The sequence below is a fragment of the Harpegnathos saltator genome, unplaced genomic scaffold (assembly GCF_003227715.2).
Source record: "Harpegnathos saltator strain DR-91 unplaced genomic scaffold, Hsal_v8.6 scaffold826, whole genome shotgun sequence".
Taxonomy (NCBI): Eukaryota; Metazoa; Arthropoda; class Insecta; order Hymenoptera; family Formicidae; genus Harpegnathos; species Harpegnathos saltator.
Genome location: NW_020230678.1, coordinates 1 through 67,770, shown reverse-complemented (window position 1 = coordinate 67,770; position 67,770 = coordinate 1). Strand labels below are relative to the sequence as shown.

At 39.2% G+C, this 67,770-nt stretch overlaps 1 protein-coding gene across 1 annotated transcript; it reads left to right on the top strand.

The window, feature by feature from the left end:
* The first annotated feature begins 26,892 nt into the window (after positions 1-26,892).
* On the top strand, positions 26,893-56,407 carry LOC109503680 (odorant receptor 46a-like). The gene is made up of 4 exons (XM_025306987.1): positions 26,893-27,129; positions 55,291-55,626; positions 55,803-55,998; positions 56,375-56,407. Exons 1-4 carry the CDS (start codon positions 26,906-26,908, stop codon positions 56,405-56,407), a joined length of 789 nt encoding a protein of 262 aa, XP_025162772.1. The 5' UTR covers positions 26,893-26,905.
* Positions 56,408-67,770: the final 11,363 nt, after the last annotated feature.

Below are 67,770 nucleotides of genomic sequence, written 5' to 3'. Positions count from 1 at the left end.
GACGCCATCCTGATAGGAAAGTAATAAAAAACTCTGCGACAGAGCTGAACAGGGTATTCTTAGAAGAAACCGGCGAAAATCGGGCCCTGATGAAGTCACATCATTGACTGTTATAGGTGCCGTTGCTTTGAATCCTCAAATCTCTACGAGACAAATTGGGAGGCAATACGGTATATCTGAATCAACAGCCAATCGTGTGCTCAAGCTCAACAAGTTTCACCCACATCATATTCATCTAACTCAGCAATTGGAAGAGAGGGACTACCAACGCCGTGTACGTTTTTGTAACTGGGCTCGAGATCAAATCCAATAAAATCCCCGGTTCATTGCTGATACGCTTTTTCTGATGAACCCACGTTTTGTAATAGAAGAGGCGTTAATAGACATAACTGCCATTATTATTCAGATGCTAATCCACATTGGCAGAGAAGCCAAGAGTTCCAACGGCAGTGGTCCATTAACGTTTGGGCAGGCATCCTGGGAGATGTTATTGTTGGTCCATGTTTTTTTTCAGAAAATCTCAATAAAAATGCGGCAATCTATCTAAGATTTCTTCAAAATGACCTGCCCCACCTCTTGAGACATGTCGACAATGATTTACTCAGACAAATGTGGTTCCAACAAGATGGAGCACCGGCTCATAGATCTCGAGCTGTTACACAATATTTAAACAATAGATTCCGAATAGGTGGATTGGTATGGGCAGCCGAGTTCAAGAATGGCCTCCAAGATCACCCGACTTGACACCCCTAGATTTTTATTTCTGGGCCTACATTAGAGATATAGTTTGTTCGCAAAAGCCTACAACCGTTGAAAATATGAAAAACCGGATCAGACAGGCTTGCAGAAATATTAATATAGGTGTTCTTGAAAAAGTTAGGGACGACTTTTACCATAGACTAGAGCTATGCATACAAGTAAATGGCCAAGTTTTTGAACACTTTAAGTAATTGTACACAAAAGAAGATCTTGCCTTGACTGGCTGGATCATGCTTGGTTCTTGGCTTGACTGGCTGGATCATGCTCGGATCTTGCCTTGACTGACTGGATCATACTCGGATCTTACCTTGACTGGCTGGATCATGCTCGGATCTTGCCTTGACTGGCTGGATCATTCTCGGATATTGCCTTGACTGGCTGAATCATGCTCGGATCTTGCCTTGACTAGCTGGATCATGCTCAGATCTTGCCTTGACTGGTTGCATCATGTAAGATAAGACTATCGGAAAGTGAATGTTTTACGAAATATTTTGTATTTTTATCAAAATTTTGTAAATTTGGAGTTTTATAACTCGAAAAGTACTTTACCAAAAAACATTTGATTATAGTGTTTTGGGAAGTTCTCGAGGTCAGCTACAAGAATATGTAATAAAAAGTAGGGGGTGCCATCTAAAAAATTGAGGTAATCTTCACGTGACCTTCAAATGACTCTTCAAGGTGAAATCAATGGTACCATCTTATGGCACCTTCGTAACAATACAAAACGTGTCTGAACCATTTTTCTCTAAAATAAAAAATAAGAGATATTTGGGGTGGACACTTAAAATGGGACACCCTGTATGTATTTCTATCCTTGAATACACTCCCACGAATCACAATAAAATCTTAGCAAATTGTATCTCCAGAAGCTGACTCTTTCAGAAGCGTTCGCTCGTACGAACTCATTGAACGATTATTTGCTCACAGCTTTGCGCTGATAAGCTAATATCGCTAGCTGCGCTAGAATAAGCTATTCCCGCGGCTGCGAGCGCCACGTGAAGAAGCTTATTCAACGTGACGCTTCCGCGGATATGAACTAGCGGACCCGCCGCGGAAGGCCTCCGGGCGCTGGGTTATAAGCTCATCGCTGTTTCTTCTTTTCTCCAGTATTTATGTAGCTTCACTAGGTAACAGAATCAGTCATTTAGCAAAATGTACGTGCGCTGGAAACATCCTTGGACATCTATCGTTTGCAGTCTTACGGGTTGTGGGAAAACGGTTTTCGTAAAAATTTTTCTTCGTTATTTACCTGCAATAGCAATACACATTCCGACAGGATCCTATTTTATTATGCCGAGTGGCAAGAGGCTTACCGGCAATTACAGCATGAAGTGGCGAAATCGGGTTGTTGCATGATAGAATTTCGAGAAGGCTTACCGCGCACGGATGATTATTCATACGACCCGCTTGTCGCGAAATTGGTGATAATAGACGATCTCATGAGGGAATCGTCATCGTGCAAAGTAATCGTCGATCTGTTCACAAAGGGGGTCATCACAAAAACCTTAGTGTTATATTCATTTCGCAATATCTATTTCGTCAAGGACGAAAGCAACGAGATATTTCTCTCAACACGAATTACATCGTGGTGTTCAGAAACCCCCGAGATCATGCTCAGATTCGCCACTTGGCCAGACAGGTACAGTCTGTTCAACAAGAAAGTAACCGTCGTCATTTGGTAAGGAGTCACCGCAACGCCATCTGTCTTAATTCGTTTGAATATTTATTTCGTACTCTTTTGCGCAGTATATAGTTTACCGGCACATTGTGTTGTTGATATCAGTGAATTCGTTATCTTTACAATGAGTGCAAAATTCCTGAAGCGATACGAGGCAGTGTTTTTAGTGAATCATGCGAAAGGACCGAAACTGACATATAAAGCGGCTGCAAAATATATGCAGAAGTCGGAGGCATTCATTAAGAAGTTGGTAAAGCGATATTTGGAGGTTGGGAATGTAGACGATCTGCCGGAGAGGGGACTAGCCCGCGTGACAACAACGAAGGAGAATAAAGCGATCTTGCATCTCTTTCAAGTCAAGCCAGGCCTTTCGCTGCGTTGTGCCCAAATGAAACTCCGCAAGAAAGGAATTCACGTCTCTCTAAATACGATTCGAAGTCGCCTGCGTGAAAAAAACGTGTCTTTTCGATCAACTTTGAAGAAACCTTTATTATCAGAAAAGCACGTGGAAAAACGACTGGCGTGGGTAAAGGAAAATTTGGATCGAGATTGGGACAATGTTATCTTCACGGACGAGTCTTCTTTCTGGGCATGGTCTTCCTTATCGAAAGTGTGGTCAACGAAAAGTAATAAGATTCTTCAGCGCACAGTAAAACACCTTGTAAAAGTGCATGTTTGGGGATGCTTCTGTAAACGCGATTTTGGTTGCCTCTTTCTGTTTACGGACAATTTAAACGCCGAGAAAATGCGCACCATCTACCAGAAATACTTGCTGAAGTCTGTTGAAAAGTTTTTTGGTTCTGACAGAACAAGTTGGGTGCTGCAAGAAGACAATGACCCTAAACATCGCAGCAAACTGTGCAGTGCGTGGAAACAACAAAATCACGTCACTACGATGGAATGGCCGGCAATGTCCTCAGATGTTAATCCGATTGAAAATGTGTGGTCGTACATGAAAATGAAGCTCAAAGGAAATCTAGTGTATACGGTGAAGCAGCTGTCATTTCAAATTAAGAAGATATGGCGATCTTTGCCAAATGAATATGCAGAAAACCTCGTCGCAAGCATGAAAAAAAGGTGTGAAGCTATAATCAGTAATGGAGGTGATTGGACGAGATATTAGGTAATTGCGCAATAGCTAATAATGTGTATTTCAATAAAAGAAATAAAATTTAATCTAAATTTTTATTTTTTCCAGATTATGGCGGTCACTTTCTTATTGAACAGACTGTATGTCCGGAAGATTCAAAGTTTTTGGAAGAAGCTTACTATGACGCTACACCGCTTCCACATGGATATCTGTTGCTCGATCTGAAACAATTTACTCCGGATGAGTATCGGTTTCATACATGTATCCTCCCCACCGATATTACACACTATGTTTACGTTCGACGGGGATCCACCAGAAGTTACGTATAAAACCCGTGCATATGCTTATTCCGCGACAGTCTTGTCGTCGTAATGACAATGGGTGGGGGAAGCAGAGCGGATGCGAAAAAGGACGATAAAACAGCAAGCATAGCAAAACGATCTATCGGTGAGAAAAACATCTCTCTTCTGAAGGCGTTGTGCTACTTGACGGAGAAACAATGGGCTGCCTTTTTGCGAGGAGCTGACCCTGATTTCATCAAATGCATTTGCGAGTGCGCCTTCAACACGCTCAAAGGTAACGTACCACTCGGCAGAAGGAAAAAAATCGTCTATCACGTTATAAATCAACGCTACGTCATATCGCTAATAATCGTGCCGATTGGAGAGGCAAACGGAGAGTGATAGTGCAGCGTGGAGGATTTCTATCTTATCTGATTGGCCCTATACTCGGGGTCATATTATCCAAAATTATCGATAATTAAGACTGTTCGCACTTGACCATGGAAAGAGCCAAGAAGATGGTACTGATTTCTACGAATAATCTTGAGAGATTGCAGCAGCAGGCTCATACATCACCGACCTCGATGTCGTCGTCGTTGGCATCTTCCTCGACTGCGATTCCCTCTGTTTTGACAGATAATCCCGCAACTGGGTTAAACATAGCATCGGTAGAGAATGAAAATATGGTGCGAACTCCGGGTTGCGTCCTGTCGCGTCTCGACGCAGAGATGCATAGAATTCTTAACTCTCCGATCCTCGGAGGAGCGCGGGAAAAATGAAGATTGCATAGAGAGGTGCTTCAGCGATATCTGTACTTTTTTCGAGTGCGGTAAAAGCCGCACCGTTTGCGCGGGAAAAAGGAAAGGAACCAGATATTGGTGGTGAGATCGACGATGATGAAAAACGCTGGGGAGGGGGAAAATATCTCGCGCGAAGATGACGAATACGCTGACGGAAACGCGGTAGAAGAAAACGCAGGTATAGATTCGAATGAAAATATTCCCAATGTAGAGACCGGCGTACATCGAACGTTGAACGTTTCTCAGCACGCACGAGCCGATACACGTAGTCGTCAGCACCGCACCAATGAACAGAAAAGTATCGGAAGAATACTGAATAAAGTGCCAAAGAGTTATCAAGCTAAAGCGCGCAAGCTGCTGGTATATTTGTGTGATGCGGCGGTACCCGGACGATTAAGCTGGGACAGACAAGGAGTCGTGACAATGGATGATAGAATTCTGAGAGGATTGAATATCATCGACATCTTGAACGACGCGGCTCGTGAACAAAAAACCAGCAGAACAGTAGCGAGAGTACAGTTTGCACGCCTTTTGCGTGAAGTGGGTACTCCTCCGGAATTTGTAGGAAATCGAGAATTACTAGAAGAAGTCACGGAAGAAAATAATCTTTCCGCCAGATTGAGAGAAACTCTTCCGAGAGGTAGCATTACAACGTCACGAATATCGACGATCTGTGGGAGGCTGATTTGGTCGAACTCGCTAATCTTCGAAATTACAATGAGGACTATTGTTACTTGTTGACAATCATTGATGTGTTTAGCAAATTTGTCTGGGTAGAACCAATACGAAACAAGACTTCGGCCAGCGTGACGGAAGCTTTTCGTCACGTGCTCTCAAGAAGCAGAGGGAGAGTACCGGTGTGGTTGCAGAGTGACAAGGGTAAAGAATTCATCGGTCAAGTATTTCAAAAATTTCTGAAGGAAGAGAACATAAGTTTTCGCACGGTACGAAATCCTGATGTCAAAGCAGCGGTGATCGAGCACTTCAACAGAATGCTCAAAGAACGTTCATAGCGCTATTTTACACACAAAAATACACATCGCTACATAAATGTTTTGCAAGGCATCGTGCACGCTTATAATCACACTCGACATTCCACCATTAAAATGGAACCGGCAAGCGTCACGTTGGAAAACGCACGCATCGCTCGTGAACATATGCAACAGCGATACCATCATCTCAATAAACTCGATCGAAGAAACCATAGTCGAGGAACTAAATACAAAGTGGGTACACTAGTGCGTGTCGGTAGAGCGAAACTAATCTTTGAGAAAAGATATGAGGCTAACTGGACGGAAGAAGTATTTCGTATTCACCGTATTCTCGAATAGCGAAATCCCCGTGTGTACGAATTGAATGATCTGTCAGGTGAAGTGATCGATGGGATATTTTACGAGAACTAGCCGGGGTAAACAAAAACTTACAAGAAGAAGAATTTATCGTAGATACGACGACGAGGACGAGGAGTTAATAAAGAATTTTTCATCAGCTGGTGAAGTTACCCTTCTTAATTCAATTCCTGGATAGCTGTTTCGAATATAAAGCTGTTTCCAAACCATGATGGGGGAAGACCGGTTTCTCATGATTCTACCGAGCAATAGTAGCATGCGACACTATCCAGAAAATACAACTATATCATTTATTATTGGAATTTGATATTCGAATTGCCTCATGAAGTGAAGCTGACTGGCTTATGGGAAGTTGCGCTTATCGAAATTCAATTCCCTTTTAGTTTTTTACATGTGCGTCCCGAGGAAGGTACAGAACTCGTATTCATTTCATTGCCGCGTGAAAATATTAATACCAAAAACGTCAAATCAGTCATCGTAAAAGGTGACGACCATCTACCCAAATTCGGGGTTACCCGCATAACCTCCGGTGTTTACACCGCGGTGAGCGAACTGTTACAGGCTTTAAACAACGCTAGCTCATTACTCAAAACACACATTGCCTGGCGCCAGGACCCTCATCACGGTGGTAAAGTAACGGTGTACTGCACATGTGATATTAAAGAATGCAATAGTCTTCATTTCGTGAAGTTTTCGGACAAAGTGGCTCGTATGCTCGGCTTCGATATATATAGACCGAACGAGGAATTCATTCATCTCAACTTGCCGAAAATGATGCAGGGACGTATAGCGTACCATCCCAATACTGATCGTAATGTGAGTCCCCAGAAAGTTGGAGAAGGAATGTTTTACTCTTTCATCACGTCGAAACGTGAACTTATGTCCGACGAACCAGCTAGTGCGGTGCGGGGTGTACCCGGTAAATTCTTTGTTTATTGCGACATTTGTGAGTCCTATGTAACGGGAGACGTGTATTCTCCTCTTCTCCGTGTAGTCCCCGTCGAATACAACGGTGGTAAATATGCCTACGGCCGTAACATGGTGAAGCATTTTTCACTTCCGAATTATATTCCATTGCGGTTAACATGTTTCCGTACGATCGAAATAGATATAAGAGATCAGGTTGGCGAAAGAATACCATTTGAATTTGGGACGTTGACAGTTACATTACAATTTAGACGTCGTGATTAGCACGATATGGCACATTATTTAAAGTATTACGAAGCACAATCCGGGGGAAGTCGCAGCGGTGGAATTCCGCGAATATTTGTAGGGTCGCAGTATCAGCGTGGTCATGGTATCGGCAGTTTTCTTGGTGGTCTGTTCAGGCGTGTGTTACCTTATCTGACCAGTGGTGCGCGTGTCGTTGGAAAAGAAGCTTTACGCACAGGGATTAATATACTCGATGATGTGGAGAATAATACGCCGTTGAAAGCAGCTGTTAAAATGCGTCTGAAGGAACCAGGCTTAAATCTCAAAAGAAGAGCGGAAGAACATATTAACAAACTGATGGAGGGGTCTGGATATAAAACTCCTGCGAACATCGGAAAATCTAAGTTTTCTTTCGTCACGCTAAGCGGATACAGCGGCAAATCATCTGCACACAAACGTCGAGTCAACGCTTCTAAATCAAATAAGAGGAAAGAGACTTGAAGAAACATACAGGGGAAGAAACGGGGTAAGAAGATAGAGAAGAAGCCGTCGAAGAAGCGTTCAGTGAAGAAAAGCGGGAGAGGCCTTGCTAAATGTCCGGGAGTTATCAAGAAGCGTACCGTGTCAGACATTTTTTCCTAAACAACAACAACAGACACGTGCTTTCGAAGCATGTCCTTTCTTCATACGCATTCCTACTGAGGGAAGCAGACTTGCGTATACAGAGGGAACATGGATGTCATTATCGAAGTTCGATGTTTCCACGATAGCAACGATGTCTACGTTCTCAAGGAGGTGGCTATTGTCGGTATTAATGAGGCATTCGTCGGTCATTGGATCTTAGCTCAAGAGTATTCATTTGCGGAATTGAATGAAAAATCAAGGCGTATAAATAACTGACTTTCACAGAATGATCGTGACATCGAGTGGTACGACGAGGAGAGCAACCCGAAATATTTTTATCTACGCTTGCGTGAAATTACGAGTCATATTCGTGACTTCATGACAAAGGGCAAAGAAAAAGCGAGCTACTTGCAAAATTTGTTAGCCCGAAAGGTGTATAATCTGGAGAATATCTCGCCGATGTCCAGTGATCTTTTATCCAGCGAACGCGTAGAAGCTTGCTCATTCCACGCATTTAGAAAACACAGTCGTTATCACTGTGCATTATGCAACGCATACAAATTGAAACACTGGTTCATCGAATAAAGCCAAATCATCATCAGGAAACGTGACAACGTTTATGTGGCCCAGTGCTTGTCCTCCAAAATTGAAGAGCAAGAGAGTGAAAATAACTATTCCTACAAATCGGGGAGTGAAGAGTCATCGACTGTAGAAGAGGAAATCGAAACAAATACTGAGTTGGAACATTCAGTTGAACCGTCGAGGACTATAACAATCACGTTACCAGAGGTAAAACGAAATTATATAAAATAAATTCGCTCGAAATTCAACATGCGCTGCAACATCTCAACGCCAGATACACAGGCGTCTATCCAGTTGACAGACTACCGAGGGTATGGACGAAATCGACGGCAATAGTCGCTAATACGGACAATCACGACCGTCCAGAACAGCACTAGGTCGCATTCTACATCCATCAGAATGGAGCAGCCACATACTTTGACAGCTACGGGATGCCGCCCTGGGACTCGCGATTTTTCCTGCGTCTTAGAAGAAATTTCGCCACTTACCGATGAAATACCTCTCAGTTACAAGGACTCTTATCGACGACTTGTGGCCATTATTGTTGTGTTTTTCTTTATTTTATGTGCCGGGGTTATAACCTAAATGCCTTTAAAAATTTGTTTACCAAAGATTGCGAACGAAACGATAAGCTAATTGTACAAATATATAAAAAAATCTTTTGTCAATATAAGCATAAATCACTAGATCATCATATCCCTATGTACTAGGTTCAATCCTGTATTAGAAAAATGTATAAAAACAAAATGTGAATTTATTCTATAAAAATTTTGTATATTCCTTTCTTTCAGCCTCTTCTCTCTTCCTTGTGTTCTCCAATTCGCGGTAACAAGACCCGTTGTAAACTTTTCGAGTTCGAAAGCGAGGGGACACACACATAGGTAAAAATATTGAGGTAAACATATACAGTCTGTCCCAGATACGATGAGACTGGTTCCATCAAAGTTCTTAGCGCAGCGATATCTATGAGTGAATGATGGTAGATGAATGTTCTACCCTTCATCTACTTAACCTCAAAATTTGAGCGAATTCGGTTGATATTTCACTGTGGTTTGACATTTTATGTAAAGTCACTTTGTGTACGTCGGTCGAAAAACCAACTTTTAAATTGGGTAAAAGTGGTGCAGAAACGTACGAAACGCTAAAAAATGTGTACGGGGATGAATGCATATCCCGTGCACAGATTTTCCGTTGGTTTGGCCGATTCCGTGACGATCGTGAGGACCTTGCAGACGATGACCGAGTACCGCCGCCAAAAACCATTCGCAATGAAGAAAACATCGAGAAAGTCAAAGAAATTCTTCGATGCAACCGCTGTGTGTCTGCCCAGATATTATCTGGGAGTTCTACAACGATTGTGGGCCAGAATTCGACGAGTTCGACCGGAATATCGAGAGCCAGGCAGTTGATTTTTGTTGCGCGATAATGCACCATCGCACAAAGCCATCATGGTACGTGAATTCTTGACCAAAAAGGCATCATTGTTATCGATCATCTACCGTATTCACCTGATTTGGCTCCGTGCGACTTTTGGCTATTTCCCAAACTGAAATTGGCGATGAAAAGAAATCGTTTCGATACCATCCCGGTCATCCAAAAGACTTCGACCGCCATACTAAAGGCCATTCCAGCCGATGAATATAAAAAATGTTTCGAAAAATTTGTTAAACGTTTTCAGCGCTGTATTGACTCCGAAGGAGACTATTTTGAATAAACAAGAATAAAAAATCAAAATAATAAACGCTTTGTATTATTTTTAGACCAGTCTCATTGGATCTGGGACAGACTGTGTAGACCGGAGTATCGTCTTCTAACAATCGCTGAGTAATTTTTATCTTCGAAATTATCTTTATCTGTTCGAACATGTGCACGCATGCTCGCTCGCCTCAAAAGTAGGGGCCTCAGGGATTCGAGTCCGTAGGACCTAGAATTTTCGAAATTTTCCACGCGTAACGTCAATACTTTACGGAAGTATACAATATAGCTAGTTTCCATCAGAGTATAGCAATAGCGTAGCGTATAAGACGTTTGACTCAAGAGCCAACGGACCCTGGTTCGAATCCGAGGAGGACCTGCAGGATTTTTTCAGAGAACACACCTGTGGGGATGACCACACGCACACACACACACACACACACACACGCGCGCGCGCGCGCACATCTCACCCTGTTATACGACTATGTCGTAAGGCCAGTTTCTACTAGAGAGCAGCAGTAGTACGGGTGGTAAGACGGTTTAACTCAAGAGCCACAGAGGACCCCGGTTCGAATCCGAGCAGGACCACAGAGTTTTTCCAAAACTTGTGATGTCGTTATTTTCCGTATGTAGGCAATATAACTATTGGGTAAGTGCAAAAGTTCGTGCGGAGTTTCAATAGATGGAGTTATAAGCGTCATAAAGTGTTGTCATTAATACTTCCATCTACATATTATATAACGTTGGAAAGGTGACGTCTTCAGCTGTTATTAAAAAAAAAATCATTTGTTTTCATACAAACTGCTTCGAGAAATATCAGTTTAAAAATGAGTATCGATAAGGTGCATTTACGGCATGTTATGCTTTACGAGTTTCGGAAGGGAATAAACGTTGCCGCAGCCGTAAAAAACATTCAGGATGTTTATCAGGATGAAGCACCAGCTAAACGAACTGTGGAAAAATGGTTTGCTAAATTTCGGTGCGGAGAATTTAACCTTGAAGACGAGCCACGCTCTGGTCGACCTTCTGACATTGATGACGATGTTTTGCGTACTTTAGTGCTCAATAATCCGCGAATTTCAACAGAAGAAGTTGCTACAGCACTAAACGTTAACCGATCAACCGCTTTTCGGCGTTTAAAAAAGATGGAATTCGATTTGAAGCTCGATATATGGGTGCCCCATTTGCTGACCGAGAAGAACAAAATCAAGCGAATTTCTGCAGCCGTTTCTTTACTCGGGCGGCTCAATAACGAGTCGTTTTTGGATCGACTAGTGACGGGCGATGAGAAATGGGTCCTCTACAACAATGTTCAGCGCAAACGGACATGGAAACAATCAGGTGAGCATGGTGACGCAATGCCAAAAGCCAGTTTGCACCCGATGAAGGTGATGCTCTCTGTTTGGTGGGATTGCAAGGGCATATAATCTATTTCGAGCTTCTCCCCGCTGGCGAAACGATTGATTCGGACAAGTACTGTCGCCAATTAACCAATCTGAATCGAGAAATAAAAGAGAAACGTCCGATTTTGTCAAATCGCAAGGGAGTCGTCTTTCATCACGACAACGCCAGACCACATGTTTCGAAAAAGACGCTGCGCAAACTGAAGAGCCTGAAATGGGATGTCTTAACGCATCCACCGTATTCTCCTGATATCGCACCATCTGACTATCACTTGTTCCGGTCATTGCAAAATTATTGAAATGGAAAAAACTTTGACTCTTTGGAGGCCTTAAAAAACGGCGTCTCTTCGTTCTTCGAATCTAAACCGCGCAGTTTTTATAATCGAGGCATCCGTATGCTGCCAGAACGTTGGGAAAAGATTATAGAAAACGATGGAGAATATATCATTGATTGAATAAAGATTTTTGTTTGCCTAATCACTGTGTGACTTTTACTCACAAACTCCGTACGAACTTTTGCACTCACCCAATAATTTCCATCAGGTGTGACGCTTTTTTCGAAGCGCTGACAAACAGCCGTCGGTCCGTGCGTCGCGGTCTTGCACCAACCGAATGTTGGGCGCCGGGTGCAGCGGGCTGCATCACTCACCAACACAAAGTTTTCCCCGCGGCGCGCGAATCCGTTGGGTCCGGTAGCTCGGGATAAATTTGAGTCGGCAGACGGGAAGGGTTCATCGGAAGTCGGGAAGCGGAACGCACCAATAAAAAACCAAAACGGGCTACTTGGCGAGATTTGGATTTATTCGATACACCGGGAGACGGTAACCTCCTGCTCCTCGCAATACGGTACAATTGAATTTTTTCCTGTCGCTCCTACGCGAGGTCGATACCGCTCTTCGTACACAATGCGTTTTCGCGGGACGCGACACGTAACGGAACACCGGGAAAATGGCAGGTGAACGGTCTTACATGGACGGGAACCTCCCGGCAGCGTGGGCCTCGATGGTCGGCGGGTCGGTCGGTCCGGTCGCGCGGCCAGCGGCAGCTCGGTCCTCTCCGGGATCTTCCCCTTCGATATTTCACGGCTCTCCTCCGCTTTCCGGTAGCTATCGGAACACCAACTCTACTTTCTCTTTCGCATGCGGAACACCAAATCTTATTTCTGCCTTTCGAGCGGCACACAAAGCTTTCTCTCTTACGAGCGGAAATACCAATCTAATCTGTTCGAGGCCAAAGTCGAATCTGTCTTCTTTTTGCGAGACGAAAAACTAAACTCCTGATCGAGAGATAAAAACGAATCTTCTCGTCTCTCGTTTTTCTGTTGTTCCTTTTTTCCTTCCGGGAATCCTTCCGCGAATTCTGTTGACAATCCACGGAACGGATGCCCTCTCTCGCTCGCTCGCTCTCTCTCTGTCTCTCGCTCTCTCTCTCTCTCTCTCTCTCTCTCTCTCTCTCTCTCTCTCTCTCTTTTTCTCTCTCTCGCTCACGGCGTCCCGCGAGCGTGGCTCTTTGTTCGTCTAGCCGTTGTTTTCAGCTAGCAACCCATGCGTCGAGAACGTGCTCGACGGTATCTCGCTGCCTCGCCCGTGTTGTCGGGTTAGCCTGTGGAATAATACACGGCAGCGGTAATCTTTGCGGGATAACGATAAATTTTCTGCGACGAAACGAGAAAAGAGCGTAATCACCTGATCTGGCTGTGCCGGGCGGTGAGCGACGTCCTCGGCATCCTTCCTGGTCCTCCTGTCCGGGTGGCCGGCTCGGGAGGTCCAAGGGCACAAATCTTGGGGACGCGAGACCGTCGCACCTGCACGCTCTTAATTCTAATGACTTCGAGGGGGGGCAATTCGGCTCCCTTCCCCCCCGCAAATCTCGCGTAAGGACCGAGGTTTCGCCTTGTGACGGGCGCCTCCACGGCCGCCACGTCACGCAGGGTATAGCTGTAGCATAGTAGTAAGACACATGACTCAAGAGCAGAGGTCCCATGGTTCGAATCCAACAGGACCTACAGAGTTTTTCCAAAACCAGTAACGTCGATACTTTCCATATGTAGGCTATATAATTAGTTTCCATCAAGGTATAGTAGTAGCGTAGTGGTAAGACGCGTGATTCAAGGACCAGAGGTCCCCAGGTTCGAATCCAGCAGGGTCTATACAGAGTTTCTCCAAAACCTGTGACGTCGTACCTTCCATATGTAGGCTATATAACTAGTTTCCATCAGGGTATAGCATTAGCGTTAGTGGTAAGACGCCGTGAACTCAAGAGTCAGAGGTCCCAGGTTCGAATCCAGCAGAGCTTACAGAATTTTTTTGCAAATGCAATTTCGCAAATGCAAATTAAATAGCTGATCAAGAGCCAGAATTGCCAACTCCCTGATAATGTCGGCCATAATTTGCTTATTTCAAAAGTCGATTAGTTTTTGCCTGTGAGGAGGTACGACCCGTCAAAACATTCCCCCCTCCACTTGACCTGCTGGCGCCGGTGGGCGTGATTTAGTGGCGCTGGCGGGTCGAGTGGAGGGGGAATGTTTTGACGGGCCATACCTTCCCACATACTACTTAGAACATATTACAAAAACACCTCACTTTGATCTATGAAGATCTTTCCAATGAAGATCTTTTGAGTAGGTGTTTAGGCGGGCATACACAAAATTCCAACGAATCCTTCAATTTGACTATGTGGCATATCGCTTCCAAACACCTCAATTCGGGCTTTAAAATTATTCAAATCGCTGCATATTTGGCTACTGGCATTTTTAATGAAGGCTACACTGCCATTTTATTAACGATGCAGTTATGAGAAATCAATATCGGCCAACAGTGCAAAATGTTTATTGATAAATACGATGCACAGCGAGTTACGGGAGAGAAGCGGCACCGAAGCAGCACGACCAAGGAGACTCGCACATCTCGTAAACTGGAGCAAATGCAGCGAAACGAGTTTTATGAAGAAGCTGAAGGCTTGCAGTATGGCCCTGATATAGCTGATTAGCATAAGATTGCGGTAAATCACCAATAAATGATATTTTTTGTACCGCAAACTTTAAACGTGTTTTTCTCGAAATATCATTTTCGTACTTTCTTAAAATTTGCGGGAAAGATAGAGAAAAAACTAATTGATCAATCGACTTGATTCAAAGTGCGTGAGCTAGAGAATGAACAACCATTCTATGTGAACCTTAAATATTGATGAAAATATTTTTTTCTTTTTTTTAACCCCCAAGGTACATACGACTTGTCTCATATTAGACATTCAGTATTTTGTAATTCTATTGTTGCTGTCCTGAGCAAAAACAGGCCATTGCCCCTTTCCTAGCAGTTGAAGTTATATATTGTACGGTATTAAATCGCTAGGTATTCTCTTTTTTAATCTTCTGCCCGGGATACTGTGGGACATTAGTTGGTTTGCCAAAGTATTGGGATGTTTAGTTACCCTGTCTTTATAAGCTTTAATCTTGATTGCTATCTCCTCCTTAATCGTAAGTAAGTTCAAATCTCGGTGCAAGGTATCGTTGGTGACGTACCATGGAGCATTGATTATGATCCTTAGTATCTTTGACTGGAATCTTTGCAATATCTCAATGTTAGAGTGGGATGCCGTGCCCCATAGTTGGATTCCGTAAGTCCATATTGGTTTTAATATGGTTTTGTAAAGCAGTAGTTTGTTTTCGAGTTGTAATTGCGATTTATGTCCCATTATCCAGTATACTTTGCGTAACTGGAGGCCTAACTGTTTTCTCTTGGTAAATATATGATTTTTCCAAGTGAGTTGTCTGTCTAAATGCATTCCAAGGTATCTGACATGGGTCGCTTGCGGTACTTCAATATTATTAATTTTGACTGTAGGGCAGTTTCCGCGTTTAATTGTGAAGATGACATGGACTGATTTGTTTTCATTGGCCTTTATTCTCCAGTTTCTCATCCATGTGGATACATCGTTTAAGCTCTTTTGAAGGGCTTCTGAAGCAGTCGTAGGATTTGAGTGAGAAGTCATGATTGCTGTGTCATCGGCGAATGTACTAACAGTATCCAAGCGCCTCGTTGGGAGATCAGCCGTGAAGAGCAGGTACAGCATTGGACCCAGGACGCTACCCTGGGACACACCAGCCCTGATTGGGTATAGGTCAGTCACTGCCTCACCACAGGCGATGCTGTAAGTCCTATCTCTGAGGCAGAATTTTAGAATCAAGTAACAGCTTGGTAGATTAACCTTAATTTTATAAAGAAGCCCGTCGTGCCACCCTGTCGAATGTCTGCGAGATATTCAGGAAGGCAGCAGAACAATACTCCCTCTTCATTGCGGAATGGATTTTGCTGACAAGTCGATAGACTTGTTCTATTGTTCCATGGTCGCTCCTGAACCCAAACTGGTGATCAGGAATTAGACCTTTCTCTTTAATTCAAGGTGACATCCTACCCAGCAATAAGATCTCAAATACTTTTGCTGTTATGGGTATCAGGCTAATTGGTCTGTAAGATTTGAGATCCTCTGGTGCTTTGTCCGACTTAGGAATCATCATTATCTGAGAGACCTTCCACTGGGGAGGAACAAAATTTAGTTTTATCATGGCATTGAAGAGTTGAACGAGATATACTATACCTGCCTCCGGCAGTTCCTTTAGTATTCTTCCAGTGATAAGATCATATCCAGGTGCTTTCTTACTGTATTCTATATTCTCGATTGTTTTGAGAACCTCTGATTTGGTAAAATACTTGATTGGATCCGTAAAATTGATGGGATCCTGCAATTCTCGAGGTAGTCGAAATGTGTTCTTCTGTGCCCTCGTAAGGATGAGGCGTAAACACTTTTTGTAGATGTTCAGCAAAGGCAGTGGCTCTTTCTGCATCATTTTGAGCCCAGATACCGTCGTCACGACGCAGTGGGGAAGATGAAGTTTGTGGATGCTTTAATTTTTTAGTAGCTTTCCACAGTGAATATTAGCTGGCCCTGGTGGCATCTAATTCCTGGAGGTACCTTTGCATTCCACTATTTCGTTCATTTTCTAGGAGTTTTTTAAGCTCTTTTATTGCCCGATTTAGTTTATTCTTTAAATGTGGGCAGCGAATTGATTGCCATAGTTTTCTTAAGAGTCTTTTATCAGCCACCTTAGCTAATATTGTATTCGAATAGTTTATCCTCCTGTCCTTTTTATCGAATAGCGGAGATGAGTCCCAGGCCGCTTCCTGGATGGAGACATTAAAATGCTCCACAGCTTTACTAACATCGTCTTCAGACTTTAATGCTATTTTAGTGTTAAGGAGGGAGGTGAGGAGGTCGCAGGAAGCAAGGCCAGTCAGTCTTAACGTTGTGGAGAGTACACTTACCTGGTTTGAGCTGTATTTCGTGACCAATACGGGAGAGTGATCCGATGATAGTTCCGGACTGCTCGTACATTCAAAGGTTTCTGAAATACCTTTCACCAAGTAGAAATCTATCAGGTCGGGAACCTTATTCCTATCTGCAAAACAATATGTTGAATTCCCAGGAGATATTATATTTAAGCTTGAGGTTTCCACTATCCTAAACAATTCTCGACCCCTAGGAAGCGTGAGACGTGACCCCCAGTGGATGTGCTTAGCGTTAAAATCCTCTCCGGCAATAAATCGACTCCCCAGCGTTATTATGAAACTTTGGAACTGTTTCTCTTTAATTATATGCTTCGGTGGACAATAAACGGCCGCCACTACAATAATGCCAATCCAGTCCTTCACAACTATATTAGTAGACTATAAGTATTCCTTACAATACAAACTATGCTGATAGTGTTTTATATTACTTTTAATAAGTATTGCTGTGCCTCCATGGGCTGTTTTATCCGGATGATTTGTGTGATAAATACTATACTTTGGAATATTGACAAAGCTTTTGTTTGTGAAGTGCGTCTCAGTTAGTAACATTATATCAATATTGAATGTGATGATGAAGACTTTAAGCTCTTCAATGTGGTATGACAGCCCGTTGGCGTTCCAAAGGACAATTTTTAGGCTAGTGAATGTTGGGCTAATTTGGTCATTAGATTCGCCATCATATTAGTAATGGTCTTCATTTGGTTTATTATATCCCGAAGTAGATCTGTGGTGTCTTTATGCTCCTTAAGGAATAGAGTATTTGGGTTTAGATCTGAATTGGGTGGTGAGTAGCGAGGAGAATTTCTTTGCTTGAGTTCGGAGCATGCAGTTTCCGCATAAGACGGATGCAATTTGATTTCTGCCGGTTTATTTTCTACTTGTTGTGTAACTGTTTTCCTGGGCCTAATTGTTGGGTACTTTGTTTTTTGTAGATCTTTTTAGACAGAAAAGCCCTTGTAATTTGCCGAATGGTTTCCGCTGCATAGTACACATTTGACATTTTCTGATCTACTTTTCCTCGGACAATTTATTGTAGTATGATCTCCAGCACATTTTACGCATCTAGATTTCCTGTAACAAAAGCTCCTAGTGTGACCGTATCTCTGACAAGTCGCACACTAGGGTATCTGCTTCTTGGGTCTCGGGGGCTCGAACACTACCCGGCAATTTAGTAGATGTTTAACATCGTAGATTTGTTTCTTGCTTGGACCCGATCTTAAATCTATGAAAAACATGGACAACGGTTTTTTAGTTATTCTGCCTCTGACGTTCCATATGTTGGTTACTTGGTATTCGTGGTCTTCGATTGCCATTTTTAGATCCTCAGTGCTTGTGGACTGATGGATGTTCTTTAGCACTACTCTAAAGCTCCTATCCTGCTTACATTTGTACGTATGAAACTCCGTATCCTTTCTTTTTAGTTCCTGCACTATTGTGGAGTAGGCTAAAGTAGATTTAGGTATAATTTTAATTTCATCATCCTTTAATATTTTGATGTAGTACTCGTCTTTGGCTATCTCGTTTAACAGAGATGTAAGGGGTTGTATATTACTAACTCGGTCGACATAAATGGGCTGAAGCTTTGGTGTCCTCTCCTCAAGTTCAGGTTTCTGAGTTTGCTGGTTTTCATTTTTAAGAACAGAGTATTTATTTGATGTATATACTGGGACGCTTAACCAGTAGGAGTTTTATATGGTCTGCTTCAGGTTTCTCATTTGTTCTTCAGAGCTATCTCGTTGCCTTTTTTTGCTGGAGACTTCCTTCCATTCTCCCTCACTATCACTCAATCCTTCTCCCATTATGCCGCTTGTAACGCGGAAAGTTGTAACTTGCCTGTCGGTTTCATTATTTTTGTCTAAGCTACTTAGTAACGATGACCTTCGCCTGCCCAGCGAATGGCTGAGTTTGGCTCGTCCCATCATTACAGCAGTTGCGTTTTCATTCTGCCTTTGCAGGATCAAATATTTATTGGCATTTTTAGTGCAAAGCAATGTTTGTCCCCCCCCTCCCCAGAATCCATGAGGACAGCCTCCTTGGAGGGTGGATTTTCCAACATTAAGTCTGGGCTGCCACCTGGGGTAGTTAAATCCTTAATAGTTTTATCCATTGCTTATTGTCTAGTTTTGGTCCACCCCGAGCGTTTTATTTCCTCGGCACCCTTCGGCAAGCCGACAAGCATTCCCCAATCCGCCACCTGGGAAGGCACCCGATGGGGGACTAGCAACCCCTCACGGGGTAAAAACATTTATGTTTTTACCCCGTGAAAAAACATACATGTTATTGCATAAAAACAGAGGATATTTCTCAAAAATGTTATTTTTTGTTCAAATGCTAAAAAATGTTGTATTTTACGGTTTTTTGACCATGTTCCTCGTTCACATAGAACAAAAATACGTGAAAATTAATAATCTTTTTGGTTTCTTTGTTTCCGATCAAAATTACAGGCTACATTTTTCCTACAAATTGACAACTCAGTAGGCGAGGCGCTTTGATTAGAGATACACCACTGCGTCATTTTGCAATTATTTTACAATATAAAACTTTTTTTTACATCTTCAAATAAACAGTTAAATATTATAAAAGTTTCAGAAACATCAACTGCATTATTGTCAATAAAAAAATTTATAAAAATCTTTTTTTAGCCTCCTAAATCAGGTTCCCCCCTTAAGTGTAGTAATTTGGAATCAATATGCATGAAGCGCGGAAGCTGAAGCGCGCGCTAATAATTTGTCGTCTACGTCCGAGGAGTGTTCGAGTCCTCGTAGTGCCAACATTTTCTTATTTTTATAATATTATATATTATTAGGAGCGTAAAAAAGTTTTGAGCCTTTTTTTGCAAATTTCAAAATCTATTTAAAAACAAACAAAACTATATTAATCAACGAAATATTCCCCGTTTGCATCGATGACCTTTTGCCATCTTTCGGGCAGCTTGTGAATTCCCTGATGGTAGAAGCTCACCGGCTTCGAGGCGATAAAGTCATCAATGCATTTTCGTATCTCTTCAAGTATCACAAAATGTGTATCAGCCAAGAAATGCTGCAGAGATCGGAATAGGTAGTAATCGGAAGGCGCCATGTCTGGGCTATACGCCGCGTGTAGGAGAAGTTCCCAGCCTAACGCAAAGATAGGTCCTGAGTCACTTTCGCAACATGTGGTCGGGCATTGTCATGAAGCAGTATCACTTTACGACGTCCTTTGCCAGTAAATGGCCTCTTTTCTTCAAACGCATCGCTCAAATTGCTCAATTGTTGCTGATAGCGATCTGCCGTTACTGTTTCACCCGGCTGTAACAACTCGTAATACAATACACCTTTCCAATCCCACCATATGCAAAGCAAAACCTTCTTGGCGTGGATATTGGTCTTTGGCGTCGATGTCGAAGGTTGACCAGGGTCAACCCATGATTTTTTACGCTTCGGATTATCATAAAGTATCCACTTTTCATCACCTGTAATGATTTGGTGCAGAAAATCCTTTTTCCGGAACCTTGAAAGCAAAGTGAGTGCCGTGTCACGCCGTCGATTTTTATTGTCTTCGGACAGTGCATGCGGAACCCATCTGCCTTCCTTTTGAACTTTTCCCATTGCATGTAAACGTGTGGAAATGGCTTGTCGCGTAACGCCAAGTTGCTCTGCAAGCTCCTTTTCAGTTTGTGCAGAGTTTATATCCAACAATGCTTGCAGTTCGTCCGTTTCAATCTTTTGAGGGCGTCCAGCACGCGGTTCATCTTCAAGACTGAAATCTCCTTGGCGAAATTTTTGATACCATCTTTTACACATAGCATAACTTACAGCGTTCTCTCCATATGCAACACAAATCATTTCAGTGGCTTCAGCAGCATTTTTCTTCAGATGAAACGCGAAGTGGATGGAAAATCGAATATGCTCTTTTGTTATTGCCATCGTGAACACTGCTGATTTTAAGGTTATGTGCATCAAACGCCAAATCGCGCGATGTTTCGAAAGACCAAATGTCACTGCTTTAAAACCGCAAGAGGGCGGGAAAATTAATGCAATTTAAATTGTGGTTTCAGTAGTATGAAATCTAGGGCTCAGAACTTTTTTGCGCTCCTAATACTATATTTTATAATATTGCTATATTTTTAATATTTTTATTATCTTTATACGACAAAAATATAATGCATACATATAAAATAATATCTGTTTTATTATATAAAAAAAATAAGAATAAACATTTTAATTATTTATTATAAAATTCAGACATTGCCGTATCTTTTTCTTTATATATTGCCTGAAACATGGGACATGAGTAAAATCGATCTCTCTTTCTTGTCCCTTCATAAAAAAAGTTTCTATTATTATAACAGGTATTCGTTTGCACACATACGTATTATGATTTTAAGAAACCCTTAAGGCTACATGGACCTTTTTCTCGGTTAGTATTCCTTCGAATATTTAATATCTGAAATCATAGTAATACATAATATTATAAAAAAAAAAGTTAGCACTGCAAGGACTCAAACACTCCTCGGACGTAGACGACAAATTACTAGCGCGCACTTTAGCCTCCGCAACTATTCGCGCTTCACGTTTATTGATCCCAAGTTACTACGCTGAACATGTAGCTGTTTTTTTAATTGCAAATTTCTCGCAAACGAAGGCCCGTGCGCGTAAACTTTTTTAAAGTTTTTATGTACTCAACTCCCCTATTCGAATGAAATATAACTCATTCAATTGTCGATTTTACATGTTTTGCTATCTCTTTGTAAGTTCGCAAATTTAGAAGAGCTGCGAAAAAAATAGTGAACGTTTCGAATTCAATCGAATCAAAATCTTGTAACTAACGTTATGGATACGTTTCATGTTCGCTTAGGATACTCCTAAATTGTCGAAAGACATCAATTCGAACATTTAATAAAATAATTAGTGTTTTTATTCCTTCATACATGCATCAGTGTTAGGAACTTTATGAGTGCGGCTGCATTTTTTGCAGCAAGGAAGGTCTCAAGTCGTGAAATACTATAGAGCTGACGAACCACGGAATCCTTATCCTAGCGGCAAACACAACACACGCGCGCGCGCGCACACACACACACACGCGCGCGCGCACGCACGCACGCACGCACGCACGCACGCACGCACGCACACACGCACACGCGTACACATACGCACACATATATACATGTATTTCTACCCTACTTAGAAACACGTGTGAAGCCTTATTTTACTCGCCGTGGCCTTTTTATCACAAAATCTTAATGTCAAAGAAATATTTCAAAGAAATATTTCAAAAAAAGAAAGAATGTCAAAGAAAAATGATCATAACTCTGTGAAAAAAATCATAGAGACCTCGATGAACTTGCGTTGTTCTCGTCTCGGAAAGCCGTTTCAAATGAGCCTTCACTCAATCTCACCTGTCATTCAAGATTTTCCGACCTCTCTCTCTCCCCCTGCCCTCCTGTAATGTGGTGGTAGATATTTTTGTGGTTAAATGATAGACTTTGTAATCCCATTGTATCTCTATAAATTTCAATTCAATATTTTAAACCATTCAGAAGTTATTTAGGTGGCCCGGAACTTTTGGCGGGCATTGTATATACATAATAATATCCACATGATTCCTATCTTATTAACAAAATCGATTGCTACTTTTATGTCAAACATTTTCAAAGATGATTTAAAGATATTCATATATTTTACAGCTTCTTAGGGTGTCGTATTCGATATATAATGTACTTCAACTTATGTAAAAAGAAACTTCATATGCGCAAAACATATCTATTAATCTTATAAACAAGATTAGAAAATATAAGTTTCTAATGACCTTGATATCTCTGATCTTTATATAGGGTAGGAGGTTATAAGTTTACAACCCGAAGTGTGAAGGTAGATTGGGTTAAGGCAAATATAAAAGTTGCATACCGTTTTGCGAGATTCGCAATAATTATCGAGTTATTAATGACAGAAATCTGAGGAGTGGGAGCGCGCCGGCGTAGATGATTGGAGAAGAGTTGTAGCTGCTTAGGCCGCAGCGCGGCCCAGTCGATCCAGCAATTGTTGCCGATGCGCGGTGAGGGGAAAGACAATGTGCCGCTATTCGTTGTTTTATCTCGCCGGACCTACGTCTCGCCGCACACTGCCAACAGTTGTTAGATCGAGTAAGCCACACTGTAGCCTGAGTAGCTGTATCACTTCTCCAATCATCTATGTTGGCGCGCTCCCATTCCTCAGATTTCTGTCATTAATAACTCGATAATTTTGCGATAGTTTTGCGAATCTCGCAAAACGGTATGAGACTTTTATGTTTGTCTTAACCCAATTTACCTTCACACGTCAGGTTGTAAACTTATAACCCCCCACCCTGTATAAGAGTGGTCTATTTTAATCGACAATCGAAAATATTTCTTCAGGTAAGCTAGATCGCAAAAAATATTTCAAACAAAAATTGTAGGATTCAGAGGGGGACATCTGACGGTGACCTTGGTTTCATCTTGGATTGTCGTTTAAAGGTCACGTAAAGGTCAACTTTAAAATCCTAAATGGAACACCCATTTTTATGACATATTCTTGCCGAGACATTTTCAAAACGCTACTTACTTTTGTTTTTTGCGTAAGCCATTCCCAAGATATGAAATTTTCATAGTTGACATACCGCCAGCATTCGCATTATCCGATGTACACCGCGGGGAGGTTGCTCGGTCGGATTTGTACATCATAGTGGCCTTAAAAAGGCCGATTTTGTGTGTGTGTGTTTATGTGTATATGTGTGGGGAGGGGGGCTCATTCATTATAGATGTTCGAAAACGCCGCCATCGACAACTCGTCACATTCGAACTCGCTTTTTGAAACTTTCGACGAATTTCAAAAGAACGTTTGCTGGAATCGCACGGCACATATTTCTGATGCGATCCATTACATCCTGGCGCGTCGTTGGCGGTTGACGAAAACACTGCGTTTTATAAAAATCCGGAGGAGTAAGGTTGAATAATCTTGGTGGCCACCTATCCATCGATGAAGGAAAGTGGCATCAAGATGATTCCCGAAGGCAAGTAAACTATGATGTACAAATCCGATCAAGCAACCTCCCTACGGTATACAAAGGATAATGCGAATGCTGGCGATATATCAAATTTGAAGCTTCATATCTTAGGAATGGCTTATGCAAAAGACAAAAGTAGGTAATGTTTTGAAAACATCTTGACAGGGCTACAAGAATATGTGATAAAAAATGGAGATTCCATTTGAGATTTTAAAGTTGACCTTTACGTGACCTTCAAACGACAATCCAAGATGAAGCCAAGATCACCGTCAGATATCCTCCACTGTACCCTACAACTTTTGTTTGAAACATTTTTCGCAATCTGGCTTAGCCAACGAAATATTTCCGATTGTCGATTAAAATGGACCACCCTGTTTATATGACTTTTATATATTAGGTGTACAAATGAATAATCCAATTTTTTCAGCTACATTTCAAGGTTTATTTTAAAAGAAAGTAAATTAAATTGTTCAATCAAAGTATTCGCCGTTGCTTTCTATAACTTTAAGCCATCTTTCAGGCAGCTGCTGAATTCCATCTCGGAAAAATGTTACATCTTTGGACACGAAAAGTCGTCAAGCCATTTTCGGATCTCATCCACTGATTGGAAGTACATATCGGACAAGGTGTGTTGCATCGACCGGAACAAGTGATAATCGGATGTAGCAATATCTAGTGAATACGCCAGGTGCTGCAAGATGTCCCAGCCAATACTCATTACGATATCTTTTGTACTGGAAGCAATGTATGCCCTGGCGTTGTCATGCAACAATTTCACTGGACATTCTCCTTTGCCAGTATACGGGCGTTTTCGTTCCAATTCTTGACTCAAGTAGATTAATTGACGTTGGTAGCAGTCCGCAGTAACTGTTCACCCGGTTCCAACAACTCATAATAAAGCACGCCCTTGATATCCCATCAAATGCAGAGAAGAACCTTTTCCGAAGCGATTGAGTTTTGCGACCGATTTTGATGATTCGCCGGGATTTACCCATGACTTTCTGCGTTTCGTATTGTCATAGAGTATCCATTTCTCATCGTAACGATTTTCCACAAGAAAGACTTTCGACGCTGCTTATTGAGAAGAGAAAGACACGCTGCCACTCGTTGATTTTTGTTGATTTCAGTGAGTTCATGCGGAACCCATTTTCCTTCTTTCTGGATCTTTCCCATCTCATGTAGGCGTTTGGAAATCGTTTGCTGCGTTACTCCAAATTGTTCTGCAAGCTCTCTTTGTGTTTGTGCCGAATTCTCAGCGAGCAGTTGTTCCAAATCATTATCGCACTTCCGAGGGCCTCCAGGGCGTTGTTTGTCGATTAGACTGAAATTACCGCTTTTAAACCGCTTAAACCAAAATGCACACACATTGTACGATACAACACCCTCGCCGAGAAAGGAACAAATCGATTCGCACGCTCTTGTAGCATTTTTTCCTTGTTGGAATTCGTAAAGAATGCAGTGTCGGATATGCACCTTATCTGTTGCTATTTTCGAATGTACTGAACTGAATACTTTTGAAGGTTATGTTGGGCCTTTCGCCAAACTATATGTTCTTTTTAATAGCTATATGTCAACATTGCATAATCACAAAAGAGCGGGAAGATCTATTCAATTTAAAATTGATTTCATAACTGCTTAAAATAATTTGGATTATTCATTTGTACACCTAATATATGACCTTTATTATGAAGGAGCTTCATCCATCTCTTGGTCAAGTATAAATACCTGTTACGGAATATATAAAACTGTAATCATAAATAGAATTATTAATATTAATCATAAATAGAATGTATGTGTACATTATATGTGTGAATATGAAGCAAGAGGTTTGCATCCTTTTCCAAAAAAATTTAATTTAATCCTATTCTATATCATTATAATTTTATCTTTTGCTTGATAAAATTCTAGTACGGTATCTCATTTCTTTTGATTAAACTTTATTTGTTAATAATTTTTTTATTTTATATGGTGACCAATATTTTAAAGGTTATTTAGAGCCATGCTTTTGACATATATGAAAGTCAGATCGGAAATAGTACTAATAATTTGTATATTCATTGTACGATTCAATGAGTAAAAATAACTATCAGGTCCGAATTAAAAGTAATGTACTTTTTGAAAATAGATCATTACAATAAAGCATTAGTTCATTATTACAATGAACGATCAAACATAATAATCATGTAATGGATCAGATAAGAACACGATATTTCCAAGAAACATATTATTGGTTATTTCTATTATATATTTTATTTATTATCTACAAACACATACACACACACACATACATATATGCATGCACGTACGCACGCATACACACACACACACACACATACACATTATATAGAAATACCTACATACCTATAGTATGAAAGATCTCTATTTACAAAGTATCGCTTGGACAACTTGTAAGTAACTGGTAAGTGACTTGTAAGTTACAATCAAGATAGGATAGATGTAAGAGAGTGAACATATAATACAGATATACAAGTGATATGTCTCAAAGTTTCATGAATATCATTTGCAAATGATATTCTATTCATGAGTATTTTAAGAACTTTTCTTATCTTCTATTTTCCATCCTTCTACTATATTTTCCAACTGATTGTGAAAAAACGCTATCATCCTATTATATATGCATTAAAAATAATATGTAAGCCACAAATAATCATTTCAGTCGATTCTGTGTCTATTATCTTATGAATAATATTTTACCTTGATAATAAATGTAATATTGAGGCAATATTACATGAGTGCATAGATATGACGAAATATTGTCAACAGAAAATATTACCGAGAATTCCTCCACGGAGTTATATATGTTCTTAAGTTTTCTCTCATAGACTTGTATCGTCTGTCTCCACTTGTCATACATTAAAGATCCTGCCAGAAATTCTCTTGATCGATACGCAATATAGTTAGCTATTCTACTGTATTATTTTTATTTTTTTTCCATTAATATTTAATAATATTATCACGTAGAAAAATTAAAACAGAAACACTAAGAATGCATGTTCTAAAACTGACATGCACAATCGTCACGATTGCTGGATGCTTGCGACCGCAATCATGGACTACTCTACCTAAACGTGTAGCTTACAACATTTACAGATTATACGTAATTAGTATGCTATATATTTCCTCAATGACTCAAATCTTAGATATGGTTCTAATCGTTAACAATCCCGATGATTTTACCGATAATTTGAATATGATGTTAACTATGACTGCCGCATGCTACAAAATGTTTATTATGTGGATAAGCTACGAAAATATCTCAGCGTTAATTAATACTTTAAATGAGGAACCATTTAAACCACTGGATCGAAATGAATTAGAGATTCGACGAAAATTTGAAAAAATAGTACGGTAAATATATTGCTAACTTCTTTTTTTCGACATTAAAATATTAGAATTAAAAATTTTTTTACAAGACCCTCTCTCTTTCTTGATAAATATACAGGGTGTCCCATTTTAAATAAGTCAAGCAAAATCTCGAAAATATGAAAGACACTAAAAAGCATTTTAGACAAAAATTGTATGGTTTCAAGGGGGACATAAAACAACTAATCATTTTATTTATAGATGGCGCCACTTTCGAAATATGTACTGATTATTATTATTCTTATATGGAAATCCCAATTTTTTGTTATATTATTTTTACTCACCAATCAATTTGAACTTTTGTCTGAAACATTTTTTATTTGCCTAATATTTTATCCAGATATTTAAAGAACTTTTTCTGAAAACTTTTTCAACATTTAGTTTACGACATCTCGCTAATTATTTGTCGAAAGAGAAAATGGTACTAGACTTTTGTACTCTATTTAGTCTCAAGAATATATTACAGTCGTGGACAAAATTAAGTGGACAGGTATCATAAATAACAAAAGGTTAATTTAATTTAACTAATAATGTCAAAAAATCAAACCTTTATTGCTTATTTAAATTAATAAAGTATAATTTGACAAAACATAAAGAAAAACCAATTGTAACAAATAATATACTAGAATTTTTATTAATTAATGATAATAACATAAAACTGCACATGGTCAAAATTAAGTGGACACTTTATACAAAGTAAGTAATAATACTTTGTATTGTAGCCTTTTGCTTTTATTACTGTTTGTAAACGTCGTGGTATACTTTCAACAAGTTTTTCCAGATAATGTTTATCAATTCTTTGAAATTTTAGTTGCGATTCATTTAATAACTCTTCTTTATTATTGCGTTTTTCTAATGGAATCTCTGCATCCAATAAACTCCATAAATTTTCGATTGGGTTAAGGTTCGGACTTTGTGGAGGCCATTCAAGAACTTCTATTTTACAATTCTAGAAAAATTGTTTCGTTTTTTTTGCTGTGTGCTTCGGATCATTGTCTTGCTGAAACATCTATTTCTTATCGAGATCCATTTTTAGAATTGATTCTTCTAAGTTTTCATTTAAAATGTCAATATATTTATCAGCATTCATGATTCCATCTATAGCTACTAAATTTCCAATTCCATACCACGAAAAACAAGCCGATATCATTATTGCACTCCATACTTGACTGTTGGTACAACATATTGCTTCTCTAGAGCTTCATTCGGTTTCCTCTATGCGTGTGCTCTCTTTTTTATTCAATAATTCAAACTTATTTTCATCGCTCCGTATTATTCGTTTCCAAAATGATAATGGCTTATTTATATATTTTTTTGTAAAAACTAAACGTTTCTTTTCATGCACTTTATTAATGTATGGTTTATATCTATTTATACAACTCTTTAAGCCCATCTTTTTAATCTTCATCTCACATTTCTTGAAGATATGTTTAATTGTAGTTGTTCAACAATGTTTTGTGACGTTGTCGATGGGTTACGTTGAGCTTCTCTCACAATTCTTCTGTCATCGTATGCACTTGTGTTACGTCTTCGTCCCCGACCATGTACATTTTTGACAGTATTATGTTATAAGTATTTTGTATAAATTTTATGAACTGCGCTTTTCGAAACTTTATATTTTTCGGCTATTTTACGATAACTTATTTTTGTAATCTGAAATATTTAGATTTCCCAGACGAACTGAAACTCTTTACTTTATTTAATACTTTATGCTGTTTATTAATTTTGATTGTACTGGTACAAGGATCAACGTACATTGAGGACGCAATAACATCACATATTAGGTAAAACTTAACGTTTGTTTATATTGTTCCACTTTGAATATAAAATTTTCTGTTTGAGCCACTTTAATTAATAATAAGTAATTAATAATAAGTGGACTGTTGTCCACTTAATTTTACCCAAGGTCTAAATGCTAATCATATGAATAAATATATGTAAACAGTTACAGAAATACTGTTTTTACAATTATATATACTAAATTGTTTTTGTTGTACAATTATATATACTAAATTATGTTGTTTGTAATGTTCTTTCATGTCAACAAAAATATTTTATGTTCAAAATTTAAAATTTATTTACAACATTGGAATGAAACAGAGGATTTGCTAAAATTGTACTGTAGTGTTCATTTTGTCCATAACTGTATAATAGTGTTCTAACTTTTGTTAACTTATCGATCATTGGAAATTTCAAAACCACCAAATTAACAAAAGTCAGAGCGCTATTATAACAATATATTCTTAAGACCAAATATTGGGTTAGCAAGAAAGTAATTTCGATTTTTTAGTGTGAAATAAAACTCAATTTTTTCTATACAAAAAATGAACTTTAATCGGTCAAATATTTTCCATCCTGTTCGATGACCTTTTTCCATCTTTCTGATAGCTTCGTGATTCCGCGCTTATAGAACTGCTGGTCCTTATCAGCAAAAAACTCAACCATGTACGATTTGAGATCATCGTTGTTATTGAAATTTTTACCATTTAAAAAGTTTTGTAAACTTCAAAATAAATGATAATCCGATGGTGCAAGGTCGGGGCTATATGGAGGATGCGACATCACTTGCCAACCAAGCTCCAATAATTTCGTACGTGTTGCTAAAGATGTATGGGGCCTCGCATTGTCATGGTGGAACACGATTCTTTTACGATTTGCCAATTCTGGCCTTTTTTCTTTGATTGCTTCCTCCAATTTCATAAGTCGTTGACAGTAAACATCTGAGTTGATCGTTTGGTTGCTTGGAAGCATCTCAAAATACACAATACCTTTGTAATCCCATCAAATTGACAGCTCTTTTTTTGATGCAATTCAGCTTTCGATATGGTTTGTGCCGGTTCATCATGCTTGGACCATGATCTTTTTCGTCTAATGTTGTTGTAGACGATCCATTTTTCATCACCATGATAATTCGCTTTAAAAAAGGATCGATTGCATTACGTTTGAAATGCATATCGCAAATATTGATCTGTTGTGTTAAGTGAATTTCTTTCAATTCGTGCGCCCAAATATGCAGCTTTTTAACGAGTCCAAGACGTCTTATGTGATTTTCAATTGTTCTGTGTGACACATTTAACCTTTATGCAATCTCTCGCACAGTTATATGACGATTTGATTCAATTATGGCTTTCATTTTGTCTTCATCAACTTCAGAAGGTCGGCCAGAACGTTGGTCATCTTTAAGTGAAAAATCTCCAGAACGAAATTTTTTAAACCAATTCTGACACGTGCGTTCTGTTATGCAACCAACACCATAAACTTAACATATCTCTTTGTGAGCCTTAGCCGCTTTCTTGCCTTTACGAAAATAAAAAAGTAAAATATGTCGAAAATCATTTTTGCACTCCATGTTAAAATTGACCGTAAACCAACAGTTGTAAACAAAATTGCACGGAATTTGTTTCTATAGTAACCTAAGGGTGTCAACTACCAAATCTGAAAAGAAAAAAATTATAACATTGACAGAAGAATAACGACACAAACATAACGCTATCTATTAGCGCAAACCGAAATTACTTTTTTGCCAACCGAATAGAATAAAAAAGTCTAGTATCATTTTTTCTTCCGACAAATAGTTAGTGAGATATCGTAAGTTAAAAATTGAAAATGTTATCAAATTTGCTTCAAATATCTAAAAAAATATTGTAACGGTTCCGCTCGGGGGGAGGGGGGGGGTAAAACGCGTGCCTCGTCCATTGGCACTTCACGAGCGTTTTTCTCCCTTTCCTCGGTTCGAAGTTTGATCGACCTCTTGTACTGTCAATATCGGCGAGTCGCCGGTAATGGTTATGCGTCGGTAAAGGGCTAGCCAAGGAGAGTTCTGGTTGGAATAATGTCTCTGCAGTTTGTCAGAGGAAGAATGTCTTGAGCCCCCCTTCGGGGCTCGTTTATTAAATAAAAGTTATACAGAAAAAAAATATAATCAGAATAAGAGTCAGAATACAAAGGTAATATATATAATCGTCACACTGAGTCGCTTGGTATTCATAGGTGAAACAAGATTATATAGACACAACCTCGCCGCTAACCAATACTCGGTGCTGATAGGTTTGAAACAAAGAAAATGCCGGTAAATAATAATGTGCTCACAATAACACCTGATTATAAGATCCGCGATAATATTCGGTCGCGTTACTTGTTTAGAAATAAACACGCCAGTACCCAATATTCGGTGCTGACACGTTTGAAAGAAACACCGATAAATAATAATGTTATCATAATAACATTGGATTTGCTCGACTTATAAGATCCGTGATAATATTCGGTCGCCTGGGTTGTTTAGAGACAAATATCGGGCTCTAGTATTTGGAAGAAACGCTGGTGACTAATAAGGTTCTTCCAATAACACCTGAATTTCTCGAGTTATCAGATCTGCGATAATATTCGGTCACGTTGATTGTTTAGAAACAAACTCGCTGGTAACCAATATTTGATGCTGGCACGTTCAGAAGAGATGCTAGTAATAATAATATCCTCACAATAGCACCTGAATTGCTCGCCTTATAAGATCCGCGATAATAATCGGTCGTATTGCTTATTTAGAAACAACCTTTTTTTTTGATAACGCAGGGGATACACCATGGGTACACTCCCTGGGAGGGGCAGGGGATTATGTGAGACTCTTACTCACTAAAACCCCTGCGGGATGTCTACCAGTCGGACCGAGATGGGGGGAGTCAGGGGAACTGCGCCAGCATTCCCTCCCCAACACCCCGGCCCCAGGGCTCCAAGGGAGCCCCACGCCCAAGTATCGCACCCTCAAGCCCTTCTCCGCGAAGAGAAGGTCAGGGCGCGGTGCCCCGATCGGCACGCCGATCGGGTTGGCCTTCCGGTACCTTTCGGGAGAGAGGGGACATCCACCTTCCCTGCCCGCCTCTTCCCTAGAGTAGTTTCCCACTCCAAAGGGGGCGGAGGAGCGAGGCCCTTTCCCAGAGGGCCCCGCTCCCCCCATCCCTACCTCTACCGACGCACGGGGGAGGGCGGGATGAGGGTGTCACACCCTTCCTCCCGATGCCTCCCTCCCCGCGCGTCCGAAGTCCAGCCCGAGGCGGCCGAGGAGGCGACCTCCGGTTGACCGGTGGTCATTGTTCCTCCTCGGCCGGCGCCACCTCGGGCCTGCTACCTGCCTCCGGGGAGCGTCTCCTTCTCCCCCGCCGCACTCTGCGGCGAGGGTTGGGACGACGCTCCCACTCGGCGGCCTCCTTCTGGGACATGACGTCCCTGCAGAAGGAGGCCGCCGCATTTAGAAATAACCTCGCCGTTAACTAATATTTGGAGCTGACAAGTTTGAACGAAACGCCGGTAAATAATAATACCGGCTCGGACAGATGGACACTGATGAATTTGCTGAGACGGTAGCTAATTACTATTCGACTCAAAGACGCGGCAACCTAACACATCACTCAATAAGTTCGTAGGATGACATATAGGTGGCGCTACTATTGACAAATCCATATGATTTTTAGGAAGTACTAACCTTCAAATGATACGTGTCAAAATTTCATGACAATCGGACGTTTAGTTCACAAGTTACAGTGGTTTTAGTGACTCTACTGTTTCAATTTTGAAAACAATGGAAAAATCTGAGTTTTGTGTTCGTTAATAAAGCATTGCTTTTTAATGGGAAAAAATACCGTTCAAGCAAAGTAATAGCTTGATAAGTGTTATTCGGACTCTGCTCCATCGAGACAAATGGTAGAGAAGTGGTTTGCTGATTTTAAAGGCGGCCGTACAAATACCGATGGCGCTGAACGCTCTGGTCGCCCAAATTCGGTAGTTACTCAAGAAAACATAAAAAAAGTCCAGAAAATAGTTTTGGCCGATCGTAAATTGAAATTACGTGAGATAGCTGACACCTTAAAGATATCAGAAGGCAGTGTATTCACCATTTTGCATGAACATTTGTCCATGAGGAAGCTCTGTTCGAAGTGAGCACCGCGTTTGCTTACAGTCAATCAAAAACAGCAACGCGTCGACGATTCAGCGGGCTGTTTGGAGCTGTTTCAGCTCAATAAAACGGATTTTTTGATGCGGTATGTGACAATGGATGAAATATGGATCCGTCACTACAGTCCAGAGTTAAATCGGCAGTCAGCTGAGTGGACAGCAACCGGCGAAATCCGTCCAAAACGACCAAAAACGCAAATATCAGCTGGTAAGCTTTTGGCTCCGTATTTTGGGATGCGCAAGGTATTTTGTTCATTGATTACCTTGAGAAAGGAAGAACCAGCAATACCGAATATTATATGGCGTTATTGATGCGTTTGAAGGAAGAAATTGCGTAGAAACGACTCCAAATGAAGAAAAAAAAGTACTCTTTCACCAGAATAATGCACCGTGTCACAAGTCGCTCGCAACAATGGAAAAATTGCACGAATTGCACTTTCAATTGCTTCCCCATCCACCGTATCTCCGGATCTGGTTCCCAGCGACTACTACCTGTTTGCAGGCCTAAAAAGAATGCTCCAGGGAAAGAGATTTGGCTCCAATGAAGAAGTGATTGCCGAAACTGAAACCTATTTTGAGGCCAAAGATAAATCGTTCTACAAAAAAGGCATCGAAATGTTAGAGAGGCGTTGGAATCAATGTATCACTCTTGAAGGAGACTATGTAGATGAATAAAGTCAAATTTTGCCTAAAAGTTGTTGTTTTATTAGTCATCCTACGAACTTATTGAGTGATATATTAAGAAACTATGCGGGAAGACGGCTAACGGCTGTCAATTCCCGACAGACGTTCACGTATACTTCTCTGAGATGGCAGCCAACTGCTATTCGACTCAGAGACACAGAAACTTATATGCTATTCTGGAAAACGGCTAGGTCCTATTAATTCCAGACGGACGGTCACATATAATTCTCTGAGTCGGCGGCTAACTGCTATCCGACTCAGAGACACAGAAACTTATATGCTATTTTAAAAACGGCTAACAAGGAGAGTGTCACAACTGTCCCTCACCGATTTGAATGGGCTTCGTATATGTTGTAGAGCATCAAAAACTAAGGGATACATATTTTTTTATATCGGCTTCGGAGCATGTTTAAGGAGTGAAACCACCCCTTGAAAAAAATAGCCGTTATCGTTTTTATCAAATATTTTCTAAATTATGAGTCATATGAGAAAAGTTTCAGACAAATGTTTTGCAATATTTTATGCTCTTTACAACCATGTGTTCAGTTTTTTAAAATTTCAAATATTGAACTACTCCCCCCCTCTCGTTACTTTGACAAAATTTTTAAGTTTTTGTAAGGACAAAAATTGTAGAGCATTAAATACCAAATCCATCCATATATAATATTAGAAAATGGTATTTAATATTTTGGACAAAACGCAATGAAAAAATTTCATGGTATATGTGCCACTCTGCCCGAGTAGATAGATACTATAGATAGATACGCTGTGATATTTCTCTACAATTGCACTATGCTTCACGACTGTTTGTGCATATTTTCTTATGCTACAATTAATCGTAATGATATGATATACAATATTACACGAAATAAAAATGCTTAATGAAAACATGAACAATAGAATAATTTGCATATATAACAGTAGTAAATGTGTGTGCAGCATCGCTATTTGTACAAAAGCTCCAAATATATATTTTCTTCATTTAATGTGTAAAATTTATGTTCACTACAATCTGAAAGGTATGTCGATTAAGGATAATTAAAATGATTAAAAAAGTATTTCATGCAATGCACGTAAAATAATGAAATACATTATCATCAGCCTAATTAGAAAACCTCCTAACTTCAATTTTTGACAACATTAAGATACTCATTTTATTCGATTTATCTCGTCGACTTTGATCGAATAAAATGAGTCTCAATTTTGTCAAAAATTGGAATTAAGAGGTTTTCTAATTAGGCCGACGTTATGTTACCTCTGCAAGCGTGTAGTGTGACAATACAATATATTTTATTAATTGCTGAATGAAACATAACGAAGGGCTTAACAAAAATTATGGAGTAATAATTTATAGGATAGAGAGGAACAATACAATAAATTATAGAAGAATAACACGTTATTATATATATTTCACAATAGTAATAAACAAATCAATACAGTATTTGCATATAAACGAAAAATAAATGTTACATTTATGGCACATATTCGTTGCAAAGGTGGTGATCATGGAAAAAATGTGTGATACAAAGTGACTTTTTGCACCAAGAGCAAATAATTATGGCAGTTTCGCCACAAATATCGCATTTTATTTTAGAATCATTTTCGAAACAAAACTCAACCGGTGTTTCGAATTCGCCTGGCCTACTCTGTAAATATCCACTTTTAAACCACGTATATTTAAATAAATTGTGAAACCTGGGTGACGAGAATTGATGGTGCGTTAATGACTGCAGTTTTAAAATATTGTTTTTAACATGAAGATCAATTGCAAAGTCTAATAGCATTACAATATCAGAAAAATGTTTAATAAAATTTTTCCATAATCGAAAGCCATATACATCTAATGGTTGTATTTTTCCCGTTGTACCGGCCGGAATAGTTACGAAAACAATATCTGATGCAAAATCCGATCTAGTTTCCTGAATTACATTGGGACAATGTCCACTCCATGAATCTAATAATAATACGGATTGTGGCCCGACATTCGGAAAAAATATTTCTCTCAACCAGGTTTTCATATACACAGTCTGTCCCAGATACGATGAGACTGGTTCCATCAAAGTTCTTAGCGCAGGGACATCTATGAGTGAATAATAGTAGGTGAATGTTCTACCCTTCATCTACTTATTCTCAAAATTTGAGCGAATTCGGTTGATATTTCACTGTGGTTTGACATTTTATATAAAGTCACTTTGTGTACGTCGGTCGAAAACCAACATGGAGCAAATATTAAATTCTGTTTTAAATTGGGTAAAAGTGGTGCAGAAACGTACGAAACGCTAAAACATGTGTACGGGGATGAATGCATGTCCCGTGCACAGGTTTTCCGTTGGTTTGGCCGATTCCGTGACGGTCGTGAGGACTTTGCAGACGATGACCGAGCACCGCCGCAAAAAACCACTCGCAATGAAGAAAACATCGAGAAAGTCAAAGAAATTCTTCGAAGCGACCGCTGTGTGTCTGCAAGACTCATCGAAGAAGAAACTGGGATAACGAAAAGCACAGTCTATCGAATTTTGACCGAAGATTTGGGCAAACGGAAGGTCTGTGCGCGCTTCGTGCCACACACTCTGACAGACGACCAAAAAGATTGGAGAGTTCAGCATTGCAAAGACATCATTGTTATTGATCATCCACCGTATTCACCTGATTTGGCTCCGTGCGACTTCTGGCTATTTCCCAAACTGAAATTAGGATGAAAGGAAATCGTTTCGATACCATCCCAGTCATCCAAAAGACTTCGACCGCCATACTAAAGGCCATTCCAGCCGATGAGTATAAAAAATGTTTCGAAAAATTTGTTGAACGTTTCCAGCGCTGTATTGACTCAGAAGGAGACTATTTTGAATAAACAAAAATAAAAAATCAAAATAATAAACGCTTTGTATTTTTTTTAGATCAGTCTCATTGGATCTGGGACAAACTGTGTAATCTGATGTCATTTTACCTGATTTAGAAGCCATTATAAAAATATTAGGAGCATTGAATAAATTTTCCTGTACTCGTGGACCGAACATTCCTGTTGGTTCTTTTAATACAATTAACAGAAGCGACAATAATCTACCATCAGCAGAAATAGTTGACTGTATGATATAACTATGTGTGGTTGCTGATACAGATTGCACTACGGATTCTATTTTCTTTGTACCTTTTTGTGCTAAGGTACGACCGGTGTGAAGTTCTAATTGGAACCCACTCTGATCTGAATTGTAGATATTTTCCACCCCGTATCGATCAATATAATATTTGACATTTGTAATAAATGTATCGCATTTATTTTCTAACTCTGATTTGGATAACAAGGATTTTTTCGTGACAAATTTGGTTATTTTCCTAGACACAATATTATGTTTCTTTTTGAATCTTTGTACCCAGCTAGGTGATGCTATGAATCCAGGCATATTTTCCTCTTCTTGTGTTCCATTAGCCCATCGAGCAATGTTAATATCATAAATAATGACTCTTTTTTCAAGTGCTTCAGCGAAACGGTTTAGTGTACCATGGTATATTCAGAAATTACTTTTAATTTTTCATTTCTGCTATCACCTGCACTGATATGGTCCTCCCATCGTCGTAATTATCGAATTGATGTAACATTTTGTACCTTCGTCTAACTCCTTCAATCGTTCTTGGTCTTATTTTACCGCTCTTCCAGAATTCCACAGCTTTCCTTTTATAATCACTTGATATTTCTGCTTCCACATCAGTACAAATAACTTCTTCTGGAAGATAATCCTCATCTTCATCATATTCCAACAAATCAACTCTTTCCGCCTGTGGGATCTCATTTGTATCATAGAAATCAAGTGTTTTCTCCTCTTCTATTAGAATGTCCATTTTATTTTCCATGTTTGTGAGCATATTTACAATCTTCTCCTTCACTTCCATTTCTTCCGAAGTTATCGGAGTTTGTAGAAGGTTACGAACAGTGAATGTTGCGTATTGCAACAGTATAACATTCCATGAGTTACATGGAATCATTCTACAAAATATTAAAATTTAACTATTGTTTAATGCTGCTCCGGTCTTCCGTATATTATAATATTAATAACTCCACAAAGTATATAATAATTTAAATAATATAAATATGAAGAGTGACAAGCGTAAAACAATAATACAATACAATAAATACTTAAATAATTTCACAAAGTTACAGTGTATAACACACTTCTTTACACTATGAACTCATGAAATGAACTGCCCGTTTTCAAATATTACAGACATTTTTATAGTCTGCATAGTGTGCAATACGATCAGATGAGCCAATTATAGTGCGCATGACGATTACATGAGTCTGTTTCATGCGAAATGAAAACAAAATTTATTTATAGAAATAAAGTATAAATGAATTGTTTTTGATGCACTGCGGTACAGTTGACTCTGCTTTGTATACACGGCATTATAAATGCTCAGAAATAATTGTACAACTTATAGTTATATATAATTTATAATTATATGTAAAGTATGTTCGCATATTATTATACATAAAGATATAAAATATTAGGAGTACAAATAAGTTTCCGCCGTTTTCTATCAAAAATTAGGAATTTATTGTGAAAGAACGGTATATTATGTTTATTCAATGTATTGTCCATCACTAGCCACTACTTTTTCCCATCTTTCTGGCAGCATTCGGATACCACGTCGGAAGAACTCTTCATCTTTTGAGGCTATCCACGAATCGACCCAATTTTTATAGTAGTATCTTCATACAATGTAAAGCGCTGCTTAGACAGGCCATGTGCCATCGACCGGAACAAGTGATAATCGGAAGAGGCAATGTCTGAATACGGCGGGTGGGATAAGACTTCCCAATTAAGTGTTTCCAAATAGGTTTTGACCGGTTTTTCAACATGTGGCCGAGCGTTGTCATGTAGGAGAATAATTTTGTCGTGTCTGGAATAGTAATGAACGCGTTTTTCCTCGAGTGCTCGGCTCAATCTCATTAATTGTGTTCGGTAGAGAGCTCCAGTAATGGTTTCACTTGGTTTGAGCAACTCATAATACACCACATCAAGCTGATCCCACCAAATACACAGCATGAGTTTTTTTCGATGAATATTCGGTTTGGTTGTCGATGTTGAAGCATGGCCAGGTTAGGTAGTCCCCATGATTTTCTCTTCTTTGGGTTATCGTAATGAATCCATTTTTCATCACCAGTGACTGTACGATGCAAAACACCCTTTCTTTTATGCCTGGCAAACAGCATTTCACATGTGCAAAATCGGCGTTCAACGTCTCTCGGCTTCAGTTCATATGGAACCCAATTTCCTTGTTTTTGAATCATTCCCAACGATTTTAAACGATGTGAAATTGCTTGTTGAGTCACTTCTAATGTAAGTGCAAGTTCTTCTTGCGTTTGGCACGAATCTTCCTCCAACAATGCTTCCAATTCCATGTCTTCGTACACTTTCGGCCTTCCACTACGTTCTTTGTCTTCCACGTCAAATTCACCGTTTTTAAACTTTTGAAACCACTCACGACAACTTCTCTCACTTAAAGCAGTCTCACCATATGCTTCTACAAGCAATCGATGCGTCTCAGCTGCAGATTTCTTCAAATTAAAGAAGTAAATCAAAAGTTCCCGCAAATGACGCTTATTCGGCACAAAACTTGACATTTTCGCACGAAAAAAATTATGTGATGCCGATACGGAGTCACTAATACTTCAAGGTTATGTTGTTACCAGATGTCCAAACTTACGATATTACGTTTTACATCTGACAATTTCAACATAACCTTCTAGTGGGGCCATCTTTTGTCAAACGGTGGAAACTTATTCGTACTCCTAATATAAATTATCATATATAATTACACATATTTATACATAAGATGATATAATTTATATATGAGATTATATATATAACCATATATAATTATGTCAAATTAAATATTATTTTATTTAATTATATTTAAACAATTTCCCGAATGATAGGGGAACTTGGGCTATAATGAAACCACGGGGCATAATGGAGTATGGTCGAAGACTTTTTATGGAGATGCTGTTATGCAATCAAATGTTTTACCATTATTACTGTTAAATGTCTCTTATCACATACCATTATTAATTGTCATATTATTTTTAGTTGAAAGATGCTACAAATTGTTTAATGCATTTGCTACGTTCTCGGCATCTTTATTACAATTTGCTACGTATATTTACACAAGTTAAACTATAACAAAATTTTTTTTCGTTTTTGTATGAACATTAACGTTATTATACCATCTTTTCTCGTCACTTTAATCAAATTCCTGTACAAACACCGATTATCTCTAACGTTTTATATTGCATAATCCAAACTTACACATGTCTGGGCATAATGAGATTATACCATTATGTTCTTAAAACATTAAGTTATATTATTTCTGATCGTATGCTTGTTTCATTTTATATAATGAATTATATATATTTTTTATATATTATATATATATTATATAATGAATACGAAATATAAAAGCTGGACGCTATCCAGCTGAAAGCTGGACGCTACCCAGTTGAAAGCTGGACGCTACCCAGTTGAAAGCTGAAAGTTGGACGCCAGCCAGCTGAAAGCTAGAAGCTTGGCGTTTCAAATTTTAGGGGATAATTTTTTTGTTAGTAATTTATTTCTGTCAAATTAATGATCGAATACGTTTTCATACGTATTGATTCAATAATTTTTATTAATATTATATAAAACATTTCTTAGTTTAGTTATACGCGTTTTATAATTGTCGTTAAAATTTTACAGGCCCCTAATTGTATATATAATTGTCAATCTTAAATTTTATAATATATTATTAAATTATATTATGCGCTAAATAGGTAAAATCATATTTGATAACATTTAAGCGATAATATAAAATTCATTCACACACATACATAATAATGTCTTACAATAAACATATTAGTATATCTGGTTAATATTTTTTTAATTTTGTGTTATATTATCAAGATATTCAATGCACTTCATGCACAACGCGCTTGCTCTTTTTTATTCACTTTGACTTTTCTGTAAAATTGCAGTACAAACATAAATTTCACAAATATGTGATTCAGAAAACAAACGAGAATAAAAAGACAATTGAGCTAGTACGCTGTTAATCGTGCGTCAATTATTTATTTTTAATAATCATAGTTAAAATCTACAAATATCCATAGGTATGTTCGAGTCGTGATTTTTCGACTTTCTTCAATGGTAAAATATAAAAATTATAATTCGTGACATTTGTGTGATAGTTCGGGAATCGCGGAGATAACATATTTTATAATTGTATCGTGCATATATGTAAGTTTGTGTTATTCGGAACTTATCTGTTGTAACGTAGCAGCTTGGAGCGCCCGTTATGGCGTAATTAATTAAGCTAGATTCGGTAATTGGCGGCTGAACCCCGTGCGAGCGGGGTGTTCGCGAATTCGAAGTGGGACGCGACGGCGGTCGCGGCAAGGAAGAGATTCGGTAAGACGGCGGGACACGGCGGCAGGATCGCGCAAGGCTCCCTGGGAGGTCCCGCGAGTGGAGGGCCTCCGAGCCGATGTCCCCGCGACGACAAGACGAAGTCGTCCTATTCCTCTCGGGGACCCGAAGCGAGCGAGCGAAAAAGACAAGCGAACAGCGAGCGACCAAGCGAACGAATGAGCGAACGAGCGAGCGACCGAGCGAACGAGTGAACGGATGAACGAGGGAAAGAGTGAACGAACGAACGAGTGGAAGAGTGAACGAGCAACCGAGTGGACAAGAGCAGGCCAGGGCGAGTGAGCGGCGAAGGGCCGAATATGTCCGCAGCCATGGAGCCGAACAAGAAAAAGGAAGCCGCTGCGTAAACTCACACGACCTGTTTGCCTATTGCGAGAATGGCCGGATCTTCCTTCCGGAGATCGCGGTCCGAGACGTTGGGGCCAACCACCGTGTGGCGGTGGCGATATTTGGCGGAGCCCGTCGGACGGCGAAGCCGTCGGCGGCTCGACCCGGCGAACTCTTTATGCGCGCGGAACGGACGGGCGAGCGACGGCTGGCCCTCTCGCCTGCTGCGACTTATAATTTATAAATATATTGCATGTGACAAATAGACGAGACCACGTTAGTGATCACGATCTCTTTCCAAGAACCCGCCCATCTCTGACTTAAATAACGGGGAGCTAGTCGGTCCCGCGCGGGGCGGGAAGCGGGTATTGCGATCCGACGGAACTTTGGTGACTTTGGCGAGAATCGGTGGTACGGCCGCCTCCGTACCTGGCGCCCACAAATTTGGTGGTATTTTGAGCGACACACGATGGGAGCCGGATCGGACCTGCCGTGTCCCGCTACCGGCGGAATTTCCTTGCGACGGCAAATCTTGCGCGGATAATTGGCGACGCCGTTTGGTGAAAAACGTCGCACTGTATAGAGTCCTTATTTGTAACAATGAAGGATTTATAAAATATTCCGTCAGCGTATCCGGTCAACGAAAATTAAATGTTTTCATGACTAGATAAACGTTACTCAGCAACAGTAAACGCCGAAGCCCCGCTATTTGCAAGTATTGTGTGTGAAAAGTAAAAACCCTACAGCGCCCAATGGCCTCGATAACAAACGTGATTCACCTGTAGGTTAAACAAAAATAAGGAGCAACGCAGATTCGCCAAGAAAAACAACTTCAACAAAGTAATCGTTCACCAACTGAATCAAACGCAGACAATCACAATGAAATCGAGTACGTAGTTCAATAATAAACAATAACTATTATTGGCGTGCGATAAGAGATATAATAAACATTGACCATTATTAGCGTGCGTTCACGTTCAAAAATCAAGGACGAGTGACGAGTACCAGACGGCAGAAAGACTTAAAATATATCTCGAAAACTCTGTTTGTAAACAGGATGGTACGTTATAATCTATCGAGTATTTTGATGATGGATAGATAATTCAGAAAACATACATTTGAAATTTCTGTACAAATAGCGCGCCTCACACGCATTTGCTACGTTGTTATATATGCGATTTATCTCTCCTCACATGTTTATTTTGTGTAAAGGACTGGTCTCACGATTGTGTTAATAATTTTCTATACGCTAACTTTTATGAAGTTGCATATGGAACATTATATGACAACGTTCATGATTTTGAATTGTTAGTATTATTGTTTTTGTCGAAATCATGAAGGTTGCCATGCAGAGCTTGGTGTACAACTTCATAATTTAACATATAGAAAATCATTAACACAATCGAGCATCGTGAGATTAATATCATATCATTACAATTAATTATAGCATAAGAAAATATGCACAAATAATCACGAAGCATAGTGCAATTGCAGAAAAATATCACAGCATACCTACCTACAATATCTATCTACTCGGGCAGCGCGGCACATACTACTGTCATCAGAAAATAAGGTGAATTTGTATATAAAATGAAAAATCTTTATTTATTCTTCCAATCAAATCAATTCAATTTCATCAAATCAATTTCATCAAATTCAAATCAATCAATCAAATCAATTTCATCGCCTTTAAAGTATTCCCCGTACGACACAATGCACTTATGCCAACGTTTTTTTCAATCTTCGAAACAGTCAGAGAAGTCTTTTTCCGGGATAGCCTTCAATACTTTCTTCGATTCGGCTTTTATCTCCTCAATCGAGTCGAAACGGTGTCCCCAGAGCGGTCTTTTGAGTTTGTTGAACAGCCAGAAGTCGCACGGTGCTAAATCAGGCGAATGCGGTGATTGTGGAACAATATGGGTCGAATTTTTGGCGAAATGTTCTCGAAGAACCAATGCAGTGTGGGACGGTGCATTATCGTGGTGCAAAAACCAAAAATTGTCTGCCCATAATTCTGGCCTCTTGGGGCGAATAGCTTCACGCAAACGACGCATAACACTCAAATAATATTCCTTGTTAACAGTTTGGCCTGGTGGAAGAAATTCATAATGCACAACATCGCGATAATCGAAGAAAACTGTCGACATGACTTTGATTTTTAAGCGACTTTGGCGCGGTTTTTTCGGTCTTGGTTCACCTTTTCACGATATTCGCTCGATTGGTCGGTTGTTTCCGGATCGTATGCATAGATCCAAGTCTCATCTCCCGTAATGATGCGTTTCATGGTGTCCTGGTAGTCAGAAATCATTGTTTCACAAATGTCAACGCGACGCTTTTTTTCCAAAAAATTGAGTGTTTTTGGAACCAATCGAAATTTGACGCATTTGAGGCACAAAACATCTTTTAAAATGGTTTGGGTTGATCCAAATGAAATGCCCGTAGCATCAGCAAGGTCTCTAATTGTCAATCGACGATTTTCGAACAGCAAATCTTTGATCTCCTTGACGTGGCTTTCATCGGTAGATGTTGATGGTCGTCTGGGACGCTGTTCGTCTTGAACTCGTTCTCGGCCTTCTTTGAAGTCTTTGTACCACTTGTGAACATTTTCTTGCGATATAGCCTTATCACCAAAGGCCTTCTGCAACATCCTCAACGTCTCCGCGGCAGAATATTCATTCCGCAAACAAAATTTAATGCAAGTTCTTTGCTAAACAAAATCAGACATAGTAAAAATCGAGAAACTCACTTTTGTATGTTTACAAAAACACGTATAGCTCTGCAGCAATTGAATATATTGACATGAAACTCTGCATAGATGTCAAAGACAGTGCTACCAACCCACCAAAATATAATTTCATTATTTTATAGTAACCGCGAAGTTTAAATGAAAAATTCACCTTATTTTTTTATCACAGTAATATACCGTGAAGTTTTCTCATTGCGTTTTGTCCAAAATATTAAATACCATTTTCTAATATTATATATGGATGGATTTAATGCTTTACAATTTTTGCCCTTACAAAAACTTAAAAATTTTGCCAGAATAACGAGAGGGAAGGGGGAGTAGTTCAACATTTGAAATTTTAAAAAACTGAACACATGGTTAAAAAGAGCATAAAATATTGCAAAACTATTGTCTGAAACTTTTTTTCATATGACTTATAATTTATAAAATATTTGATAAAAACGATAACGACTATTTTTTTCAAGGGGTAGTTTCACTCCCTAAACATGCTCCGAAGCCGATATAAAAAAATGTATCCCTTAGTTTTTGATGCTCTCCAACAGATGCTCTACAACAGAACTCGGCAAAATGTGCACGCGACGGCCAATTTTCGACTATCTCCGCCCACCGCTATTCCCTTTACCTCGCCGCTCCGCGTGCTGCCTACAAGCCGCTCGAGTCTCAGGAGCGTGTTTCCAATAGTTTCCACGTTACCCATAAAGTACTACTGTTGACGCGTTTTTTTTTAAGTGGTATCCCCAGTAAGCCTAATCCACTGATGACTGTAACAACCCATAACTAATTGAACTGAAGCAAAATAAAATATGTTAAATGAAGAATATTCAATTCGATTTTCGTCTTTTATTGGTAAGAGTGGAAACGTCAATTTGGATATTGCATGTAGCGAGCCGTATAAGACGTGGTAAGGATTCGTCGCTTAAAGAAGAACACTTCTCATTTTTTATAAATCATTTTTTCATTTTTGAAAAATGAAGAGGCCTACTGGAGATACCACTTAAAAAAACGCATCAACAATAATACCTCATGGGTGACATGAAAACTATTGGAAACACGCTCCTGAGGCTCGAGCGGCTTGTAGGCAGCGCGCGGAGCGGCGAGGTAAAGGGAATAGCGGTGGGCGGAAATAGTCGAAAATCGGTCGTCGCGTGCACATTTTGCCGAGCTTTGCTCTACAATATATCCGAAGCTCATTCAAATCGGTGAGGGACAGTTGTGACACTCTCCTTGTAAATGCTATTAATTCCAGACGGACGGTAATGGGTAAACCTCCAATGTGGCACAGAGTTTCGCTGTAGCTAAGCTCATCGCGAGACGATCTCTCGGGCGAGCGTGATTCGATGGACCTTGTAGACCTTCCCGGTACGGTCGGAATGGTCGGAATGGAAGATCTACTCAAGTAGATAGACAACGGGTTCTAACCCAAATTGCAAATTAATTATGCAAAATACGTTTTTATTAATTAAATATTTTAATTAATACCCTCCCCTCTTTGTTCATACCCCCTCTTTATTGATACCCCCTCTTTATCAATACCTTCCTTCTTTATTGATACCCCCTCTTTATTGATACCCTCCCTCCTTCCCAGAATTTTTTATTCTATTAGCAAGATGGCGGCCGTGACGTCACGAAAGAAAAAGCGTACTGGGTGTTGCTGCTAGACTCGAACCTGGGCCCCGCGGTTGCTATCGAACGTTCGAACTTCCTAGACCACTGTCGCCTGTTGCTAGTAGACGTCTAAGTAAAGGTCCTTATAGTGAGTATGATGACCTCACAAGAGAAAAACGTGCCGGATGCGTTGCTAGACTCGAACCTGGGTCCTGCGGCTACTATCGAACGCTCCAACCTCCTAGACCAGTGCCCGGAATTACTTGCACGATCGGGCCGATTTCTGAGAGCTACACCTCCTTACTTCCCCTTACCGCTCCAGCCCGCACGGCGGACCTAGAAACTGACAGTCGCGAGGCTCTGTCTCAGGCACGTCACATGAGACAGTCACATGAGACGCTTCACAGTTTAACATAGCTGAAACAAATTTATTTATTAAAACAACTCCATAGGCATTTTTTATAGTTTACTAATATAATATAGTCTTAATATTAATATAAATATATATTAATAGAAATATTAATATAAGTAATATTCTTAATATAACTATAATATACAGTATTAATGTATTAATATTATTATAAGTACAAAGTATAGGTTTTCTATATTATAAAAAAACAATAGGTTTCCACGTCACCCATGAGGTACTATTGCCAACGCGTTTTTTTTTAAGTCGTATCCCCTGTAGGCCTATTCCACTGAAGAAGAAAAATAATTTTGATCGAGAAAGAGAAATTGAAAAGAAGACGAATGTATCAAACCGATTTCCTAATCCTTTTGTGCGACTGAATAAGCGACGAGATATCTACATTAATATTAGAGGTGCTTGTTTGCATCAATGAGGATAAGGATGCATCATTTAAAGAAGAACGTTTATCTGTTTTTATATATTTCATCTTAGAAAAGGAGCACGCACATAAATATGTAGAACCAAACATAGAAGAAATACGAAGTGCAAAATTTATGAGATTGGGATAAGAACATGGCTTTAAAATTTTAAAAAATTCTATTCCACTTTCCGGTCGCGCTTTCAGAGAAATATCTGTTTGTAAACGGCACAGTTCTTCCTGAAATTCTAACTTCTGATCTTCAATATGAACAGTGCGAGGATTTTCAAAAAGAATTAAATCATCCCGAAGTATTGTAATATCCGCAAAACGCGTTTCAAATTCATTTATTAAGGAGTTAAGAAAATCAGAGTATGTTGTTTGAAGTTAATTGAAATGTCATATTCCTTTGCAAGAATTTGACAGCTAGGAAGAAAGTGGAAAACTTCTTGTACTAAATGATTTTTTAATATTATTAATTTTCTCTGAAAGGAGTCTATAGTACTAACTAATTGAGAAATATTTTGATTAGCCTCTTGCAGCTTCAAATTTAACGAATTTAGATGATTTGTTAAATCTGTTATGATTGCGAGTTCGGAAAGTGACTCTACGTCGGAGAGAAAAGCTTTGAATTCTTCGCATTTCGAAGTAGATTGTTCTTGCAGGAAAAGAAAGATTTCTTTTCTTATCGCAAAGAACTTCTCTAAACATTTACCAGCACTAAGCCAACGGACTTCACAATATAGTGGCACGTCCGTATAGGCAGCGTTATGATCTGCGAGAAATTGCTGAAATTTTCGGTGACACAGGAATTTGTGACCACCTTTAATGAAATTAATGATTTTTGTTATCATTTGCATTCCGTTGCATATTTTGACAGCTTTTCCGCATAATGCTTCTCGGTGAATAATGCAATGGATCATAGGAATTGTTAAATTTCGTTGTTTTAATTAATTGACCGAATAATCCTATTTTTGTGCCAGTCATTGCTTTTGCACCATCAGTAACAATAGCTGAACATTTGGAGAAGTCGATATGAAATTTATGAAGAGTTGCTTCGACAGCGGTAAAAATATCGGCACCTGTCGTTGTGCCATGCAAAGGGACGAAATCTAAGAGCTCCTCGACACATGAAAAATCTGCTTGTATAATTCGAGCAAAAATACTTAATTGACTCATGTGTCGATTATCGATGCTTTCATCGAGACATAGAGAATAATAAGAACAGGTTGCCAAGAGAGATTGTAGTTTGTCTTTTATGCAACTCGCGATATTCGCGATTCTCGACGCAACAGTTTTTCCGCTGAGAGAAATATTACAAACATCTTTAATATCTAAGGAACCTCCAAATGCATTGACTGCTTCAATAATACAATTTTTTACAAAGTTGCCATCGGAGAATGGTCTTGAATGTTTCGCTATCATATGAGAAATTTTATACGAAGCCACAAGAGTTTTTTCAGATAAGGAACCGTCGTTTACGTTTACATAATAATTTCGTGACTGTCTCATGTGACGTGCCTGAGACAGCGCCTCGCGACTGTCAGTTTCTAGGTCCGCCGTGCGGGCTGGAGCGGTAAGGGGAAGTAAGGAGGCGTAGCTCTCAGAAATCGGCCCGATCGTGCAAGTAATTCCGGGCACTGTCCTAGACCACCGTCACCTATTGCTAGTAGACGTCACGTTTACGGGTAAGAGATGGCGGCTATGACGTCACGCACATGTCCGGAGAAAAACGTGCCGGGATGTAGGTAGGCTCGAACCTAGGCCCCGCGATTACTATCGAACCTGGATCCCGCAATTACTATCGAACATCTATCGAACGTCTATCGAACGTCTATCGAACGTCTCTCGAACGTCTCTCGAATGTCTCTCGAACGTCTATCGAACGTCTAATAATCATCATACCGCAAATAAAGAACTGTATTTTTATCAAACACAATTATCATATAAAATCCTAAGCAGTGAAAGGGGATAAGCGTGTTGGAAGAAACATCTGTACATTTGAAATAATGTTGCATCTTGTTGCATCTTGTTGCATCACATTGAAAATTTTACATCAAACGAATGCTTTGCCAATACCTCACCATTCAGTATTTATACACAACACTATATGTAGATTTTGAAACCAATTTCTCAGACTCATGCAGAAAAAACCTTTATTATCATACATATGCTTGTCCACCCATACCCAGATAGCCAAACCTGCGCGAGCAGATTTCGAACAAAACCTGCTATCATAGTTTGATGGCAAATAGGCAACAAATTTAACGCAGAATTTGTTATATCAAATTATGCCGCCAATCTGCGGTCAAATATGCACCAGATCCTTTTGTAAGATATTTGACGGCAGATTTGTAGCAAAAACCGCGCAAGACTTGCAGTAATTTGACGGCAGAAACTGAGCAAACTCTACGCACAGACTCTACGTATAGTTTGGCAGCAGGACCTGCGCGGTTTCTGCCGACAATCTGCTCGCACGGCCTGTCATACAGGTCCTGTCGACAAAACATGAGCTTAATGAGGACACAGATGGCTATGGTTTTGATCTGGAGATCTGATCAAAATTGGCGTCAATCTGCGCGCATTCTGTTAGCATTTTGCTTACTGGGATATTGGTTTCGCCATATTGAATTTCATAATTCTGAGTGTAAATTCGTAATCAGCAATTCGAAAAACTCCTAGGTACGGATTTTGACCAAAATTGATAAAATTTTCAAATCTCCCTCCGTTATCCTGGCCGCTATATTGAAAATTCGTTGCAAAAATTCTACCTCTTATGACTAATTGTCATTTCTTAGTATGATACAATGAATATGAAATTTGAGACGGATATATTAGAGAAATATTTGTTATTCATCAAAAGTTCAATAAATATTGAAATATTCACATTCAGGCCGCCATTTTGAATTCGCCATCTTGAATTTTGATTCGCTAACTCATTCATCTAAAAGCTTGAACATTTTTGAAGTGATACTTTCTTTTTGCAGCAATATCTGAATGTCTTTCCCATGCAAAAATTGTTAATATTCAAAAAAATCATGAAAATTTCCAACTTTTTTACAAAAACTACACCATAACTTTTTTGAATCTGAATTTCAGTCAAAACTAATAACGGGATTCGGTTCAAGGAAATGTACTCTAAAAATCACTTTCATATATACGAGAACGATGCATGGTAAAAAAATACTTTCGTACGAAACAAATGGTGTATATTAATCTGTTTAATGTTATCACGTTGCTTCTAGCCTTGTTTAATATAGAAGACAAGCAAGATACGCCGGTGAATATTTATGAAAAATTGAAAGATAATTTATTGAATATTATACAGCACGATATGTAGAAGACACCGTATTTATTGTGGAGCAAGAGACGTACCTGGACATTGACAAATATTAAAAATTATAATGTTTCTATATACGTATGTGTATAATATGTCAATATAAACTCACATGCATACTTTTCTCATCTGTTATATTAAATATATTTAAAAGTAATGTGATGTGGAATATACAGGGTGAGTCAATTAAAGTGTTACAGACTTATATCTTGGAAATGAATAATTTTAGAGAAAAATATTTCAGACAAAAGTTATATGGTGTCAAATGGGACATAAGAAGGTATCATTGATTAGACCTTGATTAGCCATTTGAAGGTTACGTGAAGGTCACCAACAATTTTTCAAATGGAACGCCCTACTTTTTTGGCATATTCTTATAACGTATTTCAAGAGCTTTCCAAAACACTACTACAAAGTATTTTTTTGTTAAGTACATCCCGAGTTATGAAGCTTCAAAGTTGCAGTACCGCCGGCATTTGCATTATCCAAAGTGTACCGCGTGGAGGTTGCATGGTCGGATTTACACATCTTTGTATGTGTGTATGTGTGTGTGTGTGTGCGTGCGAACACGCGCGCACACATACGCACACATACACACACAAATACACGTACACACACACACGCACACACACACACACACACACACACACACACATACACGCACACAAGAGGTGTAAATCCTATCGTGCAACCTCCACGCGGTACACCTTGGGTAATGCTAATGCCGACGATACTGTAAATTTGAAGCTTCATAACTCGGGATATACTTAACAAAAAAATACTCTGTTGTAGTGTTTTGGAAAGCTCTTGAAATACGTTATAAGAATATGCCAAAAAAAGTAGGGCGTTCTATTTGAAAAATTGTTGGTGACCTTTACGTAACCTTCAAATGGCTAATCAAGGCATAATCAATGATACCTTCTTATGTTCCATTTGACACCATACAACTTTTGTCTGAAACATTTTTCTCTAAAATTATTCATTTCCAAGATATAAATCTGTAACACTTTAATTGACTCACCCTGTATATATGTTACGAACAGAAAAAAATGTTCGGCGGCCCGCGTTTATGTGTTAATAGTTCCTGAATTATTTTATATTGTTATATTAATTAAAATGCGTTCAAAAGATGTAAACAGATGTTTGCCATTTGCGTGACGATGTAGCGATTAAGCGCTTATACATGTTACCAAGCACCCTGCATATGGTGTCACTTCCGCTTATAAAATTGCAATGCCCGTATAATTTAAATATAAAACAGTATATTTGGATGGATTCAGAATGAAAAATATTAACTTTTCCTTCTATATAGTGAATTTAATTAATTAATTAATTAATTACCTGATATGGTCATTTTGTTAATTATTAAAAACACTTTTTTATTTTAGCCAAGCCTATTTTATTTTTCATAAAAACTATACAATTTTTGTTTAAAAAGTTTTTTTTATCTGCAATAGTTATCGAGATAGTATAAAGGGGATGAAATTTTGAGAGGTAGCTTCATCCCTTAAACCTGCGCTATTGCCAAAAAAAAACACGGGTCTTTTATTTTTAGCTATTCTATAAATATGCTAAAGGAGGAGGGTCCCTAAAGCCTGTTTTCGGCACCCTTTAAAATTGGACCAAAATGGCTGGAATCACTTCCTTATACCCTTGGAAGTAATATTTAGTCAATTCCAGCCTAAATGGAAGTATTTAGAATGTATACTTCAAGTATACATGGTACATTAGCGCGCCAGTATCAAGCATTTCTTTGGAAAACTAAGCGTTTCTGAGAAAAATGTTTCAGATAAAAGTTGTATGGTTTCAAGGGGGACATAAGATGGTGTCATTGGTTTGACCTTGGATAATCATTTGAAGGTCACGTGAATGTCGATTTCAATATTTTATATAGAACCCCCTATTTTTATATATCATGTAGCTTATCTCGAGAGCTTTCCAAAACACTATCGTAGATCACGTAGAAACACTAATTACAAATATTTCTGAAAGAAATGACATGCGTATTTTCTGCCGCAAGGCTAAATACGAAGTTTTGAAAAGAACTGTTTTAAGAACTGTATGCATCTTTTTGAGCAACTACGATCCCTTAAGCTTTTAATTCAATAGACCAAGTTCTGCTTATGTCCATGGCCTTATATCGGACCCGATCTCACATTTTAATGTCAGAGATACACAAAATGCGTGTTTGCGCGTACCCAGGGACCTGGTTACGATAAAAATAAAACTAGTTCTTGTCAGAGCTGCTTCTCGAGATTTTCTTATTACGCAAAAAGACATCTTGTTATTTTTGAGTTTTTCTTCTTTATTTTTTCTTCTTCTTTAGTTTTTAATCTTGCATAATTATTCAGATTTATTCTACAGTGAATTGCAATTTATAATTAGACGTTTTCAATATGGCAGAAAATATTAATGTTCCTGCAAACGAAACAATAACTATTCCTTTTAGTAGACCATCTATGACACATAAATGCATTATCTGTAAAGCTAAGTCGCCGTTTGTTGTTGTACCTTCCCTGGCTAAACTTCGGGTTTTTGTTAAGCGTGGATTGATAATTGATAAAAAGTGACAGGCAAGGGGACTCACGTAAATCCAACACCCCACTCTACATGGCTTCTTAAAGGAAAATTACGTTTACGATTTTACTGTTCACGTGTGGAGAATCAACAAGAATAAATAATATGATTTCAATCTCGGATCTCCTTAAGTAACGTTTCTACAAATCTATCTGTAAGAAGCCTCATAACTCGCAAAGTACTTAATGAAAAATGACTTAGTTATAAGTGTTTTGGAAAGCTCTCGAGATAAGCTACAAGATATGTAAAAATAGGAGGTTCTATATAAAATATTGAAATCGATATTCACGTGATCTTCAAATGACTATTCAAGGTCAAACCAATGACACTATCTTATGTCCCCCTTGAAACCATATAACTTTTATTTGAAACATTTTTCTCAGAAACGCTTAGTTTTCCAAAAAAATGCTTGATACTGGCGCGCTGATGCACCATATATACTTGAAGTATACATTCTAAATACTTCCGTTTAGGCTGGAATTGACTAAATATTACTTCCAAGGTATAAGGAAGTGATTCCAGCCATTTTGGTCCAATTTTGAAGGGTGCCGAAAACAGGCCTTAGGGACCCTCTTCCTTTTGTCGAAATCGGAGACACACATTTCGCGGACATCTTCCTTGTTAGTATCTTTTATATTTTTCGAAATTTTTGCCCGGCTTATTTAAAACGGGACATCTTGTATATCATTACTAAAAAGAAAATATAGAATATTCCGTAATGAATATATATAATCATTCTAATTTGTAATAAATTCAAATTAATTATCATGAAGTTAAATTAACATTTTCATATAACATTAACATTCTCCATAATAAGATATGAAAAGAATAACATTATCTCGTATACTTCTTATGTTTGCAAGCTTGCATTATGCTCATTCTCTAAGATACGTAGGCAGTTTGAAAAGTTCTCGGGCTAACAATGAAAGAAAATTTTTTTGCCGCGAAATATTTTATTTTTCAATATAATCTCCTAAAACTTCAATACATTTATTCCAACATTTTTCTAATAATTCAATAACATTATTAAAGTGTGATTCCGGAAGGTCTGCAAAATATCCATCCACGGCTGCAATAGCTTCGTCATTTGATGTAAAATGCTTTCTAGCCAGGAATTTTTTCAGGTTTGGAAACAGATAATAGTCAGAGGGAGCCAAATCTGGTGAATACGCTGGATGTTCAAGCAATTCATATTTTAATTCGTTGAATTTTGCCATTGTCAAAACACTTGTGTGAACACGTGCATTGTTTTGATGGAAAACGATTCTTTTCTTCTTTAAAGCAGGTCTTTTCTCACGAATTTTTGCATCCAATAGATCCAAAAGGTTACAATAATATTCAGAAGTTAATCGTTTTATCTTTCTGAAGATGATCGATCAACAAAACACCTTTGTAATTCCAAAACTGTTGCCATAAACTTTCTTGCTGATGAAACCGTCTTTGCCTTCTTTGGTGCATGTCCACAGGCTTCAATCCATTGTTTCAACTGTTCTTTTCGCTCTGGTGTATAGTGGTGGATCCAAGTTTCATCAACAGTTATAAAACGACGCTTGAAATCCATTTTAGTTTGCTTAAAACGATCCAAACACGCTTGAGAAATACGCATTCGAATGCGTTTTTTATCAATTGTTAGCAAATGCGGCACTCATCTTGCACAAAGCTTTTTCATATGTAATTCTTCATGCAAAATATTTCCAATTCGTTCTTTTGAGATACCTATGGCCTCAGCTATTTCACGCATTTTCACTCGCCGATCATCTAACACCATATCATGGACTTGTTGAATGTTTTGTGGTGTTGTAGCAGTTTTTGAACAACCTTCGCGTGGATCATCTTCGAGGCTTGTACGACCAGATTTAAAAAAAGCAGCCCATTTTTTCACAGCGGAAAGTGAAGACGATGCATCCTTATACACTTTTAACAATTTCGGATGAATTTCTGTTGGTGTTAAACCATCCAAAACAAAGAATTTAATCACTGCACGATATTCAATTTTTCCATTTTAAAAAAGGCAATGACATGTCAATATTAAACTGGTGCTATTACTCAAATGACTTGACAGATCGGAATAAAATTTTACATGGGTTTATATCAGGGATGCCACTTTTCAATACAATTATAGTTTGACAGTTTCTAATGCCATATATGTGTCAGGCCGCGAATTTTTCAAACTGCCCTTATATATGCCCAGATAGCACACGGACGTCCACTGGACATCCGTTATATGTCCATTTTCTTTCCATTTACAAAAGACGTGTCCATTGGATATACGTTTGTCACAACTTCGGACATGAACGACCGATGGATGTACATCGGACGTCCTACAAGTCCGATGTCCAAATAAGGATATCCTTGTTACGTCCAATTTATGTCCACGGACCTAAATCGGATATACGGACATAAATTGGACGTGAAACGTACATCCATTGGATATCCGGTGCTGTCTGGATGCCAACGTTAGTCGATATGACATTTGTGTATGCCTTAAATATTGTTTATGTGGATTTTTACATCGATCACAATTGTTAATAACACAAATTTTAATTAGTTACACAAATGTTGGTTTACATTTGCCATTTCTAAAATCGATTATTAGAAATAATACAGATATATAACAATGTTTTCTGAGCTATATTCCAGAAATAACACATTACGCTATGCGATTCTCATTGAGACGACGTGCACATTTATTGCTCTGACGTCCTTGCTCACCGACTTCAGGCAAAGAAAATTAACGTACAGAGAATGGGTGCCGTATGATTTTTCGTCCTATGCAATATTTTGCTTTACATATGCTCAGCAAATGATAAGCACATATCATTGCGCAACCGTGAACGTTGCTTGCGATGCGCTTCTATGCGGATTCCTAATGCACTTGTGTTGCCAACTCGAGATCTTAGAATATCGTCTAAATAGAATTTCAGACAATTATGTTACCATTGGCTACTGCATATGTCATCACAACAGAATTTACGAGTTAGTTGCAGCAACAGAATATCAAGTTATTGAAGTAGACTGAAGTTTCTAAATGTTTTTCAAGTTGTAATTTTTCGTTGTAATAGATATTTTATTTAACTTGTAATAAAAAAGTATCATAGATGAAAATAAAATAATAAAAAGTATCACAGATAAAAATGACAATTTAATTGCAGGTTTATACGTTTGGTTAACATGAGATTTAATCAAATAATTGGATTTCAGTTCATAGCAAGTACAATGGTCATTTGTTCTAATTTATATCAACTGACTAATCCATCATCGAATACAGATCATGTTTTGTTAATTATGTACACGTGTTGTATGCTGACGCAAATATTTATTTATTGCTGGTTTGGGAACCAAGTCAAAGTAAAGGTATGTGTGGCCGAATAAGTCCCATAATATACAGGGTGTTATAAAAGTCCCGGAAGAGCAGAATAACTCGAAAAATATGAGTCCTAGAAAAAATGCGAAGCACTGGATTTTTATAATTTTTTCCTGGCTATCTGACGGTAACCTTGGATTTGACCTCGACAATGACCTTGAAGGTCATTCAATTTTTTTAATGGGATCCCATACTTTTGACCCTAGAAATGAAAAGAGCGGAAAATTTTACGTTTGAACATGACCTTAAACATTTCCAAATTTGACCTCTGAGGACTACATAAAGGTCTAAGCTTGTTTTAAGCTGAAAACGCGAATATCTTCGAAAATGCGCCTGCTAAGGAGCAATGTTACGCATAAGAATAAGAATGTAGAGGTCAACGAGGGACATTGAGCCGTGACCTTACCCTTATTCTCCAGGTCATGAGTTATTTCAAGATTATTATTAAGGTCAAGATTATTATTGAGGTCAAACCGGACTTTTTAGGACTGAAAATCCATACTTTTGACTTAAAAGTGTTAAGATTGAAAAATTTTACGTTCGGATATGACGTTTTCAACCTTGACCTTGTTCTTAAGGTTATGTGTCAGTCATATCAAGGTCAATTAATTTTTTAGGCTGGAAACACATACTTTTACTCCCCCCTCATAATGTGAAGAGTGAGATTTTACGTTACGTACGAGGTCACACTCCGATTGTTGGTAATTCCGCAATATCGGGCGCCATTTTGGATCGGTCATCTGCAATTTGTAAAATCCAACGTCGGATTCAATTTCAGAAATGACTTCAACAACTCCTTAAATGAGATCCAATTCTTGTTATTCTTAAATATCGGCCGCTATCTTGAATCGGTCATCTTGAATTTGCAAAATCCGACATCGGATTCGGTTTTAGCGAGCTCAAAAATCCCAGGATCGGTATCCGAAAAATTTATTCGCCATCAATAAAGTGTATGCTTCAAGGTTTTTATTTGTCTCGATTCTATCAGTGTCAAACAGATAATAGATTGTTTTTGAGTTTTCATCGATTTAACAAGTTTTAATGTTATTCTAGTCCGTTTTGAATTATTATCATATTATTATTAACGATTAATGGTACATTATTTATTATTTTTATTTAAAGGTAATGAAACCGAATTTTTATACCAAATTTTTGCAAATTTTTTGTTTTCAATTCCAAATGGCTTCTCTTACAGAGCATGAGAGAGTTTCGCTATTGATGATAAGAGGATGGGGGGATAGACAAAGGTCATACAGTGAAGTGAGATTGCTGTTCAATGAAAACTTTCGTAATGAAGGCGAAGGTATTTCAATATCGACCGTATCTCGCACCATCAGACGATTTGTAGAAACTGGGAGTAATAAAAACCGCCAAAAATCTGAGAGGCCAAGGTCCCAAACGACAGAAGAGCGACAATTTGAAGTAACCCAATCATTTGTTGAAAATCCCAGATTGTCAATTAGAAAAGCACCTCAACAGCTTCAAATGAGTGTATTGTCAATTTCCAAAAATTTAAAGACCATTAAGTTCCACCTCTACAAAATTAATCTCCACCATGAGTTGAATGAGGATGATTTTGACCGCAGGGTGCAATTTTCAGAAATTATGATGCAAAGAATTGATCAGCAACCGAACTTTTTGCATAATATCGTTTTTTCAGACGAAGCGTCTTTTGAAATTACTGGTAACGTAAACCGTCATAATTTTAAATATTGTGTTACGTCCTAGAGGAGGAACGCAACCCTTTCGTTCGCGAGTAAGGCGAACCTCGTTCGTACACGCGTGTTAGTGAACGGGTCAGGGACCCGACGGGTCCCTTTACTCGGGCACCGACGTACGACGAGTGGTCCGTTTTTCGGTCAGGGACGCGAATCCCTTTACCGGGGATAGGACCATGAGTTGACTGTTGGAAGGGTATATGTGATTTTGAAATCAATTGGAAAAAGAATGAAATATAAACAGATTTATTAAAATAACAAAATGAATTACGGCGCGGTTCAATACAGTTGAGGAATGACTGTGTATGTGTATGTGTGTATGTATGAGAAGTGAAAGAAGGAGGAAATAATAAAAAAAAGGTAGGAATATGAGTAAAGAATTAGTCGGGTGAGGGGGAGCGTGAGTGGTCGGGTGAATTTAAGGGAGTGGATAGTTCGGAGAAGGAAACTGGTGAATAAGATATCGAAGGGGTTGTAGGCGGGGACGCGTGTGTAGGAGAAGAAGGCGGAGTATCAGGGGAAAAACGAGGAAGGAGGTAAGGGGATAGGAGTGTAGGATCCGGGTGATAATCAATTCCTAACGCTATATTAACTATGGCTCGGAGGTAGTGGATCTGGGACGTAAGTTCATCTGGATCGCTAATATCAAAAGCTTCCTCGAACGTTCGGAAAACGTAGTGGAGGGTTATCCCTATGTTGTTATAATGACCCACTAAAACGGATTTTAATAATATGGGGGATTAATAAGATGGTGGTAGAAAAGGTAGAAGCAAAAAAAAAACAGAACTTACTGCTGACTCCGGTTATCCTGAAGGTGAGCAAAAATAAAATTGATGTTTTGGTAGCTCCTGCTCGATAGGTCACGTTGTGCTCGTCCACTCCCTTCCAATTGTCCAATTATGGCACAATAGCAGTGATTCAAACTTTTTATTTTTTTTTAGTCCCAAAAATAAATAAATAAGACAGAGGACGTAAAAGAATATGTAGTACCGAAACAAAAACCGAAGACGAATTTGAGTCTAAGGACGTGTTTTTACAAGTCTGATTTTTGAAACTAGAATCTATGTGAATCTGTTCTTTCTGTCTCTCAGAATAGAAGTAACGGTAGAAGTTGAAGTAGATATGCCCGCGGAGGCGGATTACCGCGGTTTTTATAGTAATAATCGGAGGCAGAAGCTATCAGGGTGGGTAGAGAGATGGCCTTTGAGGAAGGGGTGGATTGGCTTAGTGGGAAAAAGTCTCAGCCATTAGCAAAGTTAAAAGACATCGTGGGAGGAGACAGTTAGTTTTTGGAGATATGAATATGGAAGGGCTAAAGGGTGGAGCGTGAGTGTCTCATAGTTTTAGGTGGATATATGATTGGCTGAATGAGTTAGGCGCGACAAGAGTAGAGGTGGTGGGTTCTTGAGATAGAGAAATGTATACAAGTGGACGGCTGGAAAAATCAAAATGCCGTAAATCAAAGGCTGGGATCAGATTTTACGACTATCAGTGAAGTAGGCTTTGTTGGTTGACTGATTGGGCACATATGGTTTTGGATTGGGAAGATGTGAGTTTCAAGTTTTAGAGCAAGAATGCTCTGAGTTGCTTTGTTTCACTGAAGGTTTATTAGCGCGGAGTTTCAAGTTTTTATAGCTGGGACGACGGACACACTTGGCGAACACTACCCAGGTATAGGTTTTTACAACAGGCACTGTTTCCTGTTATGGAATTTTCCCGAATCGCCTTTCATTTGGCGCGACGGCTGTTCGCCAGATGGGTCTGTTTCCTAATTTATATTTATATATGTATATATTCCTATTATAGTTATATTAGGAGAATATAAATCCGCGAGGGGAAAGAATTTTTGCTAATTAAATCTACAGGACGTAACAATTGGGACAACGAAAATCCTCATTGGATGCTTGAAGCACATACGCAGCGACCTCAAAAATTGAATGTTTGAGCAGGTCTTTATGATGATCAAGTGGTTGAACCTTTTTTTATAAATGGGAATTTGAACTCAGAAACCTATCTGCAGCTTCTAACAGACCAAATTGTTCCATCAATACAGGAGATTGTTGGTGATAATTTTGATGATGTTTGGTTCCAGCAAGATGGGGCACTGCCACATTATGGATGCATTGTTCGGAACTATTTAAACGATACTTTCCCTAATCGATGGATAGCTAGAAGAGGAACAATCGAATGGCCACCGAGATCGCCCGACATTGCACCTCTTGACTTCTTTCTTTGGGGCTACATGAAAAATAAAGTTTATTTCACTAAACTTTGTAACCTGGATGAGCTTCAATAACGGATCATAGACAAATGTGCTGCAATACCTCCAGAAATAATAAGGAGTGCGACTGACAATTTGTACGTCCGCTTAGCACACTGTCAAACGGTCAATGGAGAACATTTTGAACATCTTTTGTAATCTCAGGCCGAGTTACAAGATGCTTTGCCTTCAGTGGTCGGGTTTGAGACACCTTGCCTTCAGTGGTCGGGTTTGAGACACCTTGCCTTAAGTGGTCGGGTTTGAAACACCTTGCCTTCAGTGGTCGGGTTTGAGACACCTTGCCTTCAGTGCTCGGGTTCCGAGACGCTTTACTTTCAGTAGACTTCACGATCAGTGAAGTAACGTAAAACGCATAATTTTGAGAACAAGGTCAAGGTTGAAAACGTCTTATCCGAACGTAAAATTTTTCAATCTCGACACTTTTAGGTCAAAAGTATGGATTTTCAGTCCTAAAAAAGTCCGGTTTGACCTTAATAATAATCTTAACTCATGACCTTGAGAATAAGGGAAAGGTCACGGCTGAATGTCCCTCGTTGACCTCTACATTCTTATTCTTATGCGTAACATTGCTCCCTAGCAGGTGCATTTTCGAAGATATTCGCGTTTTCAGCCTAAAACAAGCTTAGACCTTTATGTGACCTTCAGAGGTCAAATTTGGCAGTGTTTAAGATCATATCCGGACGTAAAATTTTCCGCTCTTTTCATTTCTGGGGTCAAAAGTGTAGAGTCTCATTTAAAAAATTGACCTGACCTTGAAATGACCTTCAAGATCATTGTCGAGGTCAAATCCAAGGTCACCGTCAGATAGCCAGGAAAAAATCATAAAAATCCAGTGCTTCGCATTTTTTCTAAGACTCATATTTTTCGAGTTATTCTGCTCTTCCGGGACTTTTATAACACCCTGTATAGCAGAGCTAAAATCTGCACTCTGCCCGATTTTCAGCTCATTTCACCTACCGCCATTCTTCTTACGTTTTTCTCCGCGCGGCATACGAGCCACACGAAGCTCAGTAACGTATGCATAAAGAAAAACGCATCAACAATAATATTTCATAAGTGACGTAGAAAGTTATTGGAAATAAGTTCACACATCGTATGTTACTGATAAGCCTCGCGCAACTTGTGTCGCGCGTGAGGGAAGACGTAAGAGTAATAGCGGTAGACGGAGTAAGTTGAAAATCGAGCGAAGAATGCAGATTTTACCGTGTTTTAGTATATAGCATAAATCAAAAGAAAAGGACTGATGTCCTTTTGATATGATATAAAAGAAAAGAAGTGTATACGAGGGTTATCCCAAAAGTAATGCACAGTTGGCTCTAACTAAAAAAATATTTATTGAAGAAGATACAAGTGATTACAGGCCTTCAATATAATCTCCTCCTTTATCAATGCACGCTTGCCAGCGGCGCGGAAGTGCTTGAATTCCGTTCAGCGTCCCGTTCTTATTGAGCATCCGAATCTGTCGGGTCACTTCTCTTCGGAGCACTTCCAGCGTCGGAAAATGCACCCCCCAAGGGGTTCCTTCATCTTGGGAAAGACATCGAAGTCAGGTGAGCTCAGATTAGAACTATAAGCTGGGTGGCGGAGCCGTTCCCAGCCATATTTTTCGAGAAGTTCGATGACCGGTGCACCGATGTGCGGTCGCGCATTATCGTGCAAAATCAACACACCATTTTGCAACATTCCTGGACGCAGTTTACGGATTTTTGGGCGCAAGACATTCTGAAGAAAATCCCCGGTCTTCGTCGGCAACGTTGCAATGATTGAAGCGTTTGTGTTGTCAGCTGTTACAGTAGACGGCCGCCCCGCGCGCGGATCGTCTTCGATGCTTGTTCGACCTTTACGAAACTTCGTGTGCCACCTCTGTACTGTGCTACAATTCACAGTAAACCTTCCACACGCTTCTTTTAACGCGGCATGCATTTCGGGCACTTTTTTACCGCGCACTGTTTCGATGCAAATATACGCACGTTGCTCTGTTGCTGAAATCCGACCCGACGGACTGCTCTCGTTGTCTTTCCGAATTTTTGGCATTTTCCCTTTAAACGAATCGCACTACCATATGATACCAACGTGCTCTTGAGGCTTCAATCTACACACTGACGCTTCGATCAGCTGTCTACGATCAGTCGCCTACAACGCCCGCTAGAGCGTGCTGTGCGTTACTTTTGGGACAACCCTCGTAGATGATTATTGAAATTATAAAGTGATGATTGAAATTATAATTTAAAATAAATGTTTTTTTCACAGGAAACTTTATTTTCATGAAAATATTGATTAGAGGAATAAAAATTAACAATATTTTTATACCATTGCTGGGAAATAAGTGTCTAGTTTGACCAGATTTCAGAGACAACGCCTATTTTCCTCGTACTATTGCTCTCGGCTTGATAGCCGAACCGCCGATTGCGCGCGATAGCTTTGTTTTTAGGAACGTTCGCATATGAAAAATACGCTGCATATTTTCCGTCAAACTATCATTAGAATGAAGCCATATGTTTTATCTTTATCAATTTTTAGTGAAATAAGCTTACCGGGGAAACCACTTAAAAAAAAGGCATCAACAATATTACTCACGAGTGATACAGAAATCTAATGTCAAAATTCTAATGCCGGTTTGACAGAAAATACGATCCCAGTGTATTTTTCATATGCGAACGCTCTTGAAAACAAAACTGTCGCGCGCGATCGGCGGCTCGGCCGTCAAGCCGAGAGCAATAGTAGAAGGAAAGTAGACGTCGTCTCCGAAAACTGGTTGAATTGGGCACTTATTCCTCAACACTATTTTATATGCTTTAAATAAAATTCTTAATAGAAGATAAATTCTGTTAAAAATCAATCATCTCTTCCATAATTTCAAGATACAAAGTGAGATCGTAATTGGAATGGATTATCCATGAAAAAAGGAGGGCGTACTAGGTGGCGACGGGACGCCGTGCGTTCGGGACCTGCATCTCATTTTTCGTTCCGAGGAGAGAAAAATATCGAGAGTGCGGTAGTCGCTAGACCGGGAATCGAACCCGGGTTTTTCGCTTGCCGGGCGACTGCTCTAGACCACTGAGCTATCTGACGCTCCACGCTCACGACACTCTCCCCTCCCCAGATAACGTTGAGAGATGTCGTTCGGAAGCGACATCTCTAGTGCTATCCCGAGCGCACGGTGACTACAGAGAGAGGCATTGTTACTTGTACCTAGTGGTACAAGCTGACAGTCTCTCAAAGTCAAAGGTTGCTATCCTTTTAAGACCTGCTGTCCACGTATGCCGGCCTCCACCGTTGCCCCTCCTTATCCGGTGCAAATAATAGAAATAAGCCCCGGGGTCGACGCCATATTTTGGCTGCCCCCGGGCGCTTAGACACGTTTTGCAACGCGCCGAAGGGGATCCACCATGAAAGAAGGAGGGCGTACTAAGTGGCGACGGGACGCCGTGCGTTCGGGACCTGCATCTCATTTTTCGTTCCGAGGAGAGAAAAAATATCGAGAGCGCGGTAGTCGCTAAGACCGGGAATCGAACCCGGGTCTTTCGCTTGCCGGGCGACTGCTCTAGACCACTGAGCTATCTGACGCTCCACGCTCACGACACTCTCCCCTCCCCAGATAACGTTGAGAGATGTCGTTCAGAAGCGACATCTCTAGTGCTATCCCGAGCGCACGGCGACTACAGAGAGAGGCATTGTTACTTGTACCTGGTGGTACAAGCTGACAGGTCTCTCAAAGGAATGGATATTTCGAGTTTGTTAATGATACAAAAAAGTTATAGAGGAAAAGTTGAGTGGTATAGGAAAGTTTATTTTCCTACGAGTTTATTATTTTAACGCATAAATGTAATAACGTTCCTAAAAAATGCAAATGTATTCTCTTTTAAAATTATATATTAATGAAATTACATATTTATTTTTGTAGATTGGTTTCTCGAGACAATTTATGTAAAAAAGTAAAAATTTACCTTTTTAAACAAAAAAGTAAAAAGAGGTGCCAAATACACACGCAACACGTACTGTGTTATTTTTAGAAATCTCAAAATTCAAATTATTTTTTTTCAAGATATATATGTACACTCAGAGGTATGGTGTCGTATACGCTTGTAAAACAATCGAAAGCGCTGACAGGCATATACGCATACGCATATGGGCGTATTGTACAGCGTGAAAGAAGCGAAAAAGGAGAAGTAGTGGGAGACGTTCCGATGTTGCATCCTTATCGCACGTCGCACGATCGAGAGAGAAAGCATTACCAGGCGTGGTACCCTGACAAGGAGATGACGCCAATTAGAAAATCGTTTTTCGAACGAGTCATAGTGCGTTCGATAGCTTGGTATGTAGGTGATGAAAACCCTAGAGCCGTTCGTGTCAATGCGCCTTTGTTTAAGAGAATTTAAGAGACAAAGTTAGGGTCACGCAACTACGTCACAACATAAGCAGAACTTTACGACCTCTTTCGAATAGCGGCGTAGCTGAGGAGACTAAGGCTCCCATACATAGATTTTTGCACCGGCGGTGAACGTTCGGATCCCACAGACTGCTTTACTTCATGGCTTTTTTTTCTTTTTTTCTTTAATTTTCGACGTATAGTAATACGTTATTAATAATTATTAATTTATTTTTAATTTATTTCGTTTTTATATAATAAAATAAGGACATTTCGGGATATTTGAACACAATATGAAATAAAAAATATATAAATCGTATGAACTGATTATATATTTTTCAAGCAACGTATAAATTTTATACATGTCAAAATCAAATACAAACTTTATAAATGTTTATATATTATAAAATGTTTCCATCGCTTCGCAGTGTTGTGGATGAAAATTCATGTAAAAACATTGGAAACATAAAACTTTGTCGCACCACGAACATTTTATAAATGAATTATGTTGTTCACATACATACTTTTTATTATAAATATTTGGAGGAAAGCATAGTTGGTTAACATTTAAAAACATTTCTCTTTCGTCAACTAATTTGGACACATACCATGCATATTGAAGCATACATTTAAATCTTGGATTTAAATGTATGCTTCAATATGCATGATTTTTTTATATAAAAAAAAGTTGATCGATCGACTTCAGCATCTAATTACATATTCGAAACATGTCTATCTATTGTGTGAACTAGCGAAATTAAAAAATATTAATTTTTTATATGCACCGCGCTGTCTCTATAGGTGTCTCACTCGCTGTAATAGCCATGTATCGCGCTTTTCTCTTTCATAACGCTATAAAAATTCATTCTTATCAGTAAAATATATATTATATATATATTATATCAAATTTGAAATCAATCGTCTGCTCAATTTCCTAAAACAAAATCGTGAAAATAGCTTATTTTTCTGGCTTATAGACAGGATTGCCTCCTTAATCGCCATTTCTGCTAAGGAAAAAAGAGGAAAGCGCGATACATGGCTATTAGAGTGAGTGAGACATCTATAGAGATAGCGCGGTGTCTCTATAGCTGTTGCGTGCATTCAAGCGTAGAGTGAAACAGCTATTGGGGACACCATTAACCGTACCACGTCTGGTAATGCTTTCTCTCTCTCTCGATCGTGCGACGTGCGATAAGGATGCAACATCTGAACATCTCCCACCACTTCTCCTTCTTCGCTTCTCTCGCGCTGTACAGTACGCCCATATGCGTATGCGTATATGCCTGTCATCGCTTTCGATTGTTTTACAGGCGTATATGACATCGCCGAGGTACACCATACCTGCCTCTGAGTGTACATAATATATATAGGGTGTGGCAAAAGTCTGGAAACACTCAAATACCTTTTAAAAATAAATTTTAGAAAAAACGTTAACATTTGTGACGTTGCGATTTTAAGTCGCTCATCACAAGAGGACAAAAGCCCGCCGAGAGAGTCGATCTGACGCCGCGCTCGCCCGCGACCGCAAGGCGAGCTACGCGTGTTGTATAAAATTTAGCGGTGGACGTTCTCTTTTGGAGGACACCGCATACGGGAGTGTGCGAGTTCTTTTTCTTCTTGGGTACTCCGCGTCCCGAGAGTTTGTGTGCCCCTCTCGCCGCGGGTGGCTTCCGCCCTGCGGGAACAGCGGAGGAAGGAGAACAGAACGAGGATGCCTGGGTGAAGGAGTGGAGGAACGGCCCAACAACGAAAATGGCCCGCAGGTGATGTTTCCATGCCCATATGATTCTCTAAGAAAAGTTACAGCTAGTTATCGCGCCGATGTAAATTCGTGTTTGTTGTCGGTAGCGGAGAACAAAACAGCGGATAGCCACACGCCTCAACAACGTGCCCCAATCACGAGTACTGCTCTTCTGAGGAGCGAAAGGACTACCAGGGAGAACATCAGGACGTGATTGGAGGAGAGAGCAAGGAGAGGCGAACAAAGGAGCGCGAAAAAAATGAGACATCGCCTCAAGTCTGGGGTAGAGAGAGAATCCTGTCAGATACGCTCTTGAGACCCTTCGAGAGAGAGTGCGGATTAGTGAGGCTGCCGAAATCTGACATGTTGCAAGTTGGTGTACTGATACCGCTATCGATCAGTCAGTGTAGAAAACGTTATCGTGTATTTTCGCGAGCGCATCGGATACCGAGGCCGCTACCAGGCAAGTACGCCGCACTTTGAGAGAGAGAGAGAGGGGGAGAGGAAGAGAGAGAGGGAGAGAGAGAGGGAGACGGAAAGGGAGGGAGAGAGGGAGAGAGAGAGAGAGAGAGAGCGGGCGGACGGCGAGAGGCCAGGGCGAACGGACCTGAAGGGCCCTTCGACCAGCAACGAAAGGCAAACCTACCGAAGGATCACGGCGTTAGCGGAGAAGGCCATCGCCAGGCGTGCGATAGTGTAAGGGTACCCTTTTTACGATTTCTCTGTTAGATTCGGGGAACCTCATTTTTTAAATACACTTTTTATTCTAATTCTACTTTTAGCGCTACCCAGGAACAACAGCGTGGATATAGTAGTTTACTGTTTCTTTTGGAATGCTTGATTTTCGTGAGTCCCCTTGCCTCTCACGATTCGGGATGCTTGATTTCCGCGAATCCCCTTGCCTTTCACGATTTACATGAATTTATAACATAATGTACAATAGGTCACTATTGTACGTCTATATGGCAGCGTTTTGAATCTCTAGCTCATCTCTAGTCTCATAACTCGGAAAGTACTCAATCAAAACATATTTTATCATAGCGTTTTGAAAGGTCTTGAAGTCAATTATAAGAATATGATATGAAAATAGGGGGTTCCATTTGAGAAAATTAGGTTGACCATCTTCTGACCTTAAGTAGATGTCCTAAGGTCAAACCAAGGTCACTATTGTACGTTCCCCTCAACATCATACACTATTACATTGTATCTAAAAAGTTTTTTAATAAAATTACATATTTTCAAAATATTTACCTGTTAAAATTAAAAATATTCACCCAGTATATACAGGTTATCTCATTTTAAATCCAGGCAAGTATCTCGAAAATATAGAAGATACGAAAAAATATTTAGACAAATTGTATTGTTTTCAAGGGGAACATAAAACAACTACATCAGTTTATTTACAGATGGCGCCATTTTCGAGATTTTCAAGGGGGACATAAAACAAACTATATCAGTTTGTTTACAGATGGCGCCATTTTCGAGATTTTCAAGGGGGACTAAAAACAACTATACAGTTTTGTTTATCAGATGGCGCCATTTTCGAAATATTGCACTGACATTACTTTTTTAATGAAAACTCCAATTTTATTATATCACTTTTTCTATCAATTAATTTGAATAATTTTTGTTTGAAACATTTTTTAT

Coding starts and splice junctions, on each gene's coding strand:
- LOC109503680 (XM_025306987.1), top strand. CDS start 26,906: ATGACTCAAATCTTAGATATGGTTCTAATCGTTAACAATCCCGATGAT. Junction 27,130..55,290: donor AAATTTGAAAAAATAGTACG/GTAAATATATTG, acceptor GCTATATTCCAG/AAATAACACATTACGCTATG. Junction 55,627..55,802: donor CATCACAACAGAATTTACGA/GTTAGTTGCAGC, acceptor ATTTAATTGCAG/GTTTATACGTTTGGTTAACA.